Source organism: Lagopus leucura, unplaced genomic scaffold, assembly GCF_019238085.1.
Source record: "Lagopus leucura isolate 7727_CA_CO unplaced genomic scaffold, USGS_WTPT01 Super-Scaffold_100001, whole genome shotgun sequence".
Taxonomy (NCBI): domain Eukaryota; kingdom Metazoa; phylum Chordata; class Aves; order Galliformes; family Phasianidae; genus Lagopus; species Lagopus leucura.
In genome coordinates, this window is record NW_024962262.1 from 24,731,424 (window position 1) to 24,803,512 (window position 72,089).

Sequence of the window (72,089 nt, forward strand, 5' to 3'; positions counted from 1 at the left end):
AGGAATATGCCTAGTGTTCTAATAATTAGTGAATATTAATCCTGAAAGCTCACTGACTGCTCTTTTAAAGTTCTTGGTGTGAAGTTATCCAGACATACCAATATAAAGAGTATCAATAGTAGCTGTTTTAATGTGCTCTTGAATTATTGTTGAAATGGAAAATATTCTGTCATTATCATGTGATAGAAATACATTACCTACTCTTTTCTAAAGTACAGCACAGGCATATTCACCATGTTCTTTCTGCTTGCTTATCAACAGTTCTACATTTCTTTGTCTAAAAACAGGCAAATGTTAGAATTCTTAATGCATTTTATGGACCTTCTGTTAAAAAATTTCTTTTCAGGAAAGATTTCTTTTCAGAAAAAAATTTCTTTTTCAGAAGGTCATTGACTTCTTAAGTATCTTTTTCTTCCATATTATTTTTCCATCATCTCTATACTATCATGTTTATATTCACTTTACTTGTGTTTCTGTTTTCATTTACTGAGCTCTTGAGTATCTGTAATTATAATTAATTAATTATTAATCAATTAATATGTAACTGCTTTTCAAAATCCACTCTGAAGAGGCAGAAGGAAAGGAGTTGTTCTTTTAAGGAAGTGGGTTTTTTTAAACTAGAGTCCCTGCAGTCGTGGACTTTAGTGCTTGTACTCACCTCACTCAGACTCTGCCCAATTATTCACTACTGGCTAATTTAGCCTACTGTTTCTTTCACTGTTTTAAACTTGGCCCTTTTATATCACCAACTGTTTTTGTTCCGTTTTTTTCAGCTGATTACAGGCAGCATGTTTAAATAATTGTTTTATGATGTTTGCCAAAAATATCCATGTTGTTGGGAATATTGATTATAAATTTCTCTAGTACAGAATTGCTGGATGCAAGACTGTTTGAGTACAGAGGCTACTTAATTTTTAAAATTGTAAAGATGTTGTCACCAATAGCATTAGTTCTCCTGCTTCACTACTAAGGGTGTAGCTGCATGACATGCTGAAATTTAGATTCACTCTGAATATGACAGTACAGCTATCAAAAGAAACATAGCCACTAAGGGTCAATATCTTCTCTGGATAGCCAAAGTGGTCTGACAAGGTCTCTTTAATGCTCCTAGCAGCACACTGTATTGTGAAGATGCTGTGATCCAAAGCCCTAGGATCTTCTTTTTGCACATTATAGGCAGTTGATTAAGGAGCTTATCCTATCTTCCCCTACTTGAAAGAGTGCAGCATAAGAGGTGAAGGATTTTTTTTCTGACCACATCCCTTAATTATTTTTGCTCTCAACATCAGGACTTAGTTCCAAATGAGTATTCACTGCCATACCTTACTATGCTAAGAGGTTCTTAAACAAGTATTATGTCATTGTTTTAATGACCTCCTAGCCTGTCTAGCCAGACCATTGCCCCTGCTATGTCCAAGTCCATAAAGGCTCCATCTCCCATCGGATGGAGCAGTACTCCACAAAACCCAAACCATGCTACTTTTTTTCTCTAATCAGGAGACCTCAGCCAAAGCATGCAAGCATGCCAATTTTACAGTGGAAGTGTTTGCAAACAAATTTTCAGCATAAGCACTCTGGAGCCAAAAATGCTTTCTTTAGTAGTGAAGAATGTGGTTTTGTCTCATATTCAAGCGGTTAAACATCAGGGTAGGACCACCCATTGCTAACAAATGCTGCCAACAGCACTTGCTTTTGCAAGGCAGGTAGCCTCAGCATTCCTTAGGTAAGGCAGAAGAAAAGGGTGGTGGTAGTTTCTACCAAAAATTCCAAGTGGCAGACAAACCACCTTTTCAAAAATCATAAATGTTATTCTGTAAGTATGTATTTTAATTAATCTTCTGTAATTATACTTCGTACAGATTTTCATCTGCACTACTAGTGCATAAATAATTAAACAACATGCTTAAGGAGCACGCTGTTGTAGTTTCTGGCCCTGCTATGCAACAAGTCATTGCTGAGAAGCTGTATGACAACCGATGAAACTACAGGAAACACTTGTGTCTTACAGCTGAGTCAGTGACCTGTTCTCAAAAAGGCCTGCTGTAATAAACAGTCTGCACATTAGGCCTATAAAGGTCACAGAATGGGACTGGGAACACTAAGAGATTTTGCTGTACTTCCTCTTCCCAGATAAGCTGAAAATACTTGAAATGTACCTGAAACCAAAATACAGGAGACTGTTAACAAAAGTTATTAAGACTCCTTAAAACCTGAGTAAAGATTGGGTTCAGCTACTGAGTAAGATGTCTTGTTTCCTCCAGACAGGTTGATGATTCTTAATCCAAGAATTCAAGTAATGAGCAGTTGAAGTTTCCATCTTGAAGCATCTGTTCCGCCAAGTCAGCACTGGCCTTGATAAATAGCAAATCAGACTGATGCATGCAAGTGTATACACACATGCTCAAGCTAAATTTGAGAGAAAATACTTGAACAGATCCTTGCATAGACAGATTTATATAATTAATCTGTAATTAGGTCTTACATGGTGCAGACTGACTCAGTCAAAACACAGAAAATGCAGACATGGTAGGATCTTTACCTGTTGCTGGAAAAAAAAAAAAAATCAAAGGTTATTTGTGGGTAAGTTTACATGCCTTTATTTAGTTGTCACAAACCTTCACTGCTATTCTAACTTACTCATTCTACGTTGGAATAAAAATATGTTTAGCTAAAGGATAAAAACAAACCACAAATACAACTGCATCTGAGTGTTTTTAGTAATCTTAATAAACTTCAAACAATGCATCTTGCCCTGTTTTAACTGTGCAAAAGAGAAGCTTGCTAACATCACTTGTTTTGTATTTACTAAGCTTTGCAATGGTGATTCTCCCTTGGCCTGTAGAGAAATTGGTTGTTTTGCACTGTTTACAGCTTTATATTCTAAAAAGCTTCAAATTCAGTTCTCTGATGCTAGAGTCGCATCATTTAGGAGTTTTCTACCTGATAAGATGTGCCTGTGGAGCTCCAGTGACAGAGAACATCCAGCTGGTTTGAAGAAGTTGCACTAACCACTCCTAGCTGTATGGAAAAGGGTTCCTGAAGGACTGTACTGAAAACAAGAAGTATTTACACAACTGTCTGAAGGCATGCAGGGGGATTACAAACATGAAACTTATTTTCTGGACATGCTTCACAATAAAATCCCATTCAAGGGGAACCAGAGGTATTTTTCTGCTGGTAACTCTTTGGACAGCAGAGCAGAAAGGTGGAAGCAGATGACTACTGAAATGTAAGAAGAGAAGTCAAAACAAAACGTGTTTGTATTTAAAATACCTGTTGGAATTAATAAGGAAGTGCCATTCATTATTTTAGGAAGAATATCCTTTTTTTCCATAGGGCCTATCACACTATTTTGTATAAAGGGAAATGAAAAATGTCAGTGTAGTTTGCCTTTGAAGAAGACACTTCTGTACGCTAAAGCAGATAAAGTACACAGCAGCAGACTATCGTTTCATGACTCCCACATTCACTTGAGCAGAAAGTCACCCTGCTACATTCCTCTTTGTGGCGGTGCTGTGTTACAGAGCCACAAGTGGCATTTGCAAGGCCTGTCAGTAGCTGCCATGGTACCTGGTGGCTCCCACCATGGTGCTTGGTGGGGAGCAAGACGAGGAAAAAATGATTCCTTGAGGTAAAAGTATCACACTGGCTCTCTTTTGACAATCAAATGTAAAATGAGAAACCATTTTTTTCCTCTGGGGAGATGGATTCTAATGGGAGACCAAAAATAGGTGGCTACTGATTTGCCAGGAAGGAAATTCATTTCCACTTCTCTAGAAAGTTGATGTGAGAAAACAAACTGGGTATTTGCTGGCTCAAAATCAGCCTCTGAGTGTGCTAAAAAGCTCCTGAAATCATTATCAGAAATCTTTGTGAGGCTTAAAGCCTGCTGATGTCCTCAGGTCTCCCTCACCTCGTCATTATGAAACAACCCACCCATGTCCTTCCATTCCTCTCCTGCCTCGATGTGAGGTACAGGTCCCCATAAATGCTGGTCCTTCTCCTCACAAGGACAGAGAGACACAGGGGTGCCCCTACAGGCACACCTCATGTAGCTGAGAACTTATTAAAAGCGGAACCCATCTCCATCCCATCTGGCAACCCCTGCTCCTCTGCCCCTGCTGCTCTCTCACACCAGGCAGCACTGGGCTCTACCACTGCCAGGTTCCAACCGCCCCAATGAGGACTTGACATTTGTTCTTGTTTTCTCCCGTCTTCCCTAATGGGTACAGCACTACTAAGCGAAGAGGAATGCAAAGAACAAGGGAGTTCAAAGCAATCAAGCCTACATTTACCGAGAATGTCTGGATCTTTGCCCGCCCAGAACCTGGAGCATTTACATAGTTTCAGAAAGTTTAACCCTTTTCCATTAAACCTGGCAATGCGCTTTCCAGCACAGGGCAAGTGCTTCTCATCAGTCCCTGAGCACAGTGGAAGGTATCCCCCACATACCCACCTCTAGCGATCCCATTCCACTTTTTATTTCCCATTTTTTTCACTCTGCGGGACAGTGACTTGAGCTCTCGAGTCTCCTGTTGTGAGATGTTCATAGAACTGCATTGCAGGGGAAGGATCTCTTTACAATAACCCCCGAACGCTCGGCTGAAATTCTCACTTACACAACATATCCAAGCTGGGGTTGCAAGACCCTACTTGGGTTTTCAACTACAAATTTGTCTGGTGAAGTGTAAATTCACTTGTAACTGTCTGCAAAATTAGTGAAGAAACAGAGATATTCTGAAATAATTATGCCAGCAAACTCATATTTTTTTTCTACTAATTAACTCTGAGCAAGACATTGTTTCCCTTTAGGAATCGTATCAGTTGACAGTTTATTTCTGACTTTCACATTGTAAAGAAAATCTATTTTTGAAAGAGGCATAAACTCTAGTAATGGTGAGAACTCCAAAAACAGGGTATTTTGCCCCAACCCAAGGCTTTTGTGTGCACTACCTCTGAACTACATAGTGCAGCACTCCGTAGCTCAATCAGCAAACCTGAGCAGGAAGTCAGAAGCGATCTGACTGCCTTTTACATACTGTCACTAATTGTTAGTGACAGAAGAAATGCTAAAATAAAAATTGACTCTTCACAATTGCTTGCTCTTTAGTAATCTTCCACCGACTGCCGCTTGAGAAAAGGCTGCAAGAGCGGGACGCCATGAGCACAACAGGAGGTGGTGGGGCTGCATTTGTTTACCTGCAGCTCAGCCCCAACTGCAGCCTTTTAGAAGAATTACCAACACTGAGAGCTGCTTCTGGAGATGTGTATACACATTTGCATTACCACTCTGATGGAGCAGCAAAGCATTCTCCCGAGCAGGCCATGTGTAAATAGACATACACAGCACAAAGGGAAACAAAACAAAACAAACGAAAAAAAAAAAAAACACAGTTTTGAAATGGTTTGTTTATTACCCATTTAATCAGATGGAGGCAAAGCATATAATTAAAGTCTGCAAGCCTGAGACATTTCGGTTACGGCAGCCATATGATCTGCACAAGCGTCTGAACGCTGCTGCTGAATGCACGCACCAGACGCTGCCCAGTCCCATTTCGCGCTGCTGTTCTTGGAGAAACACAGCTCCGGACAGCACAGTTGGTAGCTCCGCTTCTTTAGAGCTGTCACAGAGCGAACTCCTCACTTCACAACGGCAGCCTGGAGCCCCGCTGGGCTACAGGAGGGATACACGAGGGGCATCCGCATGTGCACAGGTGTTAACGCCGCCCGAACTCGGGCTCCCTCAGCACGAGGAGCTGTGCCCGCCCCTCACGGCGGAGCGCGGCGCGCCGCCTCAGCTCGGTCCCCGTTTCCCGCCCGCCGCGTCAAGTAGAGGGAAAGAGGGGATAGCAGCGGCCGTGCCCGTCTCCTTTCCGCCCTTTCTTCCTTCCGTCCGCGCGGGGACGGGCAGCGGGTTGCGACTGCGAGTTGCCACCGGGACAAAAAAAAAAAAAAAAAAACTGTGAGTGAACGGCTTTAAAAAGCTATTGGAAGGTGGCAGCCGGGAGAGCCGCGCGGCTGCGAGCGGTCCGAAGCGCGCGCGGGGCCGGACGAGGGCCGCTCCGTCGCCAGAGTTCCAGCGCCGCCGCCCCGGCACGCCGCGGGGAGGAGCCCGCCGCGCAGCCCGCCGTGCGCCCCGTGGGCCGGGCATCCTCAGGGCCACCCCTTCGCAGGGCTGGGTGGGGTGCAGGGGGTGGGGTGGGTGAAATAGAGGCGGGCGCGTGTCCGCGATAGACACCAGCCGCCAGGTACAGGCGGAGGCACTGACGACGCCCGAGTGGATGCGCGGCCGGGCCGGGGCTCGTGGCTATAGTGAGAGCCGAGCAGCCGCCGCCCAGCCCAGCGCAGCAGCCCGCGGGCAGAGCCCAGCGCCGGGGCGGGCAGCCCGCCCGTGCCGCACCGCAGTGCCCTACCCATGGCCACTCGGGTGCTGACCATGAGCGCTCGCCTGGCTCCCATGCCCGAGGAGCCGGTGTTCGCGCAGCTCAAGCCCGTGCTGGGGGCCAGAGAAGCGCCTGTCTTCCCCGGAGAGGACCTGAAGCAGCAGCAACAGCCGCCGCAGCAGCACCAGCACCCGGGGGGCGGCGGAGGGGGCGGCGGCGCGGCCCTGCCGGGCGAGGAGATGGTGCAGGTAGGAGCGGGTGGGACGGGGTGGGGCCGCGCCGCGGGTCCGGGCCGGGGGCTCCGGGCAGCGGGGCGGGGGCAGCTTTGAGCTCCGGCTGCCGCCCGTGCACTTGCCCGGTGGCAGAATTAGAGCGGCCGCCTGTCCTCCTCGCCCACGCGGAGAGTCATGTTCGGGGAGCGGGGGGGGAGGTTGGCGGGGGGGGGTTGGTGTGGGGGCGGCGGGGACTTCCCGGGACTTTCTGTCCGTCCCAGAACGCTGCTCGGGATCGGCTCCGCTGCGGACAGCTGCCTGCCGACCGCCTTCCGACCCGCGCCGTGCCCCTCCGAGAGGAGCGGTCCCGGCTTCAAAGCGTCCCGTTGTAAGTGGGGGGAGGCGGAAAGCAGCCGGGCGTGTTTAGGGCAGACGCAGATCAAAGCGAGGGAATGCGTCTCTGTTTGTTTGTGTTGTTTACTGGTGGGCTTTGAAGAAACGTCCTGAAAGCCACTTAAAGCAGGGCAGGCTGTTTATCAGCCGCTTTCTCTTCTCGGGTGCTCGCCGGGTCTGGAATGAGCCCTGACGGGGCGAGGGGGAATGCCGCGTTTGCCCACTGGTGTTGCTCGGCACATGCCTGGCCGATGAGTGTGCGGGGTCAGGCGCTGCCGCCCACGGATTCCCCGGCACCACTGCACCGGGGCAGCGATCCCCGTAATTACAGAGTTCCCGGGACCCGGGCAGAGCTGGGACATGTTTATCTGCTATTCACTGCTGTGCAGGTTTCTGAAGTCTTAGTGAGACGCTTTGCATTAACGGGTGAGCGAGCGTCGCCGACCAGTCTTTCTTTTATTCGGCGTTACTTATACCTTTATGCTTCGGTGTTGTACTTCTAATCGAACACCTTTCTTCTAAGCATGAAAAACCCTGGAAGCGCAGGAATCAGGCACGTATAAACATCGTTTGAAGTGTTAGCTCAAACGGCTGTCTGGGGATGTGACTTCCCAGAGTTCGCATTTCAAAGTGGAGTGAGTGAAACCGATCAGCAGCGACCTTGTTCGACAGCAAATTCCGAAGGCGAGATCTGTAGATTAGGCCGGGGCCTGTCATTTCCCCGTACGGGGTTGTCTTATAGACACAAGATGAAAGCTTGCCATGGGCTGAGGCACGCGATTGGTCTCGGCATTTCTCTGTGTGAGCTGTGCTTGCCTTTGTTTTGCCTTCCCGTTCTCAGTGGCGTTGGTATCTCCTTCCATAGGTAGCTCACAGTTGGCCGGAGAGCGGCTGTTTTCTGTTTCCCAACTCAAGCTGTGCACGTGCCACCTTGTTTCGCAGCCAGTCATGTGGGCTATTGTATGTTTTGTTTTTGCAGACAAGATGTGAAATGGAGAAATATCTGGCACCTCAGCTTCCGCCCGTCCCAGTCATCTCTGAGCATAAGAAGTACAGAAGAGATAGTGCCTCAGTCGTAGACCAGTTCTTCACCGACAGCGAAGGCTTGCCTTACAGCATCAACATGAACGTCTTCCTCCCTGACATCAGCCACCTGAGAACCGGCCTGTACAAATCCCAGCGGCCCTGCGTCCCCCACATCAAGACCGAGCCCGTCACCATCTTCAGTCACCAGAGTGAAACTGCTGCCCCTGCCCCTACTCAGGCCCTCCCCGAGTTCACCAGCATTTTCAGCTCTCATCAGACCCCTGATGTGAACAACATTTTCATCAAGCAGGAGCTCCCGACCCCTGATGTCCACCTCTCTGTCACACCCCAGCAGGGCCAGCTTTACCAACTCCTGAGCTCGCCGGACCTTGACATGCCCAGTGCAGCCCCTCAGGCGGCCGTCATGGACTCCCTTAGCAGTGTCTCCATGCCATCGGCCATGTCAGGCCTCAACACCCTCTCCCCAGCTGTCCCACAGACTGCAATGAAACAGTTCCAGGGCATTCCCCCATGCTCCTATACAATGCCAAACCAATTTCTTCAGCAGCAGGCCACCTACTTCCCCCCCTCTCCCCCCAGCTCAGAGCCTGGCAGTCCGGATAGACAAGCAGAGATGCTACAGAATTTAACCCCTCCTCCATCATACGCTGCCACTATAGCTTCCAAGCTGGCAATTCACAACCCGAATTTACCTGCAACTCTGCCAATAACTCCCCAGAACATACAGCCAGTCAGATACAACAGAAGAAGTAACCCAGATTTGGAGAAAAGACGCATCCACTACTGTGACTACCCCGGTAAGCAGCATGGCGACCGCACCTCTGGGAATAAGAAAGTGTGAATAGTCATACACTAGGCATAAGTTATTTTCTTTACTATATTTAGAATCAAATCATTTCTTGTTGAAGTGGAATTTCTCCAGCGTCTTATTCTGTGTGGTGTGTACTTACATTCTTTAAATAGTGCCTGTCATTTTCTGCATGTCATTTTTACAGTCAAACTTCTGACCTTACTTTACTGTGTTTAAAAAAGTTGTGCTCTGTCTTTATTGAGGGGAAAAAAAAAAAAAAATTAGCTAGATGTCCATCTCTAATTAGAGTCTGTGTGGGTGTCCAGCTCATGCCCTAACTTCTCTAATACCTGTGATGGAGCAGAAGCTCAGTTTGATCTTGTAAGACTTGCTTCATCTGCTGGCAGTTGAGCTGTACCTCCCTTGATACAAATAAGGAATTCATCTGCTTGGATAAAGCAATTAAAATTACCTTTAAAAATTTCACATAAGAGGATAGGCTCAGAGGGAATATATGTTGCACTGAAAGAAGAACCTCACTCTTTAAGCTATTCCTTCCAGTAATATGTGATCCCAGGTACAGGATGCTCACACCACTCTGTGCACACTGAGAAAGTCACAGCTCTTGGTTCTCTCTCTCTCTTTATAATTATAACTCACAGTGGTATATCACCTGATCAACGTGATAAATGCATAAAATGGAGAAGTGAGATAGAATCCTAGGTGAACTGGCTTTAGGAATTTAAAAACAAGTTTGTAAGTAGACTTAAAGATTTATGGAGCCATGTAGATTTTAGCAGCTATTGTTTTATACTACATTAGAAGGAAGTAAGTCTCCCAGAAACATATATTTTTTTCTATGTAAAGCAATGTCTCCCTAGGAACTTTCTGTATTAAATTATACTTCTAAATGGTTATCGTGCCAGAAGGTAGTAAACTTAAATGCTTCCAGATAGTACCTCAGCACTGAATGAGGAAGTTTAAGCATAATGTAGAGTGTTCCTGTTCTCCCTACTGAAGCATTTCTCTCCCTTATTTTGTTTTAGGCTGCACAAAAGTGTATACAAAGTCTTCTCACTTAAAAGCGCACCTGAGAACTCACACGGGTAGGTACTTGCTCTCATTGTCTCTTGCTCATTAATGGCTTATATCTCTGAAAAGGCAAAAGTTTTGGATCCGCCATCTTCTCCCCATTTCTGTACAGTGGTATGGGATCAGACTGGCACTTAAGAAAAATTTCAGGTTTAGTCTGTGAGAAGAAAAGCTTTTTTTTTTTTTTTTTTTAATTCTAAATGCAGTGTTCAGCCTTTTACAATGCAAAATTCAAAACTGTTAAGAATAAAACAGATGGAAATACTACTTTTCCCCCCAGAAAATCTTCTTATGAATAATGAATTCAGCAGAATAAACATTACGAATTTGAAGATTTATCTACATAAATAGAATTTTTCTATTTTGAGCCTTCTCTTTGACCTGTTCAGAGTTATTTAATCTTCAACTTCTTTTTTCCAAAATGCTTTGAAAATTCTCATCATCTCCATTTGCATATCGTGCATGTTTTTGTTTGTTTGTTTTCTGAGACAAACAGTTCTACAGTTCTTTTTTTTCTACCAGTGGAAGACATTAGAATGGAGGAAATGGAAGTGCAGAGTGTTAGTGTATAACATCTGTTTTTACACACTGATCGAATTCTGTGTGCAGATACTGACACAATTACAGCTCGTGGGCCTACACCAAGACAGGCTCAGGACAAAGCTTTGCTTATTCATGTACACAGGAGCCAAGCCTTCAAAACCCAGAACTTCATAGGGATTGCTCCTAAGGATGGACTTGTGTAGACAAAGGAGGCAGGGGGAGGAATGCTGAGCTCCCCAACAGCACACTTAGAGCTATTAGGACAGTTCTGGGATCTTAATACAAAACTAGTTGTGCTACAGTAAGAAGACAATTTTTACGTTACAGTAAAATACAATTACTTATTTATTTGCCAAAATAAAAAAATTAAACAAAAAAAAAAAAGGAAGGGGGCTACTACCTGTGTTTTTAAAATGGAGTGTGAGCTTGAACTCTTACCTGAAAACATCAATGCACTTCAAGCAGTTTGCTCATTGAAGCAGGCTGCCAGCACTAAGGTTGTGCTGCTCAAGTAATGAGTTTTCACCTAAGTTTAAATCAAAAGTCAAAACAAAATTTAGCGTGAGCTGTGATCCAGCAAAATGCTTTGCTGTCTCTGTGGAAACAAGGCTGTGTTTTCAGCTGTTCTGAATGGATTGTTAGATTATCGTAAGAAATTGAGTATCTCCAGGCTAAATGTTACTATGGAAATTTTGTTTTGATAAATGAAAGAGTTATCTGTGTTGCACTCACAGTTTAAAAAAAAATAAAAAATCAAAAAAAGTTCTAAGCAACTCTACTGCTTTAATTTCATAATAGACTAAACAAGAACACTTTGGTATTTTTATACGTATGGTCACTCATTACTGACTAGATTAATAAGAATATTTTTCTGAGACTGTAAGCCTGAAAAATGTCAGACAGAATAATACTATTGGTCTTTAATAAATAACCTGTAAGTGGTGTCCGTGCAATTTAGCCAGCAGTTGAGTCTCAGTTTTAAATGTCACTTGCTATTATACAGTAACTAGGAAGAAGATAAAAGTAATGTTCTACTCCAAAAAAATGAGTTACTTGGGCATCACTAAATACTACTTTCCCTTCTTAAAATCAGTGTGGTGTTTTGTTTTCTTTTTTTTTTTTTTTTTTTTATCCTGAGTGGTAATAGCTTTAGGGTTTATGAAGTTAATGTTTGTGTGCACAGAAATATATACACCCCCTAATACATACTGCATGGGATCACTAATGTTTATTGTTAACCTTTACTTTTCTAGCTATAGATGTTTGACCTTAGAAATGTGGATTAATGTGCAGAGGTCAGAGAAGCTGATGTATTCATGGAAACAAGAATGTTGGAGATAAAAATCTGGTGAATTTAAGCAAGCCTAGAATACAAAGGGTCTTCTGGGGAGGTGAATGAAGGGATAAACTGTCTGAAGCGCTAACATGCAAGAATGCGAGTCCATATCCTGTTACCTGCATTATTTCAGAGTTTGGATTAGTTAGCTCTCTTGAATATTCATTTAATACTTGAAGATTTCCAGTACAGATTGTAATCTCTTCGCTTAAGATACGGCTGAAACGTGTCGATTTACGAGCAGGATCTCTGACGTACTGATACCACATAAATCAATCAACTGAAGGTTAACATGAATGGAAGCGATCTCAGGGAAATGGCGGAGTTACGCTGGGGGCCCTCGGGGCTCCCTCAGGAGTGCAGGGAGATCTCTCTACTTTGCCTCAAAGGAGGGAGGCTTGGTGCTAAACTTCAGGGAGGCGTTTCTTTGTGTATCAGTCCACTTTGCATGCACCTAGTCCCCTAGAACTATGCATTCATGCAGTGTTACTGAGCCTTGGCTTTAATTTATTATTATTTTTAAGACTCTTGTGAAGCTTTTACCTTCAAAGTCCAAAGTAATTGTCACGTAATCCATTTTAATAAAGTTGTGTGTGATATTCTTTCAAATCCCTTCAGGGATAGCAGACCTGTTTATCTGGCTAAACCCGTTCTTTAGTAATCATGGACCACTGAAGTTGTTTTCTCCTTATTCTTAGTTTCTTAACAATACCTTTCAAAATTGGCTGCAGTCTCTCTCTCATCCCAACCAGCCCCCGCCCTTCTTAGCAATCTGTCATCTTAAAATAAAAGAGCCTGCAGCAAAGTTTGTCTGCCAGTAAAAGTCAAGACAGACCTTATGGTTTTCCTTTTATATTGGAAAATCTCAGCCTTTTCAAAGTATTTATTTAGCAGTCTTTTTCTTCTGAATGGCTTTCACCAGGTCTAAAAGATGTTCTTTGAGAACAAACTTCAGGGAAATGTTATTTTTAATAGGTGGAATGTAGGCTGTAGTTTTTTGGTTTTTTTTTTTTTTTTTTTAAATTAAATATGAACACACTCTCAGACTTTTACATTTAACTAACACTAGGAAATGGGCAAGAGCAAAATGCCATTCTCTTTTCTTACGTGTTTCTTGCATGTTTACCTTGCAGCAAGTCAGATAGCTTAAGCTGGTACGTAATGGAATTATGCTGGACGCCATATTCACTCTCTCCAACAATCACACAGAGAAACAAGGTTAATATCTGTGTTTGAGCTGCTGGAGCAGGCATCCACTTTCCTTCCTCTAGATACTGCTTTAGTGTTTGTAAATTAGGAAGTAAGTTTTTGTTGTTGATAAACTGGTAACACAAAATGTGGAATATACACAAACATTCAGCTGCTGTGGAGAAACACAGCATTGTGTATCCATCTCTGTGCAGTTGTGGAGCAGATGTCCAGTACATTTGAAAAGCTTAAACACTTCAGAGTGGTATCTTAACTTGCTCTTAGTTATTTCCAAGATACGTAGGACAGTACTCATCACATGGAAATACCTGTTGGAGCATTTGTCAAAATAGATTAGGTGGTTTTTTTTTTCTTTTTACTTCTGGAAGCGGGGATTTTCTTTTAAAATGATTATACCCGTTAGTCATGGAACAAGTTTCATAACTTGTATTGTGCAACTGGTGTATATATTAGAGGGTGTTATGCATTTATTGCAAGCTGTCCAACATGAAAACTACTTTAAGACACTGACATAACAGTTCTGTGTCCAACTAGAAAAACGTGCCAGATGTCAGAGCGAAGCAATTCATTGCGTATTGTAGATAACCTCATTAGATTTCTCCTGTAACACGAGTAGATACATACTTCATATATATATCTATATATATGCATGTGATCCTTTAGAACCATGTTTTGTAAAACTGAAACCTGTTACGTTTCTTTATATGTAAAAATTTGGGACTCTTGAAGTTGAGTCTTTAATATGCAGGCACCTGGAATACACTACCTGTAATGCTGCAGCAGAGCTGCTAGCTCTAGGGTGTTTCTTCTATTATTTCTGCAAACAGCCGCACACTTGAGAATTTTGTATGGTTTTTTAGAGGAAAATCTGTCACTGTTTTGAACTCATCAAGGCACTGAGGGCATTTTCCAGCTGCGTACTGGTTTTCCGTATACAGAATCTTCGTACAGGCATGTTCTCTGATCACATGGTTGATTTGCCATTAATAGTTTCTAACATTAACTGCATAACTATTTCGTCTCTATCTATAGATCTAGTTTGTATTTGGTGATGGGAAGTGGAAGCCGAGATAACTCAAGAGAAATGGCATTTCTCTAAATGAGATGCACTCAAAATACTTCCACCAGCCCTAGTTATTTCAAATGCTGCATTGGCATGGGACAGCTGCTAGCTTGTGCGGTTCCTCAAGGTGTTAAACATTTTACTTCCATTTAGATCTCTGCCTCAGTAGATCCAGAACTAGTTTGTATACACCTGAATTAGAACCAGTTGTGTGCAGTAGACATTAGCATTCCTTATGACTTTGTGTTCCGAATTTACTGTAGCTGTAGATCTATGCATGTTAACAGTGGTACCTTAAAGAATCACCCAGAAGCTCAGGACACCCATTCTTTAGAAGGGAGTACAAGTGACAGTGGACCCTACCAAAAAAAGCACCTCACAAAAAACACATACTGATCTCAGTCCTGAGAATTAGGTGAAGGATTTTGCTTGTGTTATACGAGTGGGGAACTGAAGCTCAAGACTGCCTTGCTCATGGTAGCAGCTTTCTGTGTCTGTAGCGACACTTTATCCAGGAAAAAAAACTTTAGATCGTGAAAATAGCTATTAAGTAAGCACACACCTGTTGAGTGAGTCAGTTGTGCTGATTATTCTTTAAGGAGATGTCAGTAAATGCCATCATTGGAAGAGAGAATAAGGAAAAATGGAGGAGAGTTAAATAAAATTGTTGACAAAGTGCATTAAAGTGCAATATTGCTAGACACTGCTGGAGAATATGTTGGTATCTTTTATTTATGAATTCTGCTAAATCCATTAGTTGCCTGTGTGAGAAATGGAAGAACATTATTTTCCTGTGCAAACCACAGTTTAGGGGAAAATAATGCATTTTTCAAACACTCTGTGGATGATTGCAGACCTTTGGATTAATTGATTCAGCTCTTTATCTGTAGTCATAACCTAAACGAGACATGCTTGAATGCGTTGTGTTTTTCTGGGCGAAGTCTTAGCAATATATTCCTAAATTTTAATTAAGTATTACTGGCCATTCACGTCAGTGTCTGGCACTCAGTTTTTCGGATGCGGGAATTAAATTCCAAGGTGTCAGGTGAGGGATACTTCTGTTAGATTTGAGATACTTAAAAGAAAAGCCTAACATTTTCTTTTTGATTAAAAGCCTAGAAAGTCCCTTTAAGCATGAAAGCTTTAAAAAAAAAAAACAACACAACGCTGTTGTTTCTGTCAATTGCTCCCTGAGAGGATTAAACTTCAGTTCCAGGATATTTGATTCCTGATAAGGAAACTGTTGACCTAAGAGACCGGATTTAAATATAGTTCATTTTGAGACCGCCCTACATACACTACTACAGTCCAAGATTCACAGCAATTGCCAGTGATTAAAATTTTCCATTATTTGAGTAGACATTCCTTATTGTAATTAATTTCTGAGCTTGACTTGGACAATTGACTCCTGGTTCCACTGAACATGTTCTGAGTAGCGTTGTTTGTTGTTTGTTAGATGACCTGAACCTCCCACTGGTGAAAGATTAGAAACATGTAAGTAATGTCCTAGTTTAGTCTGAGTATCTTGGTAGCAGCATTCTCGTTCTGTCAGGCTGCATTATTTATATTCAGTGATCTCTAACAAGTCTGATTAAGGACATATTAAAACCTTTGATTTTGGCAAGTGTACAGCACTTTGCTTTGAATTAAAATAGCTTTAATGTATTGCTTTCAATTCTTGTGTGTGTGTACAGTAGATGGAAATCTGGAAGTCTACAACAGGTTTAATGAATTCCACGTTAAGAGCACCTCTTATCTGGCTGCACAAGAGCCAGTGTTATTGGTGTGAGAGCTAAAGAGCTGTTCTTGCACCACAGCCGTAGATGAGGAAATGCGTTCTTCAGCAGAGCACAGAACCCATAGACATGGCCATACGCCCCAGATGGCATGGATTTCTTATAAACCTACTTTAAAAAATTCCTTTCCTCTGTTTGCATATCTCCTTGTGGAGAGACCACCTCTGTTAAGACAGAATGTTATGCCAGAAAGAAAATAAACCATTTCACAGGCCAGTCAAGATTCCCCAGTAATCCTTGAACTGCGTAAGACAACACTTAGTAAAATAAGAGTGCTTCAGACATTGCTGGGAGCTCTCAGAAGATAATGCCTTTGTGTGGCTGCAGTAAGAAACCGAGTGATACGTAACTTCTTTTTTTTACTGTCCTCTTTGCTTTACCAAACTCTTGTCTGTTTTTTTCCTCCTCATGCTTTTGTTAGAAAGAGATGTAATACTTCTTGGTTTATCAGTGATGGGATGTACCAGGAAAAACAACTGTGTTACAGAACTCCTAAAAATCCTGTTTTGTTGTTAACTAGTCGTCACCCAATAGCCATTACTATACTAGACACAGACTTCTATCACATTTTTAAATGCGCAGCATGTGTTATGTATTCGTATCACTGGGGGACTGCTTATTTCAAGGACTATATTTATTTCATCACTCAAAAAATAAGCTGGATTTCCTTCTGCCTCTGTGTATGCTCTCAGCCTTCTAATCCCTCTCTGACTTGGACAACACAGAGAATTTCAATGCTCTAAAGAGCTTTTAAGCAGCTGAGGGATATTTTTTTTAATTTTGAAATTTCAGCTTTCTGTTCTTTATCTGAACAACAACAACAAAAACTGCTTAAAAAAAAAAAGACAAAAACCCCAAATAAAAGACTGTTTCTAACAGTGACAGCTTAATTAATGATAGAATGGGGATCTAAGTTTAGGTAAACTTTCAAAGCTAGAAACTCCTTTCGATCAAGGGTAGGATACTCAACCAACTGCTTTCAATTCCATTTAGCCAGGAAGAGGCAGGCATTTAAAACAGTCATGGTTTAACCTAGAGTAAAGTCAGGCAAACTAAAAGGGCAGACTTAGCTTTTTGAAGACTGTAGTACATCAGGAATCTAAGACAACTGATTCTAAGATGTAAAATTTTAAAAGCAAAGATGTCAGAAACCTTTGTAGTAATCTGTTTTAAAGCAGGACACAGTGTGAAAATTTCTGCACCACAGTGTTTATACCAGTGGTAAACTGTTCTTCCTCCCTCCTTGGTATCACACCTAGTTGAATGTTTTTTAAGGCTGGGCACTTGCCTCTGGGGAAGCAGTTCTACAGGAAGAAAGTGTTGTGTGTTCCAGCTGATTCTGAGTCCCAGAAGCTAGGCCAGCTATGCTTGGGCTAGGATTACCTGTTGTCTGGGCTTTCTGGGGCTGGCATTCTGCTGTTGCCAGACATGTCCATCTTTTAGCTCCTGAAGAGGCAGATGCCAGACAGAGATATGGCACAAAGGGAGCAAAAACGTGTTGTCTCTGTCAGTGACTCATGAACGCCATGCATGCCTCTCCACAGAACTTCAAAGGGGTCCTTTCCCCACCCCCTACTCCAACATCAGGTGAAAATGCTTCCCAGCAGAGCGAGAACAGAGTGTTTCATCTTCTAGCCAACTCTAGTGCTTACTCACGTCGACCTGGTCTACTCTTCCCTCCTGTGTCCTGCAGTAGCTTTGAAATGTGGGACCTTGGGTGGAATTGTCCTTTTTTAATTCACTTGAGTCATTATGTGTGATTTGTCAGACGTGGAGGCTTCTGGCATTCCTATGTATTTCCATTTGATGAAGGCTTCTTTATGCATATTTGCATGTGCTTAGATCAGTCTCCTGTACTCTTCAAGTAGTTGACTAGGTTTGAAAACCTGACCCTTACTCTGTATAACTTTATATTTTAAGAAGGCCATTCTAGTAGTGAAGTACAGAAATAAAATTATACAGCTACTTCTTCAGTGGAGTAAGGAAGTTTACTTTCTTGTTAATGGAAAAATTCATTGCTAACAGAGGTTTCGAGTGATTCTTTTTCCCAAACAGCATTTTATAAGGAAGTCTTCTCAGGATGCAGGGAGACCTGATCACAGCCTTTCAGTATCTAAAGGGGTGTTATAATAGAGCAAGGGACAAACTCCTTAGCAGGGTCTGTTGTGATAGGACAAGGGGAAATTGTTTCAAATTAAAGAAGATTGATAGATTGATACAGACTGTGTATAAGAAAGAAGTAATTTACAACAAGGTGAAGTGGAACACTGGAACAGGTTGTCAGAGAGGTGGTAGATGCCCTGTCCCTGGAGACATTCAAGATTAGGCTGGATGGGGCTCTGAGCAACCTGACCAGCGTGGAAGTTCTTGCTTGTTGAAGGGAAATTGGACTAGATGGCCTTTAAATGTCCTTTTCAACTCAAATTATTCTGTGAGTCTTGAACAAGGACTGTCGGATAAAGGATGTCCTCCGAGTTACCATCACCCACCTCATGGGTGGCACCTTACCTTTCCTATGTGAGTATGGCAATGACAGTCACTGCCAGCAGATAGAATTAATGCTAGGAAAACACTTGGTCTGTTTTTAAACTACTACAGCCTGTGGATAAATTAAAAGAAGACTCAGCATTGACTCAGAGGTCCAGATAATTTTCACGAGATATTGATAAGGATCCCAAACCTTAGGATCTACATTGGTGTAGTTTAGCTATTGAAGTGGCTAGTAAGGTTGCCATGTTATATGCAGGTGTGTGTACATGTTTCTGACATTTTTGCAATCTTAGAGCATTATAATTTATTTTAATTTTTAGGGGATTGACAAACACATTGGAAGAAAAATAGTCTCCTTTCAGGTTTTAAACTCCCTTATCTCTTGTTAGGTACATTCCGTAAAGGAGCTTCCAAACTAAACATGGGTGATTAAAATTTCAGTGCTCAAGTACAAGCCTGTTTCTCATGCTCTACAAATTTATTTTTAAAACTGGAGAATGGATACATATTAGCAGTTCAAGAACTTAAAATATATTTTGTGATGCATAAGCCTAGCAAAATATTTTAAATGAGTGATACTGGAAGGAGGTTATGCAAAAGTCCAATTAAACTTATGAAATCCCTATCCTGTTGAAGTATAATTTAAAGGAAAGCAGTTCTGTTTCCCAGAAGTGCTGTGTATAATATTTCTGGCTTGGGAAGAAAGGGTTGGAGTGTGCTATTTGGCTGGAAATCGGTACCAGCTTCCTCCATGGCGTTTTAGCTGAACAGTGTTGACATTCTAACAAATCCTGTGGAAGCTCCCCTGAAGTGGAGGAGTTAGCTGTTTTCTTGCTTTTACAGTGAAATATCTGTTTGATGCAGTGATCGTGTTCCAGTAACTGAGCTATACTGCGTTCGTATTTAATGACCAATGGCGTTGGTCTAACACCCTATAGAAATACTAAATTGCTGGAGGAAAACCAAGCATTTCTAAAACTTTACAGCTACTGTATTTCACACAATCATTAAAGTAAACAAATCTTACACTACTATGTAGCCAATGGAAATAGTTTATAAAGGGTTCAGTGTCCCTTTTTGTGTATACCTGTGGTGGTGGTGTTGTTATTTTTTTAAATAAGTTCTCAAACTCAGATTTCTCAGAGCTTTTAAGTCAGCACAGAAAACGTAGAATCACTTCAGAAAATATGTAACATGAGGCTTTTTTTTTTTTCCTTGCCACAGGAGCTTAAACCAAATTCTTATTTCTGCTCAGTGACAAAAAGCATGTGTACAGATCGACAGAGAGAATACTAGCAGCTAGTTGTTCTGCTGTCTTTAAAGGAGTGAAAATAACCTCCACCTTCTTTTTCTTGCCCCCCTTCCTTCTTGCCCAAAAGGAAAACATTTGAAATTGGTTCAGTTCTTAAATAGAACTTTCCAGCGGAAACTAGCATTACAAACATAGATATTCAGTATTTTACCCCTAGGATTTATTCAGAATAATCTGGGCCTCTATATTGGCGCTAAAAATAAATTTTCCAGTTCTCACTGTTAGCCAAAGCAGGGGTTAAAAGCAACCTTCTGGCTTTAATTTCCAAGTACATAAAAGTAACGCTGTTAAAACAATCTGAGTAAGGCACCCCCTTGTTCCCCTGAGTGCGTCCTCAAGCTCTGTTCAGTTCAGCTCAGGTCTGCAGCACTTGTCCAGGAAGGAGAAGCAAGCACAGCTTCTCTGCTTGTGCTGGTGCTGCACTACATGACAGTGAGATGCCCATGGCTCTTTCTTGACTGTAGTAGCATTGATATATGAGGTGACCACTGCAATGGGGTAAGCTACAGAGTTTTCTAGGTAGGAATTCGTCATTGCCTTTGAACCTGTTGGGTCCAAGAAGCGGCATGGTTTGCTGCTGTCCTGATTTCTGGTTGTTTATATGCCAGGAGTCTTCACACAACATGTTGTCACAGATGAAAAACAAGATAGAATGGGAGGACAGCAGTTTTTTTTGTTTGGTCTTAGGGCTAGGTGCTACTTACTAGGACGATTTTGGGACTGCTTTTTCAGTAATGCAACGTAGCGTGTCAGTGAATTTCAACATACCTTATATCACCTCTACACCAAGTCTATGAAGTGTGCTTTTAGTCTCTTGTTTCCCATTTAGTGTTTTATTCTAGGTGGTCCAGGTCTTCTGTTTGATAAGTGCTATTTAACTTATATAAATAAGTTAACTTATTTATATAACTATAAGAAGGTTTATATAACAACTTATATAAACCTTCATCGTTTCTCATATACCCGATGTTAATCTGTAAATTGGTAAACAAGACAGGAGTAAACAGAGAGCTGACTAAATCTGTGTGCTCTCTGCAGGCAGTTAGGGTGGGGGGATTACAGGATGGAATTTATGACAGTTTTAAGTGACAGTTTTTGAAGATTGGTCAGAAGCTTTTAATAGTGTCATCTTACTGAGACTATTCTGGATTTAGGTTAAATTAATTGTAAACCAGGTGGAAATATTTGATTAGATGAGCTTAAAGCCAATGTGGAAGAAAAGAGGAAAAAAGAGAAAAGGGAATTGTTTTTGAGTTAGGGTGCTTTACATATAAGAGTAATGCTTTTGTGCAACAAAACTTAAAACATTCACTGAAGGTCTCTCTGATGTTACGTTTATGGAACAGCAGTGCAGTCTTTTACAGACCTCCATGTGAATTAAAGCAAGACTGAGTTTAAATACATGAAGGATGACATACATACTACAAAGGATCCTGCACTGAGACCTTTGCTGTCATTCTGCTATGAAGACTAACTGTGTTATCTCAGCTGACTTCTCTGATGTTAGAAAAGCTTTATGTACTAAATTTGAATGAGCTCTGTATTTTGATCTACAGTGTATGTTGCGTGGAACAAAAAAAAAAAATCCCGTTTTGTAGGTCATTCCAGTCTTTAGTCAGTGTCAGGAAGAGTAAATTCAACTGTGATGGAAATTTTCAAGAAATTGTGATCTATTTTACCATGTATCAGTTAATTTTGAACTTGAATTGTGAGGTGATTGCTGGCCCCAAATTTGTTGTTTTCTTAAGGTTTGTTATTATCCACTGCAATTTCAGTAAATCCTTCGCTGTTTATGCAAAGAGGTGGTGGTTTGTTTGGCTGGTTAGTTTATCTTGTAGAAGTCTCATTGTAGTTCTGAGCATCCTGCTGATATGAAATCACTTTGCCATGGCAAGCAGAGAGCTGACTTCACTTTTAGCTGTAGATGGAAAGTTACTGCTTAGTTGAGAAGAAGCAGTAGAAACTCACAGACAAAACATGTTTCATAATTTCATTTAAATTACAGTTTAGAGTCTTTGAAGAGATGTTTTGATGTTTCTCAAATGGTGTTCTTTGCAGAACAAGCAAATGGCAGGATACTATCTTCTGACTGTTTTGTACTTGCTAATGTGACAGTAACCCAGGAGAGATTGAGTCGCTCCATAGAGCTGTAGGATTGAAGCTGTTAGAGTAAAGGTCTGGGGCCAGATGGAAAAGGAGAAGGTCTTTAAGTCATGGTGGAAAGAGTTTTTTTTGAAAGCTCAAGTCTTCATCTGATTCTGCTCCACTTTGCTGCTGAGAGCTCAGATAAACTTGGCTTTCTTTCTCTCTTTGCCAGAATCAAATTGATATAAAGGATATAGATAGCAATGACTGTGCCATCTGAAAGGTGTTTTTGTCAACCAGCGTCAACCAATATCCTATAAATAGGTAATCTTAGCTTCTTTATTTATATGAAGCTTGCTTGTGTGGTGACATCATGTCCATGCCAGCTCCTGAGCAGGTGTATGTCCAACATGTAAAGTTCTCTTCACACAGAAGTCATCTTGACTTTGTGGCTTCATGCTTCTCCCATTTCAACAAACAAATCCATATATTATAGACATGCTTCAAAGACCCCATTTATAGTTGTAAAATGAATGAATGCATGTATTTCGGGTGCTTGAGCTAGCATATTCAAGGCTAGCAGGGTACTTCAAAGTAGCATTCAGAGTTTCTGTAATACAGCAAGTTTTCAAAGATGCCATGCTCCCTCTGCATTGGTACAGCCTGATGGAAACAACAAGCATTTGCCACGTCTGCAGTGTGATTACCTGATGGTAGACATTCAATTCTGAAAACAAGGACTTTGGTCTTTTAGATGCTTTCTTCTATATATAGCTAGCTGAAAGCAGAGCACCACAAGATTTTATTGCCTCTGACATTTTAGAAAATATTATCCCAGTTGTATTTGTAATACACTGCACCTTTGTTCATGCTTCAGAAGACCTTGAACCGATCTATACGCTACAAAGATTCTTTATAGGAATCTTTCTTCCCACTTCAGGCTTCTCTTAAAAAAGCTCACTCAAACTTAATTTATCCTTTTTTAAAAGGTGCGAGCATAAGTTACAGACTGGGCCAGGTTGTCATGTGAGACTGCTTTCCTCTCTCTGCTCCCTTTCACACTGAGACGAATGTGAGGGAGCATATTTCAGTCTCACGCAGGTTTTTTCTAAACCTCTGATCATTTCTCTATCGTAACTGTCCCTGATTTGTATAAGTGCCCAGCTTATGTTTGAAAGTTTCTTCTTTCTTTCTGATGCCATTTTACCCAAGTATTAATTTGCAGAATTTCTGAGCAGAAAGCTCAGAATAAACAAAGGGGCCGTTCATTTGGGGCCCGCAGAACATGCCTGTGAATTAGGAAACACGAGATTTTTTTCTGTTGTCGTTTCCTTTAAATTGAACAGCAGTGTTACTCGTGTCAGCCTCACGCCAGCTCTCTTCAGAAGATGCACAGCTGATGTTTCTCTTCCTTCTGTCTGATTTCAGGTGAAAAACCGTACAAGTGCACGTGGGAGGGCTGCGATTGGCGATTTGCGCGCTCAGACGAATTGACGCGCCACTACAGGAAGCACACCGGGGCTAAACCCTTCCAGTGCGCCGTGTGCAACCGCAGCTTCTCTCGCTCCGATCACCTGGCTCTGCACATGAAGAGGCATCAGAACTGAAAGCCAGGCTTGTTGCCGAGGCTGTTCTGTATCTATGCAATTTCCTAATGACTCTCAACCTACAACCGAAATTAGTTTAATTTTTGAGGATGGATCATCCATTTAAAAGAAATCTCAGAACTGGAAAATGTATATTTTGTATATTTATGCAGAAAAAGGGAAGACACTGTATCACAATACCAGAGTGTTCAAGTCGTTGGTTTGCTCACGTGGGTGTATATGGCTTTAGTCAGCAGGTTTCATCTCTTTACAAGTATTATGTCTTGACACATGGCAGCGTTACACATATATTTTTTTTTCTCTCTAGGTGTTTTGACCAAAGCACTATCATTATTGTGACAATGTTTAGTAAACAAATTAATGAGAGACTGCAGATGAATGGACACAGTGGAAAAGCCATGCATTGTAATCTGTCAGGGTTTTACTGGATTTGTTTAGTACTTGTGCTTTTTTTTTAAATGTTAAGTCGTTCTGTGGAGATAAAATACATAGAAAAATTCATAAACAGCCATAGAACAAAGTATTTTGTTCTGTATGTTGCATGTTTGCTATGACAAAGATTTTGTAAATATGCAAATCAGCTTTTTAGGGTAAAAAGAAAAGTTTTCTAAGAATTATCTGGAAAAAAAAACAGTTGTTTTACATTTGTTAACGGCACATTTACACAAAAAGTTACTTAAATACCTCTCAGAACAGTACCAACTTAGCTTCATTTCTCTTAAGAGAAATGAGCAAGACATTCATATGTTTTGTACCTGTTAACTCAGTTGGTGTGCACTGAATATTCAAAGCAGGATTTTGTTTTCAAATTGCTTAAAAGGGTGAAACATTTAAAGTGAACTGGAAAGTAAATGTTGGAAGCTTAAACGGGGAGGGGGGGATAGTTACAGTATACAGAATGTTAAACCTCTTACTATAAGCTAAACTTAGTATCACTTTAAAAAGAAGGATTTAGGATGCAATTTTCATATACGGACACGTTAAGCTGGTTCAGCACCAGTATGATCTGTTTTCATGTGGATATTGCATGTAATTTACTAGAAGGTAAAGGATACAGTAATGTTATTTAAAATTACAGTGCAGTTTAGTTTATCCACTGTTCAAATGGATACACACAGGGAAAATTAACTGCTGACAAAGGTAGCTGAAACTCCTCTGAAGTCAGTGAAGTGGTGCCCTTTTATGCTAACAATGACTTTGATCCACAGTGTTCAGCCTTGAAACATTAAGTGAAGGGCCAAAGATGAGGTTAGACCGTGCAGGATTTGGCCAGGCAACAGGAGAAAACGTAACAAACCAAGTAAAAGTGTCTGTAGTTCACAAGCTGTAATATTAAGCTGTCAACCAAAGGGTAGAATAAACAATCAAAATACCAAAAAAGGGTCTCACAGGAAAACCTAGCATTGTTAAAACTGTTGTTTGTCTTTATTTATTTGTGGTATATGATAGACTTTTTTTTAAGACAATTTTACATATACTTGATAAATTATAGTTTTGTTTGTTATAGTTAGAAATGTTGCTCTTAATGTAAATAGTTGACAAATGATGTAAATAATTTTGTAAGGCTTCAAATGTTTATACGTGGAAACACATGCATAAATTGGTTGCTGTTTTGCTTCTTTTGCCTCCCCCCTACCTTATTTTTGTATTGTTGTATTTCCTATGCAAATGTTGGAGCAAACAGCTGTATAGTTGTAGAATGTTTTGAGAGAGAATGAAATGGTTTATATATAAAAGACTTTTTTTTTTTGCAAAATAAAACAAAGTGCCTAATGTGCGTGTGTGTGCTCTCTGTAGCTCTTAACAATTAAAGTTTTGTGTTTTTGCATGATGAGCTGGAAATCACAGCTATATTAAGCTAAGAATGTCTATTCTTCATAGTAGGGATTGTCTCTTTGGAAAGTTCCTTGCCTTTCTGTGTCCAGCCCTCTTTAAAACAATAAATGCGAAAAGATTATTAGTTTAGGGTGCTTCTGTGCCACTAGGACTTTAACAGAAGTGTGCAGTAGCCTGAACATAATTTTGGTAGTCCATCCACAGCCAAGTAGCTGGAAAGGAAAAATGCTCATGGCACAAATACAAGAAGTATAGGAGTTCTCTCCTACCTTCAAAATGGGTGTAAGCTGTTTACACCCGTTTAGTGTTGCCCAAAATTACTTTCTTCCTCCAGACTTCTTCTCGTGTCATAGAGAAACAGGAGGGCCCCAAAGAAGTCTTACACAATGTCCTTTCCTCCCCCCACTCCCAAAACCACATCTCCTTTTCAGTGTTTTTTATTGGAAGATAGAAGTATCATTTGATTTAGAAACTCACGTTGATGTGCGTACAGATCTCAGGTTGCAATTGTCACCTAATCCTTAATGTCAGGCTTAAAGAAAATGGGTATACTGGAACTTTCCAAAGGAAATCAGTTTTACAACCAATGAAAAATTCAGTTTAAATTTTGTTTACTGTTTCAAATTGATATATTAACCATCAACTTACTAAAAATCCAGTTTTCAAATTCCTGCAAACTCTGGCTCCTAAATCCTTTCTTGTACGGCCCAGTTCTTTCCTTATAATCTAACTTGGATTTTTCTTTGATTGCTTTTTCTCTCTTAGTTTGCCTTTCCGATTTCACATAAAAGTGTTTCCATACACCATCTAATTCCTCCTTTTTGAAAATACGTAGGATAGTCATCAGTAAAGTCAATGAAATCCCAGCTAATTACCAAGATAATCTGGCTGTGTCTAACCTAACTCTGAACAACCACAAATGCTAAAGCAATGTTTTGGAGAACATGGAATGTAATTCCCAGCAGCATTACTGCTGCATTATCCTTTTTTGATCCAGCAATTAGAAGAAGTGCTGCATTTCTTCAGAGTTTTTCTGCTAGGAGGGGAAGTTGGCGCAGTGTTCAGTAATCACTCATGTGCTGTCATGGTAAATGAGAGTTACCAGAGCTTATTTTCCTGAGCACAGGGTGAAGTAAATAACAGCAGTGTTCCAGGCCGTTCAGTGCGCCAAGCCTGGCCACTTCACTCAGCCCAAATAACTCACGTCGTACTTGGGATTGGATGGGCAGCAGGTTTAGGAGCTGTTTTGGTCTTCTGTGAACGAAGACAGTTCTAGTTTCTATGTTTCCCATGCCTATTCTCAACGAGGGCCCACTGATTGCATGGTTTCGGCCTCTGAAATTGCTTCATACTACTTTTAAATATTTCTCTTGCTCAGCTACCTGGTTGCATAAACCAGCTTAATGACTCTGTGTTAATCTTGAATGAAAGGCCATAATTATGTCCATCTACTTCAGCAGTGTTTAGCCTAACACAAACAGAAACGCGCACAGCAGATTCATGCACTAGAATACATTAAAAAAACAGAAGGCAGAGAAGCTAGCTTTATTGGTGAGTGCTATATCCTTGTATTAACAGTTGAATAGCACAACTGATCTCAACACCAGCCAGAAAAGGCTGCGTTGCCACAGCCCCTGCCTGGTCATTGGAAGCAATTGGGCAGAGTCCCCTGAGGTACTGAGGCAGCTCTCGGATCCAGCTCTCAAATTATCATTCAACACTCAAATTATCATTCCACGTGAAGAGGGAAAATCCAGTTGGCAAACTGGATTTTCCGGTGATCATGTGAAAGCCACGCTGTCTCTTCACTGGGTGCTGAGTTCCTTCCTGTGGTTTTTATATTAATTGAGGCACAACTGGTGTGAACAAGGTGCCTCTGTGCCCACATGGGGATCCTGTGGCCTTCATTACGTGGGGATCTTCTCAAGGATCCTTGTAATCAGCTCTGTAAGGTGCCACCCATGTGGCAGTCCTATGGCCTTCACTGCATGGGAACTTCTCAAGGATCCTTGTTCTGTAAGGTGCCACAAGGCTCTGCCATGCTGTATAACCACAATAATGGTTTTGCCATTGAACTTCGTGAAAGAGAGTCCAGCTCAAAGGTGACTAGTATCCAGAAGAATGTGGTGAATTACTCATGTGCTGAATAATGTATCCTGGCGCTTTAAGCGTACGAAGGCAGAGGGAACTTTTTGGCTGCTGTAAGCAGGAGAAGCAGTCCAATGGGTATGCTTTTAATAGAGTGACTTGCATACTTTGCTTGTGTTTACTTATTCCTCTTCTCCTTTACCACAAACCATTATGTTGTTGTCATCTGCTGTGTTTCTAGCACCCCCACAAATGCTTGTTGTTGGGGATTTAGGATGTGAGCTGATACAGGCCATTGTAGAAACTCATGGCAGACCAGGCAGAGAGGTCTACAAAGTCCCATCTACAGTGGTTTCAAAGATTTATTTGATGTTGGTACTGTGCTTTTTAAAAATAGTTACTGTTTATATATAAATATATATGCAAATATATATTGGCATGTGTGTATGTGTGCTTGCTCACTTGAATATTCAGTATAATTCTGACTCCTGGCAAATGCTTTTGATTCATGGCAGTGAGTTCCACAGGGTTAGCTGAGGAGCAGAAGGGGGAGGAGAAAACACATACTTCTACATTTCTTCACAAAACTTCTAAACAAACAGAGAAATGTAAATGTCTGTTCTCCTTGCTACAGATACATACTGAGGGAAAATGCCACAATTAAATTCAGTTTCCAAAGAGTAGGTTTTAACTTTACAACTTCAAAAAAATTTTGGAGACAGTGAGAGTTGTGCAGAGAAGGAAGAGCATTTACGTTACAGCAAAGAAGCTAATTCGGAAAAGAAACTTTTAAATTGGTCAAGCTAAAATAATGATTTATTTCTGCAGAGGAACCTCCACACGTGATAGCAGTGTCCTGGAATGTAATTCCAGGTGTAGCTTGTCAAAGCAGAATTTCTTCTGTCTCCGCTTTACTTTCTTTCCGGGTCTCGGCATATCCCCATCTCTGTTGCCCATCTATCTCATGCTTAATTCATATTTTTCACTGCTCCCAAAGCTCTGGCTGCCCAAGTTGGTCCAACCCAGCCACCAGCTGAGCACCAACCCTGGCTTTTCCTGCCTGTGCTCCTGCTCCCAGCCAGAACATGCACCTCACTCAGCTCAGGTTCAGCAGCAATTGCCCCATTTGAAGACAGGGCAAACTGCAGGGAATGTGGAGGAAGAAGCTGTGTGCAGAGGAGCTCAGACCAAGAACATGGGAAATAAAACATGGAAGTGTGACAGCTTTTGTCTCTTTTCCACAGTTTTCTGTCTCTTTTATTGTCATTTGTGTGACTTTTCATTTTTTGACTCAGGAGAAGCAACAGTGTAGGAGGAAGAAGCCATGAACCTGGACAGAAATACCTTCCTTGCTGTTCGCTTCTCTTCTTGGCACGAAGAATAACAGCACAAATTGTTTATTTTCTGCCAGTCTCCCTACACTGTATTGTATAACCGGGGCAAACTTCCTTTTTTCTTTATGTACAGTGCTTGTGTCAATACACAGGACATGACATAATTATGTGCATAACGATTTTTGCACCCAGAGTGATATTTCTTTCTTCGTGGGGCTCAGGAAACTTGTGAGAGCATTCTCCTTCCCATGGGACAGGGCAAAGGCATGTGATGCCAAGGGGAATTCTCACAGTGAGGCAGCAGCTCAAAAATATTCAACTGTTCAGTGCGGAGTCATGAGGTTTTCAGCCTTGCTTTTTGGACTGACCTTGTTTTCCTTCCTTACTCTTTTTACTGTAGTACAGTAAGCTCAATACTTCAACTACAGGAAGCTTTAGGAAAATATGGTTTGCCTCTTTCTCAAGAGACGAGGAATCATATTGGCTGATTTGCCATCTTTTTCTGCCTGGGAAATCAAAGTCTGAAGTCTCTTCTAAATAATATCCCCATAGGCCATTTTTCTTCCCAGCCTCAGTTGTTGTTTCTGTTTATACTTGTTTTGTTTAGTTGGCTATTGTTATTGTGGTTTGTCATTATTTCCAGCCCACTGGGGTGGATCACTAGACCAAAAAAAGGACAAAGGCACCCTCAGAGGGACCAAAAACCTAATGTCTGCTCTCCCAGGTCAATACCCGAGCTGCAAGGTTGAGAACTCACATTCTCTGCTGCTCTCTTTTTCCAGTCCCACAAACCTTGTGTTCTCTGATGCACACTGGTCTGGCCTCAAGGAGGGTGAAAACAAGCTCTGTTGTATCCTCTCTGACTACATATAGCTCATGGACTGCTGAATCTCCTGAGAAGTCAGGGATGTGTGCTTCCAGCTTTTTCAGGACGACTAGGAGTGGGCACCACATTCCTGGCCACCAGAGGATTGGCCTCATTCATTTATTATTACTTTGTAAAAAAAGAGCACCATCTCCAAACCCCCTCAAGGTAGGAGCATTGCAAAGGAAAGCTGAAGCAACCTGTGAGAAGCCTCATCTTGCACACATGCAGAAAGTGAGTCAGAAAAGTGTCTTTGACATGAAGACCTCAGGAGGATTCAGGCAGGACAATACCTAGCTTCTGGATCCTGATAAGGGATAAGAGTGACCTGAATCCTTAACAGCATGAAGCCTGAGGCTCTACTGCATATCTACATAAGCACAGCTCAAGGACCATGAGGAATTTTAAACACATAAATTCATGGGCATATAGAGCTTAACCTGTAGGGTTGAACATTGGAAGTATGAATATTTTCTGGATTTTATGCATACATTACATCCTACTTTAGGTGCTAAATCCTTTGGGGAAGTGGAATTTTTTACTTCAGTGAGAAGAAGCAACGTGCAGCTTCAGTAACATGCATGACTGGGGAAGGCTTGAGAAATCTGTTTCTGCAGGTTGCATTGGCACCAGAGCTGGACCTAAAGTTTGAGTCTGTAGGAGCTGCCAACTGTCTCGGTGTCAACAGTGCAAAGCTGGAACCAGGTGAGCGACACCAGCATTTTGCAGGCACCTGGGCACCATGTACACTTATGGCTGGACCAGGAAGTTCCATGGCTGATTGAAATGACATAATGAAATAAGATTTAATTTAAAAAACTATCGCATTACAGTTTGACACAGAAGACCTAAAGTCTTGAGAGGATTGCTCTCAGGGAGCTTTCACAGCAAATTTCTGAATTTCGGTCTTTTAATCCACAGTGTCTCCTGAGGCTGAGTCTGCATTTTGTACTTACGAAGAGGTTTATTTTCCAGTTTTGTTCAAATACAGCAGTCTCCCAAGAGCAACATTTTACAGATTTTGATGGTGGAAGATGGCAGAATTCTTGCAAGAGTATAGAGCAAGCATTTGCTCTATAGCCAACTATCAATTAAAAACCTTACATGGTCCAAAACATTCCCCTCAGCCCAGCTCTGATGGATCCCTTAAATGAACACTTACATTCACAAACTGCTGGTAAGAAAAAGCATGAGTAATGTGTTCAGATAATCTTGAAGTCAGCTTGATTTGTTATTTTTGTTCTCACTGTTCTCAGCCAAATAATAAAATAGTAGCTTTCTGATACAAATATTTGTATTTTAATACTGAATTTACCTATGGCCCCCTCTCTCTCCACCCCAAAAATTAATAAATTGTTTTTTTCCAAGCACTGTATTTGGTGCTGTTATCAGACTAGAACTAAAAATCATTCCTCCTTTGAAGAAGCTCAGACAAACGGGTAAGCCAGGCAAAATGTCCCCAGGGGAAAACTTACTTCATTTCTGAAACATTAACAACAGCAATCAAATGAAATGTGAGTATTTTCAGAGTACATACTGTGCCTTAGGACATTTAAGCTAATTTCTCAAATAAAGGAACTTTTCAGTAACCTTAAAGAAGCATACTCTGAAAAGACAGTTCTGAATATCAGCTATTTCTGACATGTACAATATGCAGAAAAATTAGGCTTGAGGGATGCACATATTCCACTTTCATCTTCTTAGTATGTTTATTCTGTGTATTTATGCTATTCAGCTTGCATACTGTAGCTGGTAGATGCTCTTCAGTTTGCTGTGACTGATACTGCTGTTTTGTGATAGTCCCTTAGAGGTACCTCGTGCTTCTCAGTGTTACTCAGTTTGTTGCTGCAGTGGGAAACAGGGTGTTAGCTGAAGTTGGTGAGCTGAAGGGAGGATGGCAGTCTGACCAGTCTCCTACTTGTTTCCAAGCAAGTATTGTTTTCATGAAAATACTCCCTGCCACCACTGCCATAGCGTGCATGGGTTGGTGCCTTTTAATGCATCTGGTGAAATACCTGGGACTGGAGGATTTGCTGATAAAACTGAATGAAATCAAACTTCATGCCATTTAAATAGCCATGGTTTGGGGTGGTTTTGCCAATGCCTCGCCAGAAATCTGATTTGAATTGTTTTTCTGAGGTCAGTGTAACTGCAGAAAGTTCCCATCTGCTCCCTCTCAGACTTGTTACTTCTTAGTGCCATTGAGGCATTAGCAAGATGGACAAATGTTGTTTATTCTTCCCCAACTGCCTCATCCTTAGCATTTAAGCACAAGCATCTGAAAAAATACCAGTAGCAATTAAAGGGAACAAGTTAATCTTACCACCAAGACAATGCACAAAATCAGTCTGCAAGGAAATACATATATGTTTATTTACCCTGGGAAGTTAGGTTGTCAGCCTTCTCCTCACAGGGACACAGTTGTAGAAGTATTAATGAGCAACAATGCCTGAATAAGCTAAGCATAGCTCAGACTACTCCTAGGTACTGAGGCCAATGGAGATGGAAATGGGTCCATCTGTGGTATTGATCTCTCTTCCCCTCTGTGCCCTGCAAACAAATCATTTACTGAGAGCAATCCTGGCTCATGCCAGCTCTTGGCCCGTATTTGGGAATTGTTTGGGAAAGTTGGCCCCAGTCCTGCTGTGCCAGGCACTGTGCTAACAATTAAACAACATAGACAATTAATTGTCTTCCAGTGCCTGGGAATGTTCCTGGCACTCTTTAATTTACCAGTACAGACGTTAGCTTTGGAGTTCAAGCATTGCCAGATTCAGCCTGGCTTCCCCCTGTCTTTAAAAGAAGAGAAACAAGCAAACAAAAACTGACATTCAGGGGAGCAGTTCTGCTGCATGTGGTCCTTCTTGGAGCCTGAGAAATATGTAAATTCACAGGCTCTATTGATTTGCTTCAAATTACTTCAAACTGACAATAGAATAAAGACAAAATGCAGAAATGGCTCAGAAAATTGCCTTACTATTAAGAAAAAGAAAAAAAGATTTTAGCTTTAATTATTTTACTTTAGTGAGTGACAGAGCTTGAGGAAGAAGTCTAGATGGGGGGCTCAACTGGGAGGCTCATCATGGAGCTATGTAGAGGAAATGTGAGGAAATGTTGCTTTTAAAAAAATAATACGTGTGCCAGAGAGAGCAAAGAAGAGGTCTAATCCCTTTGAAGCTTGAAGTTTTATGAGAGCTCTGTCCTTGGGAACTGTTCACCAGAGATGAGTAGAGCCGCTTCGAGCTTTGCAAAATTAGTACAAACATAAGGTGAGTGGTTTTATCATAAAATTGGAGTGGCCATTAAAACTTCAAAGGAGACGTATGACCTGAATTTTACCTGTCACAGTCTGGAGTATTTATTATAGGAAGATTTGATTCCTTTCTTTAGTTAACAACCTGGTGCTCACGTGAGGTCAGGGGCCAGATTATAGTTTTCATTGGTGGTATGACAGATTAGATGTTAATATTTTATTGCTTCTGACCTTGGGAATTCATAAACCATTGGAAAGGTAAGAGCTGAAAAAATGCCATGGCTCCCTTTGGAGTGAGAACATATTTCTAATTCCTGAGTGTGACCACAGTAGTATGTTTACATTGATTAGCATGTAACCAGGCTGACTTTGACATCCTCAAAGGATGCTGGGGATTGTAATCCTTTAGGAGCTCTGGTCAAGCAACACCACTGCCCATTTACTGCAAGCTTTGAAATCAGAATACCTCAGAGAAGCAGCAAATTCAATATTCAAAATGCTAAGGAAAGGCACAGTGATGAACCCATCTTTTCCCAGGAATATCCATATATTTCTATAACCTTTGTTCTGCCTCCTAAATCTCTTGGTTGACTGTGCAAAAACTGTGGTTTAGCACCTCTTTCTCATGGGCATAGAGGTAGCCCCTTCCCCTCCTTCTTGCTGGGGCTGCCAAATTGGCTGCACCATCATTTGGTCCCTTTTTCTACTGCCTTAGTACACTCATTTCAGCCTCCTCCTTTCACACATTTGACGCTCTTCCCCAAAGTGTAGGCCTCCCTATGGCTGCCTGTCTCTCATTTCAGTGTCTTCTGCTGTTTCTCTGTCTGTCTGCCTGCCCCCAAGAAGTGCTTGTAATGGCCAGCTTAAAGAATCAATTGCCAGGTCTTTGGCTTTGTAGATTCTTTGCATTGAATCTTAGCAGGGAAATAATAGCTGCATCTGAGTGAACAAGTTTGCCTGCAGCTGTATTTGTAAATAATCGGAATCGTTTTACTAATATTTGCATGAGTGTGAGATGCTTATTGTTCTAAGAGAATATGACAATATTATTTTAGCAGTACTCAAGTGGAATCCTCTATAAAACTGTTCATCTGTACATTTCAAAGAGATAACTTGATTCAAAGACACAGTATGGCTACAGCCCAATTGAAAGCATAAAATATGGGTCTGGGTTCTGAGGCAAATACTAGCCACCATACTTCCTGTATATAATTTCCTACATCTAAATTAAGATTTCTATCGATTTTGAAGCACAGACTTCAGCAGATCTTAGGTGCCTAATTCCACAGAATAGTGCAGACAGCCAACTGGCTAGTACTGCCCTGCTTCTATTGATACCTCTAAGACCAGCCTAAAAACAGTAATACTTTTACTCATTAGGAATAATAATGGTGGTAGCCAGCTTTTGCATACTAGGCCTGTGGGAGGACTACTTTTCCAGGAACTGTAAGGCCCACAAGACATCCACTATGATACCACCCAGTAGTCTTCCCCAAGCAGACATATCAGGGTACAATGATTCCTGGGAAAGGAAGACTTTATGAAGGGAACACTGAATTTGTGTCACCTGATGCCTCCAGAAGACAGTGACTGCTATGGTATATAGACATGCAAAATCTAGCCATTACAATTTTAAGTGGAAAAGGAAGCTATCTACAGACATCTGTGTGAAGAGACTGGCTCAGACCTCTTCCAATAGTGTGACTGGACTTGGAGATAGGATTACAGTCTTTGAAATTAAAAAGAACAACAAACAAAATAAGACAAACAACCCAACAAACTAGCAATCTAGAGGTGCAAGCCTGCTTCCCTCACTTCCATAGCTTCCCTAGACAAAAGCTGTTCACCCATCAGCACTGAAGTGACTGAGAGCTGCAGGTCTCTTGGGCCGTTGATCAGGGCATGTTTGTACAGTCCTGATGGATCTCTTCTCATCTCTGCAGCAACCTTAAAACTCATCACTTTGTTCAAACTAACTCTCCTTCCCCAGTCCTTCCCCAATATTTCCCAGTTGTAGTCTCAGTTTATCCTGTTGCCTCCTTCCTTTCTCCTTCCAGTCAGTGCTCTTGTCACAGCAACCCTCACCACAGAGTGATTGACAGTGTAGTGGATGTTCACCCTAAACAAAGCCATCTCACCACCTTGTTACCAGAAAGACCCTTTACTCTCCCAATACAGAAAGGAGACTTGTCCTCTCCTTCCTTGCTACATCAGGCCCACTGCATTCCCTCTGTTCTCTCCCACCTCACTGGTACCCCAATCCTCTCAACATAAGGAAAACTCAGGATTAAATTTTCCACCAGCAGCTAACAAGCCACAGCAAAACTGCCTTGGCTGGTTGGAGACCAGCCAAATAGCAATACAGTGGATCATGTGTCATGGGCACTTATAGAAATGAAATGTCACTGCACTCAAATAGAGAAGGAAGACTTGATCTCGGGCCATGAGGTGTAAAAAAGCTTTATTGGAATTTTTGCTAGTTGAAACTGATCATAAACTACTTATTTCTACTACTAAAAGAGGCCTGGCAAGCACATTGCTGGGAAACAATTCATTTTTTTCAATTACAAGTACAAGAATTGCAAACTGGATACAGCCTGAGCAGGACTTGTGGAAGTAGATAGATTCTCTAGAGTACCTAGGAAAAAAATGCAATGGAATAAAGTCCAGAGGTAGGGTATTTACATTTCAGTTTTATTGAAAATCCTGTCTGAGACAAAATAGAGACTGTAACTGACATGTATAAGGGTGTGATGCCACAAAAAGGAGTTGAAGCTTTCAGCATAATGCTTCTCGGGAAGTCTATTTCCAGTTACTATTGTCAGTGTTAAAAGAAGCTCCTAGGACTAGCAGGATTTTAAGTGGTTGGAAGAATTGAATCTTAAAGCATTACAATAAAGTTTTAAAGAATAACGCAAGCAGCACAATATATATATATACATATACATATAGATATATATATATAAGAAAGCTGTAAGAGATTGGGTACAGACAAACAGAGAAATCTCTAAAAGCTTGACCCATGTTTTAAATATAGCAAAGAAGTGAGAGAATATATATTTGGTATTTCAGGTTAGGCCTAGAAATAAAACAGACTCCTTGACCCAAGTAATCATAATTAAGCTGTATGTAAAAATGTACATTAATTTAGCAAGAAAGTTCTACGTACAGTACCACAACCAGAAAGGTAATCACAATCATCAATTATCTTTTTACTGGACAGGTTGCATTACAGTGGTTATTTTTCACAAATCAGATCAGGCTTAAATGATGGAATGAAATGAGCAGTGGACATCAGAAACATCAGTTGCATCCAGCCTCTCACCTTGATGCCCAGCTCCCTCTGTAACCAGTCCCAACCCTCTCCCAGGACTTGCTATGTCCCAGCCTGGTCACACAGCTCCACTCTGGACCTTGTCAGGCAGTGTTTGCCGCAGTGCCCAGCCCACAGTCCTTCTGTGCAGCTACACCATGTCTGCTCTGCCCCCTGGTCCACTCAGCTCTGTGTCACTCCTCAGCTTGCTTCCCTCTCCCACAGTTTTGCCACAAGAGTCCCCCAGCTCTGACACTTCATCCTGTTGTCTCTTCTTAACCCATCCAGCTCTCCCTCATGCCCAAACTGCTTGTCTGCATTAGCAAGCTGTGGTCATGTAGTCATTGTCTTGCTTTCTCAAGCTCCTTATCTAGACATACTGTCTGTTTTTACATCATTAGACCTCAGAGTTCTTCCTAGTTCCCATGTCTGGATGTACACTTAGTCATGCCTCAGCTCCATGCTAGGATAGAAACCTGGATGCGTATACTGTATGGGAGCCACAGCATGCCCCAACAGGCCCAACAATTCAGATGACCAGGAAATGAGGGCCCTGAGATATGCTGCAGAGCAAGTAAGTACAGATGCGGCAGCTGTTCTCAGCTAGCTGGCTGTCTAGTCCCAGTATCAAGTCCAACTTTCCATACACAGTCATTGCTCCCCATCTCCACACCCAGCCAGTCGAGGTTTCTGTTCCCTGCTTCAGATCCATCTCACAAAACATCTCTTTCCAGCAGATCCTATTCTGACTTCCTGATCCGACTCAGTTTTCAGCTCACAGCTTGGAATCTTCTTAACTAAGATAGAGGAGGTTTAGGTTAGATATTTGTAGGAAATTTTTCACACAGAGGGTGGTAACACACTGGAACAGGTTGCCCAAGGAGGTTGTGGATGCCCCATCCCTGGAAGCATTCAAGGCCAGGCTGGATGTAGCAGTGCGCAGCCTGGTCTGGAGGTTGGCAACCCTGCACATAGCAGAAGGGTTGAAACTAGATGATCATTGTGGTCCTTTTCAACCCAGGCCATTCTATGATTCTGTGATTCCCACTGCCTTAGTTCCAACTGCAATCCTGGAGTATGCAGGAGACATGCATTTCTTGCTTTTGGGCCGAGCATGTGACCCTTTTCATCTCCTGACCAGTGCTACCAGCTACTAAGTCATGAAGAAAATCTGCTTTCCTTTACCTCAGTTGTTCTGAGAGCAGTCAGTACTTGGGTCCATAGGCCACTTCTAGACCAAAGAGAATCCTACAACATGGTCATAAAATGCCTGAAGCATCCCAAGGTTCTGAAGGAGCTGGCTGAGGTGATTGCTGAGCTGCTCTCCATCATATTTGAAAAGTCGTGGCTGTCAGGTGAGGTCCCGGATGACTGGAGGAAGGGTCACATCACTCCCATTTACAAGAAAGGGAACAAGGAGGACCCGAGGAACTATAGGCCAGTGAGTCTCACCTCTGTCCCTGGGAAGATCATGGAACAGATCCTCCTGGATGACATGCTTGATCACATGAGGAATGAGCATGTGATCCAAGACAGCCAGAACAGCTTCACCAGGGGAACGTCATGCTTAACCAATATGGTGGCCTTCTATGGTGGAGAGACAGCATTGGTGGACAAGGGAAAGACGACCAATGTAATTTACCTGCACTTGAGCAAGGACCTTTGACATGGTCCCCAACCCTTCCTTATTTCCAAATTGGAGGGATGTGGATTTGATGGATGGACCACTTGATAGATAAGAAACTGGTTGAAAGGCCACAGACAGAGGGTGGTCATCAATGGCTCTATGTCCAGGTGGAGGCTGGTAACGAGCGGCGTCCCCCAGGGGTCTGTCTTGGGACCAGTATTCTTTAAGATCTTTATCAACGACATTGATGATGGAATTGAGTGCACCCTCAGCAAGTTTGCTGAATACACCGAGCTGAGTGGTACGGTTGACACGGTGAAATGAAGGGATGCCATTCAGAGGGACCTTGACAGGCTGGAAAGATCAGCCTGGGTAAACCTGATGAGGTTCAACACAGCAAAGTGCAAGGTTTTGCACTTGGGCTGGACGAATCCCAGGCATCCATACAGACTGGAAGGAGCAGTCCTTGAGAGCAGCCCTGCAGAGAAGGACCTGGGGGTCCTGATGGACGAAAAGCTTAAAATGAGCCAGCAGTGTGTTCTTGCAGCTCAGAAAGCAAATAGTATCCTGGGCTCCATCAGAAGAGGGGTGGCCAGCAGGGACAGGGAGGTGATTATCCCCCTCTACTCTGCTCTTGTGAGGCCCCATCTGGAGTACTGTGTCCAGGTCTGGAGCCCCCAGTACAAGAACGACAGAGAGCTGTCCAGAGGAGTGCCACAAAGATGATCAGGGGACTGGAGCACCTCCCCTACAAAGACAGGCTGAGGAAGCTGGGCTTGTTCAGCCTGGAGAAAAGAAGGCTGTGGGGTGACCTCATTGCAGCCTTTCAGTACCTAAAGGGAGCCTATAAACAGGAGGGGAGACCAACTCTTTGAAAGGGAAGATAACTGCAGGACAAGGGGAAATGGTTTTAAGTTGAGGGAGGGAGGATTTAGGTTGGATGTCAGGGTGAAGTTCTTTACTGTGAGAATGGTGAGGTGCAGGAACAGGCTGCCCATAGAGGTTGTGGATGCCCCGTCCCTGGAGGCGTTCAAGGCCAGATTGGATGGGGCCCTGGGCAGGCTGGTCTAGTATTAAATGGGGAAGTTGGTGGCCCTGCCTGTGGCAGGGGGGTTGGAGATTCACGATCCTTGAGGTCCCTTCCAACCCTGGCTATTGTCTGTTTCTGTGTTTCTGTGTGTCTGTTTTTTACATATGCATTGAGACCAGATTTTTTGCACCAGCGATCTAGAACTGGACATCTGCTCAGGCCTGCGTTCTGTACTTAGGATAATTGTGCAGCACAGTCACGTTTAGGGGATTATGAGAAGTGTGGGTATTTTCAGTGACTGTGCAGGACTTCAGGCACTGCAACCAAAAAAATACCTCAGCAGGTGTGCATCTCATTTTTTTTTCTTTTTTAATTGCCTGAATTTGGATAGGTTTTCATGGTGGCAGTGGAAGGCACAGAACTGGGCTTGCCGTTAGTGCTGTACTTCAGAGGACTGTTTAGAAAACATGGGAACCCAAGACTATTATAATAAAATCTCAAGAACTGCTTTATGTGCCATAATGGTCAAAATCCTTTCAGAAGTAGCAGGGGAATAAAAAGAAAACCCTGTAGAGATAGATAAGACACTTGTGAAGTTTGAGGCCACACTGTTACATTTTTTTAGATGATAAGCAACTGAAAGCAATCTTTCCTTAGCTGGAAAATGCCTTCAATTGTGCTCTCAATGACTCTGAATCACTGGGAGAAAAAGAAAGAAAGAAAAAAAAAAGAGAGAGGGAGAGAGAAAATGGGGAGGAAAAAGCTGTGCCTGGAGCTTTTGAAAGGCCTCAGAGCTTTGTGGGACGTGGACAGCTGTGGCTGTGATCTGCTGTTGCAGGGAAGCCCCGAGCACCAGCTGTCTTCAGTCACCAGCCTTACAGTGTGTCCTCCTGGAAGGAACACGTGTGCACTCACCTCTAGGCTCTGTTGTAAGCAGGCTTATCTCTGAGCTGCCCACAGCATGGATGGCTGCACTACAGATGTGGTCTTACACCGAGATTCACTCTGTATTGTTACTGGCCACGTTCAAGCTACGCTCAAGGACAAGACCGTCTGACATCGCCTATTTTCAGTAAGGTAGGACACAGAGGCTTTGCCTTTCAGCGTAGGATCACTCTGTGGGACAGGGTGCTTACGAGAAGCGCTCAGATTTCCATAGGATACATATGAAAGAGTTCTTTAAATGCTGATTTCACCTGCTCATGGTCTTCACGGGACAGCCTGAGGGAAGAGCCCTCACTTAGCTGTTCATTCGGTTAAGGTCATGGGGGCTGATCCTCAACGCTTCAGCTCTACCTGCTGGGGGCAGTTCCCATCTCTAGCTGCGGTTACGAACGCTGAGCTCTGCTGTGAGGCAGCAGGGGCTGCAAAGCAGCTAGAAGCCAGTGCAGTGCGTATCCCTGTTTCGCCTTTCTGGAGTCAGAATGTGACTGGAGCTTTGCACCTAAGCCAAGGAGCTCACAGGGGATCTATACATGCTTTTCAGGCGCGCCAAATGGGTGATGAAGCTTCCTGAGGGCTACCAGCTATCTAATTCACTTCGTGAATTGTTATTCTTATCAGTTCTTTGTTTTCCCGTATTCCCATCGCATTTGACCCCTAACTGCTGCATTCAGTCTTCTAAGACTTCACATTCTCTTGGTTGTTTCTTGGCTCCTGTGGTGTATGTACGTCACTCCGAAAGTAATGTCTCCTATTTATTTCCATGGAAACTACAACGGATACAAAGAGGACAAAAACACTAGTTGTTAAAGCAAATTCTCAGCTACAAAATACTGTTTTGCAACATAGTCACCGCCGTTAGCTATGCAATTTCACCAGTGATGAACAAGAGCCTGCACACTGTGCTTGTCAAAATCCAGCAGACCTGATCCACAGTTTCACAGCTGCTATGACAGCGTCACTGCTGAAACACACCACCCATCGCCTCGCTGTGCTCGCACCCACTGTTTGGCCTCCGTCAACGTTCAGCAAGCATTGCTGAATGTCAATGGGTGCAGTTGTTTTCCAAGGAGGAATTCAATGGCACGCCTTTATTTCTTCCACGCTTCAATGTCAGTCGCCATTTTGTCAGACTGCCCTCTGCTGCCGTCTGTCTCATGGAAATAAACTGTAACGGAGTTCTGGTGCGAAGGTTCAACCTTTATTGCCATCTGCTTCTGACCCTGTGGACCAACATTAGAAAATAGGAGACACTACTTTCAGGTCAGCCCTCATATAAAAGACCATGTAGCTGTTGCAGCCTACCAGATGACTGACACAGAACTCCATGAAGCAGCTCAGGTCACGTACAACATCAAAGCCAACCTAAGCATCCTAAATCCTTCACGGTCCTTTGACTGGTACAGCCAAGAGGAGCTGGGACTTTCAACTAGATTTTTCATATCAAAACCGTGCAGTTCACAGTCTCTTTGTTCCTTGGCCATATTAGGTTGTAGTCTGACTTGAATGGCAGAGGTATTCTTAAGATTGCTTTTGTTTATTAATTTTCAGATGTGCATACCACAAAAATTAGATTGAGGTTTGGATTTTGTCACAGTTGTCTCCTGCAAAGACTGGTTCTGTCTGTAGCAAGTAATTTCTGGAGGGTTTCTTCTATTAATTACAAGCTGCCACCCACTTATTTCCTTAAGGCAGATTTTGCATCCATGTTTTCCCGTGAAGCTTCCTTCCTTTAAGGTAGCATGTCTGTAAGGTAGGCAGAATAACAGCATGGAAAATACGTTTACAATCCAGGGGTCCAAATGTTATTTTACGCCACGTGGAAGGATGACAAGTGCACAGGCTGCAGGACTGAGAAGACTAACTCACTCTGTGCTAACACTGGAAGTGATTGCAAACTGAGGTCACAATGGGGGGATTCAATACTGCCTTGATCCTGCAATCCCACCATTGCTTAACTTTACATTTGCAAACAAGAGGAAGCATAAGATAAACATAAAACGCTAATGAGATGATAATTTGAAAGTTTGTTAACAAAACTTAATTTTTACAGGCTAGAAAGAAGGCAGAGTGGTTGAGGTTGCTGAGAGGCCATAGATGCAAGTGCAAACCTTGATTCAAACTCAATTCAAGCACTTGAGAGTGACTTAGAGTCAGCTCCTCCTGTAGATAGACACTCAGACATTTGGGCTGTCAATCAGCAACAGGGGCTGCCTACAAAAATCTTAGCATCACATGAGCCTCACAGACCAGCCACAAACACAGTGATCCCTGACTCTAGTCTACATGTTAGTTTTGCTGCACAGAATCTCTCGGTGACTTAGTGAACAGTGCTTGCCTCACAGCAAGGATTCCTAGGCATGGTTGCTATCAGTCCCTTTGGGACTTGTGGTTCTATGAAAACTGAAGGTGATCATAGCCTTTAATGAATTTGTCCCTGTTTTTTTTTAATGACATGTTTGGTGATGTAGAATCTTTGTGGGCACACAGCTCTTCCTCTCCTGCCCAGTGGCCCTTGTTCACATTAGCACCTTGTGCTCTTCCACTCCTGTTTCCCTTTCTCTTCAATGAATATTTAGCTATTCTTTTCAATTTGGGACTGTTTCTGAGGGAAGGCTGAGATAGCCCATCCACATACCTGGGGGATCTTGGCTGATGGTAGGGGGATCTGGGAAGAAGTATGAGACATGCGCACCCCCCTCTGCCTCCTCCAGCACCAGGAAGGATTGAAACAATCTCTCAAAACGTGAGAGTGGCTTTTTTGTTTGTTTGTTTGTTTGTTTTTCATTTAATGATCGTTAGAACTTATTTTCATCCATGCCCAGAGCACAGGAGCTGAGGGGAGGCCTGATGATGGCTGCAGCTCCTCACAGGGAGTGGAGGGGCTGCACTGAGCTCTGCTGTGCGTGACAACGACAGGGCCCCAGGGAATGGCATGGAGCTGCGTCAGGGGAGGGCAGCTGGGGGGCTGGGGACAGGGTCTGCTCTAGAAGCTGCCGGAGATCCAGGAGCGTTTGGACCACACTCTCAGTCATTGAGTTGGAATTTTGGGTGGTCCTGTGTGGAGCCAGGAGTTGGACTCTTGTGGGTCTCTTCCAGCTCAGGATATTCCGCAATTCTATGCTTTGTCATTCAAATCGAAATTATCTGCAGTATAAAAGCTGCAGGAAATTAATTCATTTAATCTCCACCCCTCTTTCCCAAGTGAAACCCATGAATCTGTTAAGTCTCTGCCTTTTGGAGCTGTATTTGGAGGTACACCGGAGGCCTTGTTTTCAACCCTCTGTGCTACTGCAGTGCAACGCAATGGGAGAACTTGCTGCCAAGGCAGATGGATCTTTCCTCCATGAAAGGAATCCTCCTTGGGTAGCATAAGGCTGGTATTGTGAAGGTGACTCTGCCTGCTCCATTTCTACATCAAACACTGGCAGGGGTACCATGCCAGGCAGAACAGCTAGAGCTCTTTTTGTGCTTGTGACAGCAAAATGTTAGCTATAGGACTGCTGCTACTTGTGCAACAGAAAGTGTTTGAAGGTTTCATGGAGCATCTCGTGGCTTCAGAACCACCTGAAAACTGACTTTACTTTCTCCCTTTCACATACTCATGAGTGTAAACTGGAATGGAAGTTCAGCCCCTTCACCTTTTGTACAATGTGGATAGAAAGGAGCAGAAGCATTTTAATCTTTTCAATTGATATATTTGCTTAAATTCTGTATATAATTGTATATTTGTATATGATTGTATATTGTATATTATATATATATAATTGATATATTTGCTTAAATTCTGACATATTTGCTTAAATTCCCTGATTTCATCTGCCATGTAATTGTGTCAAAGATTTGTTTGGAGTAGTTATGGTTTAAAACTGGAAAAAGAAATATTCTGCTTAAGTCTCCTGCAATTTGGTTGTCAGTTCATGCTGTGTGACTTTATTTACAAATACAGTTCTGGGAGTAGAAACTGCATAGAGTGCTTTTTGACAAATATATTAGAGCAGCCCTCCTTTGAGATAGCCGATTTACAATTTTCCAGCTCCGTTTTCTGGAAACAGGAACCTAGCAACTGAGTTCATTTTATTTTCTGATTGTTCAAGTCATGCTTCTTCCCATATACCAATCTCACAAATTTCATCAAAGTACAGTGGAGTAACCTTTATTGTAGGGTAAAGGTAGAAATGTACCCAAAATGTCTGAATTATTTGGAGACTCTGAATGTAGGCAGATTTCACTATGTTGCTAATATAAACGTTATTCTGGGTAGGACAAATAAAGCTATGAATCCCCACGTAAGAATTTTAATGACTCTAATATCTCCACAGTTAAAAAAAATAATAATGAATCACCCAGGAAAGTTATTTATGTCAAATGTTTAATAGAAGAAATTGTGAAGACATCTTTCTATAACTCGTAGTTCTCCACTTACTAAAGCTACACAAGAGGCCCAGATGGAAGTTATCATTGAACAAGATTTTCAGCTCTCCTGAGTGTACTAACATGACAACTTCGTTTGCTAAGAAAGCCCAAATGCTCCTTAAATAAAACTAAGGGGAAACTGTAGCACCAGTGCTTAGCAATTGCAAACAGAAAATAGTGAGAGCACTTGACTTGAAAATTTAATTTTTGCCACCATGTATTTATCTGAGCTTAGTGCCCACTCTTGGCTGATAAGGAATAACTAATCACGATTTAAGCATTTCTTCAAACCTAGCAACCTGTTGAACAGCTTCTTAATGCACCTATCAATCACTTGGAGATAAGGATAGTTTGCACTCATAATAGCTAGTTGTAAAAATAAATAGAAGTTACTATAACTAGTTCAGTCAACAATGGGATCTTTAAGGTCAGAGTGGAAATAATCAAACAGTACGTATGAATAGGCTGTAATTTTTCTGATTAACAAATGTTTTGCTTGTCATGTGATCTTGAGGGCTGCTCTTAGCTTCTTGGAGGAGTAAAATACATTTCAGAATGTATGTATTTACATTAGGGGGTTAAAACAAACACATGTACATTCCATTTGCCTTCTAAAGCTATACGTGCGTGTAGAGTTTCTTTGTCTTTTTAAAAGTATCTTCATCATAAATTTAAATTCTCAACAGGCCACATTGTAAAGCATCCAGCATAAAAAGGGGAAATGTAATAGTGTGTAGAAAGTGGTATGGAATGCAATCTACAAATTACTGACCTACAAAATAAACGTGTTACTCACATCTCTCCAATACAGCTGAAAATATAACAGCCAAAGGGAACACATTACATCTCATCTCCAGTTGCTGATCAAAATAACAATGCCCATCTATAGCCAGTAGTTGTGTGAGAGGAATCAGAGAACTATAGCTATATCTGTATATACATCCCAATCAATGTCACCCACAGTCTGAAAATTGAGGAGACACTGACCCATTCATAACTTTATGAATCCAAAATACATACTCTGTTCACTTTCTGGAAGCATCTGTCTTTGATGATGATTATATGAATATCATAAACCCCTAACTTTTGATATTTTCACTTGCACCTGTGTTATATATCTAAAATAGTAAATGTAGACAATGTAAATATAACTTTCTTCTCTCCTTACATGTTGCTGGTACAAAAATACAAGGTCTTTTTCTACGTCCTGTGGTGACCAGTGCAGTGATTTCAAAGGCAAATATTTATGTCATTCATGTTCTGTACACAAAACCACATCTGTGCTTGTGATACTATACAACCTGAAAACATCTGTGCTCTTAAAAGACAGAATCACTAAGGCAGGAGGAGACCATGGGAAGTCTCTCATCCCGTCCTGCTCAAAGCAGGGTGAACCCTAAACTTAGACCAAGTTGTTCATTACTTAATTCAACTGGGCCTTGAAAATTTCCAAAGCTGGAGCCTGGAACATTTCTGGGGAGCCTGCTCTAATGGGTGGTTATCTTCACAGTAGTGATTTTTTTGGTTTGTTTGTTTGTTTGTTTGTTTGTTTTTGCGAGTTCTTTATTTTCTTTGTTTATTTATAGCCTCTCCCTTTTTTCATCTTACCTGTAGTTTTCGTGCCATGTACCACTGTGAAGGATCTGGCTTCAGCTCCTTTCTGGACTCCCTGTATGTATGAGGAGCTGATTCAGGTGGATAATGGCCGTCTCTTCTCCAGGCTGAAAAAGCCTCACTCCCTCAGCCTCTCCTGACAGGACAAGTGCTTCCAAGTTGCTGTTGGAAATCCCTGTGTTGGCAAGAAACCACATCATATTTACTCTGTCGGTTACTCTAACCTCGTTCATTCAGTCATGAAAGGAGTGAAAGAACTTGACAGCTCTCTTGGATCTTACATGTTTAATTCATTTTCATCTTTTCCTTCCTTACTAGGAGAATGCCCTGTTGATCACAAAGTGGGATACTAATGTTTGGCCTGATTCTACAAGGCAATGAGACTCACAAGTTTTGTATGTCTGGCAATTCCCAGAAGCCAATAAATACAACAAGGATGTTGGCTAGTTGATGTATTTCAGTATTCAACAGTATTCAAGAGGAAAAACCAGTCAGGAGGGAGTAAACTACAAAGGAGTTTTCTAGAGGAAATTTGCTTAAAGTCCACAGAAGAAAGAGACTTACTGATGTCTAGCAGGAGCAAACAGGACTTCAAATACCATCGAGTCATCCTGGAAAAAACCTTCCTGGAACAGCAGATTTGTGGAACTCACTTTATTTACTACACAAGATCTGAATCAGTTTTGTTTAAGGAAAATAACTGTTCTAAATGAGATGTTGTGAGCACTTATCTATCAGTCGCTTTGATCTATTTTGACTCATGCTTTTAAATTTGAACATAACATAGGAATACAGTAACAGTAACTTCCTCAGAAACTCATTAAAGAAAACAGAATATAACAAAGAGATGAGCAAATCTACCCTGCTGCAGGCTGGGTAGCTGGAGCATGCCTTTTCGAAGATCAATCCAGTTTTCATTTTAGGATCAGAAGTAGAGAATCCTCTTGATCCCTTGATAGGTTTTTCCACTTTTTTGTTACTCTTATAGCTGAAAAAAAAAAATAAAAAAAAATAAAGGTTTCTAAACACAATGGTTGGTGCAAATGCACTCATTTACAGGGATCTGTAACAGAATTTCATATGAATTTTTCAAGATACTGCTTTGATCTTATTTGTGAGAATGTGTCTATGTGAGTTTGATTTAAATCTATCTATACCTGCACACTCATTTTGTGTTTCAAAAACTTAATAAGATATGTAGGTAGGTGAGGTGGGAAATTATGAGTATGTTATTGAGGACATGCAAAAATGTAAACCATTGGCTCTGAAAAAACGAGTCCTTTAGAAGGCATGTTGAGTAAACTAATTTGTATTTATGTAAAACCACTCAGGTCCCCAGCAATATCATTCCACTAAAGGTTTTCCCTTCAGGTAAATAAACTCAAGGCCCTTACCTACTTGCAAGGTTTTAAATCTCATAATGCAAAACGTCACATTATTTTGACCAAACACAAACATTTTTGTTTGTTTTTTGAGACTGCAGTAAGGGGTTGTTTGTGGTGCCAGCCAGTTCTTATTTCAGTGCAGCAGCCGAGCATCTGTGACTCTTGAATCTGTATGAGTTACAAGTTTAAAAGTTTAAAGCTTTCCCGTAAATGTTGATCATAAGGAAATGGATTAAAGAAGCAAAATATAGAACTTGTTGAACTCGTCTCTATTTTAAACTGAAGGGATTATGTCTGACGAACCCTTTTGTTTTAAAGTAGCCATCTCGACAGCAGTGAGAACAGATTGAGTTACTTAAAAGGCCACTGACAACTCAGGGGAAACAGAAACCCCTGCAAGTTAGGACAGGGTTCTTCAGTGTCAGAAAACAGGAACTGTGTGGTGTGATATCATCTGCTGCTTTTGTTCATTCCTCCCTGTCACCCAGTTGTGTTTGCCAGGCCGTGATTCAATCTAAGAAAACATGGAGTAATAAAGAGAGAAAAGTCCCCTATCCACTGCTTCCACTCATGTTGGTGAGTTAGTTCCCTGTCAGAGAACCAAGCGTGGGAGCCTGGAGAGGGAAGCTGCAGACCCCCAGTCATGTGTGTGCGTGCACATGGCTGGTACATACATACCTTCTGCACTGCTGGCACTCTAGGGAAACTATTGTGCTCTCCTGGGAGTGGGAAAAGCCCAGGAATTAATTATGCATCCAGTTTTGATAAGTGATTTTACCTTTTTATTTATTTATGAAAATTCCAGTTCTCTTTTCCTCTCTAATTGTACATACATACTTTTAAGCAGAGGACAAGCACAGAGATATTCCATTTGATGAGGGAAAAAATTCTTGAAATCATTTTCTGAGCAAGGACCACAAAGCTGAGACAATCTCAGTTAACAAATAAGACTATGCAATCTGGCTGAATATCCTTTCTTTTTAAACATTCCCTCCAGCTAACATGAGGACCTCGTTGAAGTAGATTATGTATATGACTAAAATAAGGTGCCTGAGCTTAGATGTCTAGTGCCTTCTGATGACCCCTAGATGTCTGGTGCCATTGGACACCTCAGGGTATCCAGGGTAAAAGGGTTCACCAATAGGACATGGAAGTACTGGCATGTTTTGGATGGAGGCCACCTCACAACGCATAAGAAATCCTTGGAGAATGATTTTCAGGATCTCTGCACCAAACTTTAAATGGACGTTGAAAGAGATTCACCTTCATGTTGCAGATGACAAAACTTAGGTGTCACTGCAGGCATGACATGGGAGCCAACTATTTGAGCACCTAGAGTCCTCAGCGGAGTTCTAGCCACCATAGTGTGGGTCTGGACTGCAGTGTCGCATAGAAGTCTTCCTTGCTACAAACTGAGAAGCTCTTTGGACCCCCTGAAGCAACTGCCACTTTTTAAATGAGGGCTGCTCCAAAAGTAATGCTTCCTATTTTATTATAGTGGACCAAGACTTCAGAGGCAGTTGTTGATGATATGGCAGTAGAGATTGAACCATCCCGACAATAGGCCATTACATTTTGTTGCTCTAATGCAACGGGGAGCAGAAGGGCAGTCTGACATGGAAGTGTGTGTGAAACAAAGGTGTGTCATTGAATTCCTCCATGAGGTGGATGTGAGCACAGCGAGGAGGTGGGTTTTATGTTTCAGCAGTGGAGACAGCAACATGAAAGACAGGTCAAATTCCAGATGGCCATGCAGATTGTTACAAGTGTGGCATACAGGCTCTTTTTCATCATTGGTGGAAATGCATAGCTAATGGTTGTGACTATGTTGCAAAGTATTGTTTTATAGCTGAGAATTCGCTCTAACAACTAGTATCTTGTGCTCTTTGTATCCATTGTAGTTTCCATGGAAATAAACAGAAGGCATTACTTTCAGAGCAACTCCCAGAGGTGAGTGGATGCTCAGAGTTTTGAATGAGCTGCCTGGGATTATACTGAATGTTACAGTGAACAAAACCTTTGCCTTACCCCCTTTGCCCCGGTGGGCCCCCCCCCCCCCCCCCCAAAAAAAAAACCCCAAACACACAAAAAACACCAAAAATAGACCAACAACAGAAAACAACAACAAACCAGGAATTATCTACAGTTGTCTACACAGAGGGTTGGATTAAACCTGAGGGTAATTTCATGTCTTTAGAGTCTGAAGAATGTCTTTCTGTTTATTGATTTCACTAAAACCTAATTATTCATAGTAGGGACCCAGTCTGTTTGCAGTGATGTGCCCTCCCCAAAGACATGCATAGCATACTGAGTCTCATTCCCATTTCCCCCCACATAGCTCACCAGCCACACAGCTCAGGTTCTCACTCCTAAATAGTAATGCTGATCTACAGGGGAGAGAAAAAAGTCCTCATCATCTGCTTCCCTAATAAAATGTCCAAATCTTTTGTGAGACACAAAGCCTCATTTTGCCAGTTCCTTTTTTTGTGTGAAGGGGGCTACCCTGAAAAAGTGTGAAAATATGAAAATCTGGGGGTGATCAGGTTCTGAATAGTTCTGCCTTGGAACAGTGAACAAAAACCCCCACTGAAATGAAATAAAAACAAAATAATGTATTTAATTTTTGGCTGCAGATCTTTGGCCTTATTGAGACAGTTCCTCTCTCAAAGTCAGTCATCCTATGCTGGTGGCTATGCAGTTAATAGAATTATAGAATTTTTGGTTTGCTAGTAAAACATATAAACATGAAAAAAAAAAACAACAACAAAAAAAAAAAAAACAAAAAACCCCAACCAACCAACATAAGAAGATAGCTTCAAAACCATATTATTACTTTGTTTATATTTGTTTTTCTTTTTACTTAGCCAACTAGACTAAGGAATCAAAATGGAGCCTTTCATCTCATACATTTCTTGAGGGGGTTGTCCATGAATGCTTGGGTTGTATCTTTGTCATCTGAATTTCTAAGTTATTTCCTGTTCAAATTTTGCATAGGGTCAAGTTTGCTCGAGTCCTTCAGGTACCTTTAGGTAGTCATGGCAGAGCTGTCATCAAGATTAACCATCAAACTTTGATTCCCAGTTAATAAAGAAAGAAAAAACTAACTGCTGAATTTATCAAAAGATAAAATGCAGTTTATTTAAATGAATCTGTTAAGCAGTACATCTTCAAGGCACAAATTTCAGGGTTGTTGAACACTGTTCTCCTATGATTTCACTGTGAAACTGACTTGCATAGTCTGTTAAAATCATGTGCTTCAGGCTGATGTGTCTAAATCCTTTTCCAAAATAAGTACAGGAAATGTGAAACCTTTTGTCCAATTCTCTTCTATCACAGCATGATGGTATGGTGATGAACTCATGAAAATATCTACAAAATAATAATTCGTTTGTCCTGCTACAGGAATAAGATGTGTCAGTTTGTCTTTTACAAACCATGAATCATCATAATAATTTTCCTACTATCTTATCAGTTATTTTAGGTTTTGTGGTTGCACATAGAAGTAGGAAAGGGGCTTGTATTGTTATTTAGGCACTAAACAAATTAGACATGAAAAAGATGAGACATACATAGAGCTGTCAAGAATAATAGCAGGTTGCACTGTTAATAAATACTGTGTTTTGACAATAAGTCTCATCAAAAATAGATGATTTGGGAGCCATATATACATCCATGTATTTTCAATTTGATAAATTTCATTTCTGCAACAAATTGCTGTTGCTGCCTTGCTAAAGAGCTCTTGAGCTCTAACTACAGAGATACTGAAAGTTCTTAAATAGCTTACACAGTTCAGTCAAATGAATTCTTGTGATGTATTGTGTGGATCAGGATGAATTGTGAAGCATTTTGGGGGCAGGGAAAAGGGATCTAAAAAGGATAGTTAAGGTGTACTTCGATGGGAAATGCCATTCCTGTCTAACTAAAACATAAACCAGTACATTAGTTCAATCTGACTGTCATCCCAGCTTTACCTACTCATATTGACATAAGAAGCTAGCTCAAAAATGAGCAAAATACATGAAACAAACCTAAAACTCAAAGCAGATATTTGCCTTAATGCTCAATCTTTCCTCTTCTAAACTTAAACTAATATTTCCAAAATATGTTTGTGAAAACATTTCTTATTTAAAAGCAAAGAAAAATCCCCTGTATGGATAGGCTTAAAAACTCCCTAATTATTTTTGAATCTTGTTGCAGTCTGTCAGATAACTGTTTGATCTTTCATTCTTTTAAGTCGATGTCAAAATTCTTACTGAGTTTAATGGATTCAGAACTCAAGCTGAAAAAGGGAATTTTAAAAATACAGATTCTTGGCACCATGTACCATAACATTTCTGAAGGCGTATGATGTTAAAAAGGCTTTTTAGAAGAAACAGAGTAAGCTTCTTTGAAGTTATTCAGCCTATTGGGCATATGAATGTACAACAAGCATACAGTATGTTTGCCCATTGAAGACACATGTTAAGTTTTAAATGATACAAATTCCAAGGGCTGTAAATACTGTCTAGAACCTCATTTGCTTTCACAGTTCTAAATATCCAGATTTCTCATAAAACTTAATATGTATGTCCTTTTCAAGAAGAGTGTTGTATCTATGTTACACGAACATCTCCATTCCTTACACCTTCTCTAGCTCTAAATACCTCTTTGCTGTTTTTAGAGATTGTTCTTCTAAATGCAACTGGCTGAGTCAATTTTGAAATGCAACTTTCAGCAGAAGTCAAGAACTGACTTCAGATTAGGATCTTACCATAGCAACAGATGACTCTTTTGTTAACAAAACATGAAATTAAATTTACAGCCAGAGTTTGAAAGGGGTTTAGTGCCTCCTTGCAGTTCCCTCCTTGGTAGCTTCTTCTGGTCTACGTAAGGAGGTGCTTGCTGCACTCTGCATGTGCATCTACATTAGCTATTTACTACTCTAGAGAGTGCAAATTTGTCTTGTCTGTAATTGAAGTCATGCAGCACACACATGAGAGCACCTCACTGGCACTGTGGTGCAAGATACCTCCAAAAGTGGGGAGAACATGTTCCCAACATCCTCCAGCATTTGCATTCCACACAAGTGCATAAATCTGTTGGCAACCTCAAAGCAGGCTGGGGTAATCTAGTAATTACTAGCTACAGATGCACAGTGTCACATGCCTAGGACATGAAGTTGCTATGAAATTTATTGCTATGGTGGTACCCTTAGATCCAAAGTGGAGCACATCAACAGAACAGGCTCCTGCCTGTTCTTGTACCTCACAAGTTGGTAACGTGAATACCCACAAAGTGGCAACTCACCTGAGAAACAAAGGTATCTGATCTGTTCATGTATTTATCCTACCTCTTTAGCTCATGGACCTCATAGACCTCAGGATCTTATCAGAGTCCTCAGCTGAGCAATTTCTCATCTAGGCTTCTCATTGATAACGCAGATCTTCTGGACCAGAGATCATGACACCTGCCATAAGGAGACCTGCGCAAGGGCATGGACAGATCCAGCACAATATTCATTATGCATATTCATTTATACTTCACTTTGAAGTATAAGTAGTAGTATATAGTAGTAGTAGTATATAAGTAGTTCATAAACCGGACTGTGGGATCATTCTCTGTATCTGAATTTGTTCCTGGAATAAAGTTCTAGGATTTATTGAAGTCAGGATGCTGAAGTGACTTTCATGTGCAAATTAATAAGCAAAGCTTTAAACATGCATTGGGAAAATTAAAATGGCAGAGCTGCCAGGAAAAGAGTTCTAATGGAAGGCAAGCCTTAATAAAAAGATATCTGAACTGGAATCTTTGGGTCTAAGAAGGCTATCCATCAAATTGTAAAAAAATGATTGTTGCAGGCAGGAATGAGACACATGGTCAAGACTTAGTGATGAGACTGTTCTGGTTTGTGCTGTAAATTGTCTCCATGAATCTAAGCCTTGCACTGCTGAAATCACTAGGAAAGCTTATTGTAATTATTTATTTATTTATTTATTTATTTTTTAAAGAAAGCAGTGAAAAAGCTTTTCTTGCCAAGCTTTAACATGGGACTGATTTGTCTCGTGAGAGTGAAGCCTCAGTGTGTATCATCTGGTAAATGAAATATGTGTGACAGACTCTTCCTTTCAAAAGAAAGATGAGTCCACGATTACTGCACAATTTCTATATCTGCCGCAGATTTGGAAGTTGTGTAATCTTTGGAATAAGAGGATATTTAGCATGTCTGCATGGCACAAAGTGTTGCTTTGCAAAGCTACCTGTAAATGAGTTGGAAGTTGTTCATCTTCCTATAGCTTACTCCCCAGGCTGATGAACTTTGCCTCTTGGCAGGACTGTTAACTCATATGAAGTACTATGCTAATATAGCTATATTGTGTTTGCAACCCACAGTACACAGTTTCTAGTCAGTTTGACTGCTTCTATATTAAACTGTAGTCATGGCTCAGCCAAGATCTTCAAAATACCCTGCAAATGTGAATCTCAGAGCTTGCCCATGCCTGTGCTCCTCAGAGAGATTTCTCATTGCAGGCAGTGGGAACTTAGCCTAAGGAGACCATGACTGGGCCTTTAAACATTCAAGACCAAAATTTTGAATAATTGACTCTCTCTAGTTTGCCTCAGGATATTATGATAGTTTTCAAAGGCTGGTTCCAATATAGCAATAAGCCACAACAACGTGTGTGTTAGTATGCAATCGGTGCATGCCTTCAGTGCATTGGCATCGAGCCTTTACCACCCAAGAAGTATTCCCAAAGTAATTCAAAGCCTACTGAAATCTGTGGAAAACTTTCTATTTGCTTCACTTGGCTTTGATTTCCATTCACTTCAACAGGCTTTGGATCTGCCCCAGAGATTTCCAGACCCTCAAACAAGAGCTGTTTACATGAAATTGTTAGATAAAGTGTACAAACAGCTCTTGGAACAAGAACCAGCTCCTAGGACTCTTCTTGCTGATGGCCCTAATCACTGTGCTGCAGTCACACCCCTTTTTTCCTTTTTCTCTCTTTAGGCCTATAACTTTGTTTTCCATGCAGCTTGGCAACTTGAGTACAGACTTGACCTAAGCATTCCCTGGGGACTTGGAAGATAGGTAGCCAAACCTCTCCAAGTGGGTAAAAAAGCATAGACTCCATATCACACATCCTTCGTAAATACCCTAGCCACGAAGTGTTTGTATACAAAGCAATTGTTGGCAGCTCTTTCTTTAGCTATGTTCAACAAAAAGTGGTATGAACCACTCTGTTGTATGGAGGCAGCTGTTTCCTGGCTGTGTGGAATGCGTTAGGAAAACCAATAAACAAAAGTTCCTCAGGTTGTGTATCAGTATGGCCAAGAAATGATCAGGGGCCAAGATCCCCAGACCTGTCATGAAGAAAATATGTCTGCATATGCCCAGAGGCACATTTCAAGGTCTATGGAGAACTTCCCAGAGCAAAAAGGCAATAATTTGTGGAAGCAAGATGCCTGTGGTGGTACTGGGTGGTTGGAGAGAAGTGAGTTTGGGTATGAGTGAACACATGCCATTTAAGGTCTGCTTTACAGGTTTCTCCCAGTCCAGGTCTGAGTTACTCATCATCACAGAATTCAGCAGGTTCAGCACTGTATGAGCAAGCACAAGGCCTCCATCCATGAGCTAGCTCAAGGTCAACTTTCAAATTAGTGCTTATGGCTGTAGTATTTGAGTACATGCCAGTTTTGCTTAACCTCCTGTTGAATAAAAATAGAGATGGAAACCTAAGATTCTGATTCCAAAGAAGACTTTTGGATTTGGGATTATCAGATTATTAGTCATCTATTTTTCTAGCACTAATTCTTATTTACTGTATTTTGAGAAGTTTTTGTTGGGTAAACTTTGGTAATATGTGCTACAAAGATTATAAAGAGGATGATAACATGAGGGTTATAGGAATGTGGCATCCATGTGGGAATTGTGTAAGTAGTGATATTTTCACAGCCAGGTGATCAGAGTTCTTTAATCAGAATCCTTGTAGAGTAATAATTAATAAACATTTTTTTTCTGATCAGTAGATGAGTTTTTCCAAATAAGTTACACATGTATTTAACCTACAAGCATATTGATTAATGTATTAATGTAGAAGTAATTATCTAATAGGGTGTCTTTTTAGGTAATGCATAGTTAACAATTAATGTGCCGTTAATAATAGTTAATACATACTGTTCAGTTAAACACACTCATTAAACAAAACAGAGCAAGCTACAACAATGTTAAGTGCTACTGTATCAGTGTATTGCCAGCTTGGACAGCATAATTAATTATAGGCCAGAGGTTGATAAGCTTGCTGAGATCAAGGACTTCCTCATCCCTTTAGTAGCCTCAGGGGATATTTCTACATTTCACTTAGAGATGCTCCCTAAAGCTGCTCCCAAGACCACATGCACTGAGTCTGCCTTTCTGCTAGTAAATTAAGTAGTACCAGGGCACTGGAACTGAAGTTGTCAGAGCAGCTGTTGACATGCTTTTGGCCTGGGCCAGCAAGCACTCTCCTAAACAATTCACTGGCATGACTGGGGAGTCAGTAGAGGCAAGGGACTATTCCCAGATGGCTGTGTAAGCATGGCCACCCTGTTCTGGGGGAGTAAGAGAGTTTAATAGTAATGGAATGGTACGCTGTGGGTTGGCCAGTTTTGATGCTGAAGAATGGTCCCAGACAAGTAATTTATTAATGTAAGATCAGTTGGACAGCACAAATGCTAAGATCTGCAAATGCAGATTTTTCAGCTACGGCTGAAATCCACTTTGCAGAGTTCAGGGGACTCCCTAGCAGTTCACAGTCCTGCTATGTGCCACCTAGCCCATTGGGCAGCTTTACTATGGACACCACAGCAGTCTGTGTGCATAATTGGGAACCTGAGCGGGTCTTTCCCACAGTGTGAGCAGGGAATACTACAGGCATCCCTAGAAGTATGCAAGTGCTTTGCCCTTTCATTTCTTGCAAACAATGAGTTGTAGTGGTTCAAGAACTTGAAGCAAAGGCAGTGGAAGGGCTTTAAAGTAGGACCCAAATGCATCCGATGCATGCTCTTGTAGCATACATGGGTATCTAGTTCTAGTTCTGTGCAGTGTGGGACAGAAGCTTTTCATCTGTGAAAAGCTAATTGTGACCATAGCACTATACAGAGCTCTTTAGTGCTGAGCATGAAGTAACTAAACCAAATATTGTCTCTAACTTCAAGCAGTGTATAAATCTATATACATATACACACACATTTTGCTGATGTAGCAATTGTTGATGGAGTAAGCTCTGATGCTGCTGTTAAATTGCGCTGAGTAGTTAATCAGTGGCCATATTTTATTGTTTTTGACATAGCTTTCTACAGGTTGAAGAAGTTTACCTTTATAAGAAGCAGAAAGTTGACAGATATAGTAGATAATTCTGTTATGCCTGCTTGGAAATGATTAATGCTAAACTTCTGAACAGGTCTGCCTTGAAAAGGAAATGTCACCTGTTCAAACGCAGCTTTGTATGTTTTCCTGCGGTAATGTATTCAGGCTTATCAACATGCTGATCTGCTGGTAGTTTCAGGGAGTAAATGTTAGTTTCAGCAAATGAAGCCCAATCCTGCAGGTGCATGTTCAGGCAAAGCTGCCATTAGTTTTAATGAGAGTTTGTCTTCTTCAAAAGTACAGGATGAAGCCAGCAAGTGGGTAAATGAAATGTGTGAGCACAAGGGTGGGTTTTTATTATTTGGAATATATTGATGTGCCTTTGAGACCTTCATCCAGAAATGTTTGGAGTTGGTTTGAATTTTTCATGTAAAAACCAATTGTTAGAACATTTCTATGATTTATTAAATTCTCATTTTATTTCCCTCCCTTCCGGCTGCTTAAGAAAGAGTTTCCAGCTGTTTGTACTTCCATTTAACAGATAAAGTAGACCCTGAATCTGCAAAGCACTTAGAAAAATGTGTAACTGCAAGCATGTGAAAACTATCCTTTGACTGCAATGAGCTATCAGTGGGCTTGAAATAATGCACACAAAAAGACGGATTGTTATAAGTACTTATGTGCCTAAAAATATGGATGTGGTTCAATGGGATTTGAAAATGTATTTAATCACGTTCCTAATTCCCTCTATAACAATTTCTTTAGTACTCCATGTAGTAATTAGAGAAGAGCCAATACAAAGTATACTTCTACAGTAATGTAATTCAACAAACAGCAGATTCTGTAGTATAGGGAATTAGAAAAAGCAGGTTGAATTTAACAGGAATGCCAAGAATAGAAAGAAACTTAACAATTGTGGTACTTGACTGTTATTTCCTCTCCAGAATTATCTCAACCATGCATAAGTTTACTACTATACTGCCTCTTAGATATACAAGGACCTAAGCAAAATGTCTTAAGATCTATCAACTTCTTTGAGGAACTCCAACTACTTCTGTTCATGAATCATCTGTGAGTTGTTCATGTTTTCCATGAATCTGTCCATTGTTCGGATTTGTATGAAATTTATTTTCTGGGAAAAGCCTATTAATTAACTAACTGAGGAACCAAAGACTGGGACCAAAGTGCCAGATTTTCAAGACATTTTTCACTGTCTAGGGAGAATTCTTTTTATACATATTTCATGGGAGGAGCTACAATTTCAAAAATAATTGTGGTTTGGAATTTGTAAATGCTTTGGTGGATATTGTTACATATTAAGTTTTTGAAGTACCTAACATTCAAATGATATTCGTAGTCATTTAACTGTTCACTATTTGAACTTCTCCTTAGAAAGTTGTTTGACAAATACCGACACCATGGAGACTGTAATATTTATATACTAATTGAATACAAATAGAATATTTCCCCAACCACTTCTCTCTGTACATTGTAGATAGTTCCCCATTCCAGATCTGTCCCTTTGTCTGTCATGCATTTATTTATACCTTGCCTTATTCAATTCTTTATGCGTACTGTCAGCATTCTCTCATTAATATTTTTTATTCTACACATTTCCCTTCTAATCACTTTGCATATCCATACCTCACAGATAATCACTTTGATCCTTCAAGTTTGACACAACTGAAATTACAAATCAGTATGAGTTCCTAATAAATATGTAAGTTATCCAGTTTCTGAAGTCCTTCATAGTTTTATCTGTTTCAGATGAGAACAATTTAGCACCTATATGGAGATTTGAAGACATTTACTGGAAAATTTGTTGGTTTTAATTTAATATTACAGAGTGAATTGAACTAGAAAAATAAATAAGGATCAAACAGACTATGTTGAAAATTATTAGAAAGCTAGCTTAGTAAATCTCTTCCTTTTTAGGGTGTATCTCTACTACAACCAAGGTTATCACTGTAGCCATTGCTAATGTTCCCACAATAGCTGTAAATCAACTGGCATCTACAGCAGCTCAGTGCTCTGCTAGGACAGACCACACAAATATTTACCTGGCCTAAATGTACATGCAGCTTGTACTGAACTACATACTAATGTTGCTCTCAGTCAGCCTTGTTAGTTTACAGTTAGCTCTGTCCTGCCTCCAAAAGCTGCCGTCATATCATCAGCTGCCCATAAGAGCTGCCGGTAAGCTGGAGGTTAATTGATGAACAAGGAGTGCTAGTTTGGTGAGGAACTGATAGCCCAGAGCTGAGAGGCTGACTCTGGTGGCTTGCGTAATTAAAACACTATTTTTAGAATTAGGAATGCCATCTTCTAGAAACCTTGATATTAATAGTGTGGATTGCAATAAATATACCAAAAGATGATCATATTTCTGCTGCAAACACACTGGTTCAAAGGGTCAATGACACAAGATGGCTCACTTGTTTTTGGATGGGCCTGCCTGTGAAGTATTCAATATAAATAATAGCAAAAATGCCGAAAACACATTTTAGGCCTGAATTTCGGAGATTCCATGTGTCCTTACTACCAGCTTAAGGAAAAGAAAACAGAAGTTATTTTAATGGATTAGATGAAGTGAAAGAGAAGAGAGATCCTTCTCTTGCATGCAGTGGCAGCTGAGCTGCATGCAGACCTTGTAGGACCAGCAGCTGAAATAGCCAGCAGACTTTAATACGTCACACATCTCTGAGCAGAGGAAATTCAACAAGAAATGGATAATTTATGGAAAGTTATTGTCAGGCTATTTTCTTCTACTCCTACCATGTACCCCTGTATAGTAATGTAAAAGGATGCAGCTCATTGCAACAACATGACCTCCTTGTGGGGCTTTTCTAATTATCCTTGTTCTGTGTATGATATTGCAGCATCATTCCCACTGTTGAAGGTTCTCCATTGCTCTGATGGAAGAGTCTTACAGACTCCAAGGATGTGCAGGTAGCAGCCTAGTTCACCTCCCACAGGTGTGATCCAGTGTATGGTGTCAAAAAAGAAATTGCACAATCCCAAAGCAGTCACTGATCATGCTTCTTATGCATGCATAAGTTATCACTTAATTTAAATTTAAATCATTTTCCATGTTGAAATGTGCTGCTTTTCACTGATGCACAGAAATAAAATAGCATCTTTAAAAGAATGCCTGAGAATGTTCCCTTAATGCACTAACTGCCAGGTCCTGAAATATAATTCCAGACACTGATTAAAGTACAAACTAGAAAATACTGGCTGTTTGATGACAATCTCTATAATGATGCCCAGACTTTTTGTTTCCTCTCTAGTTATGTGTACCAATACAGACCTAGAGTAAACAGAAACATGAGCTTTCATTGCCTTGTATTCAAGCAGCTGCAATAAAAACTGCTAACGGAAGAGGAGGAAAGAAGAGGGAAAAGATCAAATGTCCTAAAATATATTTACACAACATAAGAGTTTTGTGACCATAAGATAGTATTTTGAGGTTATGTACAGGCAGTGAAGAAAGAATCTGCACTTTCAGGAAACTTTGTGAAAAAAAATAGGTAGGAAAATAATTATATTGCACATAGGCTTCTCTTTTTATAGACAAATTCTGTGGCAAGTGTTGAAGCAAACACTTTATAAGTGAAGCCAAAGTTTTATTAATTTGCAATCCAGTCAGGGGAATTCATACACATTTGTAGTATGACTTTATTTTAAATTTTCTTTTTTGGAAGGTGGGAAGTCTATTAAATCACTGTGAGGGAAGTTTAGGCATTTATTTTAGAAATCGCTTTACTTTAGGATTTAATTGAGAATTTAGGAATTATTGCATAATTAAATGTGAAAGTTTTACCTTAACGTATCTTTCCCTGCTAAAGAGCAGAGGAACAGCAGACATTTTGGTAAAACTTCTGTGCTTTCCCTCCCAGAATGCCACAGGCAAGCTAAGGAAGCATAGACTCTACAAAATAACTGGAAAGTAGATCAGCCTACAAAATCTTTCTTAAAAATTAAATGTGAGATTCACTGCAAAATTCTGAAGTCCTTCTAAGTCAGGTGCTTGCAAGCTTTTGTCCTGGTCCCAGTTTCTAGACCCTCATTAAGGATCTAAATGATAGGTTAGAGAGCATTACACACACAGTCAATTTGCAGACAGCACTGCTGGGGTAATACTCCAAGCAATCTGGAACACATCTTCAGAAACCAAATGGTAAAATGGAGGGATAGCCGGAAATCCACTGGATGGAATAAAATAAGGCGAAGGGCAGAGAGCTGCACTTCAGCAGGAAAAATAAAACACACAAATTATATGGACAGTGTCAGATACAGCAGCCCAACAGGGAAGGATATTGAGCCCAAACCAGTTATGAGTCAGCTCTATCATGCTGTTTTGATCAAGACAAAGATGATTGGGAAGCATCTGCTTAGCACCCTGCCTGGTGTTGGTGAGGCCTCAATTGGAAGGCTGCCCACTTTCAGACACTTCATTTGAAAAAGAATATATGCAAATCCAGAGTAAAGGTAACAAGCAGGGTAAGAGGTTTAGAAGATGTGACATACGATAGAAATGATCTGAAAGAGAAAGGATGAGGTTGGAATGTGGTGAAAGTCTACTATTGTAAGATTACTGTAGAAGGACAGATTCACTTGAAGGGACTGAAAATATACTTTTTTGAGGTTTTTAAGGATGAATTAGAAAAATATCCATAAGGATGAGCTGGGAATACTTCTCAGCAACTTCTAAAGTTTATTTACAACGTTATACAGCTGTGATCCATCAACCCGTTCCATAAAACTGTATCTAAAATCAAGCATATATTCTTAAACAGATTCTTAGAAAACCTTTTTTTTTTGGAGGGAGCTATATTTAGCATACCTTCTACGATTTTGCATAGATAGAGAATTTTCTAAATCTCATGTCTGTGTTTTCTTAGCATTTAATTATTTTTATGAATATTCATACTGAAAGTTTAGAAGGTCTTTTCTAAATAATAATCATGTTTCAAAGGGTTCGGTTCTAAGTGTCTGTTAAATGGCAAATGCATCTTTAATCTGTTTCCTCTTAGACAGTTAAGCATGGAGGATTAGGTTTTAATCTCTCTCAAAATTATAGTAACCTTTTTATTTAGTGTAATACTGATATTTAGCTGCAAACTACATGATTCTTATTATTTTTATCCAGAAATTGTATATACAAGTTTTGCTCCAAAAGGAACACCTCCTATTTTATAATGTTTATGACATCAGAGGAGGATGTTGATGGTATTGACAGTAGAGGCTGAACGTTCTCACCAATACTGCATTACATTTTGTTGCTGTGTGACAGATGGCAGCAGTGGGGGCAGTCTAAAAAAATGGCGTCTGACATGGAAGTGCATATGAAGCAGAGGTGTGAAACTGAACTCCTCCATGCAGAAAAAATGGAACCCAGTGGCATTCATCAACAATCGCTGGACATTTATGGAGACCAAACAGTGGATGTGAGCACAGTGAGGTGGTGGATGGTGCAGATTGTTACAAGTGCAGCACGCAGGCTCTTTTTCATCACTGGTGGTGACTGTGTTGCAAAATTTTGTTTCATAGCTGAGGCTTTGCTCTGTCAACTAGTGTTCTTGTGCTCTTTGTATCCATTGTAGTTTCCATGAAATGAACAGGAGGCATTACTTTTGGAGCAACCTAAATAGTTTTCGAGTATCTCAAAATGTTTTTATACTGGTACTGGGGAGGTTTATTTGCATTGCTTTTTCTTCACTTGCATTGCTTTGCAACAGTTTTTGTTGTTGTTGTTGTTTTCTTTTTTTTTTTTTTTCATAGCATTTGCCCTTTAAAAACATCAAGAATTGCAGACCTCTGGATGCTACTCTCAGTGTAGTCACTAAGACAAGATTGTGAGAATAACTGACATTCTTGTTATCTTGATAACACTTTGTTATCTTTCAAGAAATCATTTTGGATTGATTGGAAATAGAATGTACTGTGCAGATTTTAAATTGAATTTAACATTCTCCTTAAAGGAATATTTAAAAGCAAGTGTGAATGTGACACAGTTTTAAAGATGTTTTGACTTGACTCAAATCAATGTTTTTTTCAGTGAATATAGTTGTGTCTCATCATCAGCATTCACAGTAAAATCCATTTGTTAGCGGGACATACACACATAAATTAATTACTGACAGAGTACAAGGTTATGCTTGTTGCAGTAATAACACACCTCTGCTGTGTGGAGAATTAGGTGATAAATCATCTACTTAATGGTGTGTAAAGGATCAGGTGCTGCACTTGATGCAATTCTATCGTATCATTTGCTGCAGATTATGAGAAGAACACATTCTGCAGTCACGAAATGGAATTTGTTTTTTAACCTAGGCTGTAGCTGGGATTTTAGTGAATGTTCCTTGGGCTGCACATTGACACGTATATACACAATGAACTTCTCCCGTGATGACCAGAAACATAATTAGCATTCACCTTTTTTTGCACTAGTGAGATGCATGTCTGCCTTCTTCCCACTCATGTGGCTGCAGGCCCTCTGGAACAGAGCTCCACACCAGAGGCAGCCCATGGGCCACAGATTCCCACCATGACCAAAAAGGGAAGCTTTCTCCTGCAGGGATGATGGCAGAGGAGAAAATGCAGCAGCCCTGAGCAATGAGCAAGGTCTGCAGTCTGGCAGTGTAGCTCAGCAGATCTCTGAGATGTGAAGTCATCTAAGTGGAGCCACCCTACACAATGTCAAAAGAACTGACAGATTGCAAGTATACTTCCCCACATTTTGGTTTCACTGAATCAGCAAGCCTTACATGGGGTGGTTCCTCCTTCCTCTGTTCCATGAAATTTTACCAGTATCCCACTTAAATTCCCTTTCCACCAATATGAACTTGACATTCTTTGGAAGAGGTCACACACTGGTTCACACACCTGCAGGGATTTCAGTACAGCTGCTCATTATTCCAGCCCTCTTGTCTGGGTAGGCATATTTACACCAAGGATGTACCTCCTGTGGTTATCTTCTCTCTGGGGTGAGGGCAGTAAAATTGTTTGCCAATTGTATATACCAATCATTTTCCTCGTGGTAATGGGCAAATACCTGCTTGCTGTTGGCTTTCCTTCATAGAACTTGCAATGCTGCTCAAATTTTCCATTCACTTACTCGGCCTGTAGGGCACTGTATTCCGGTTTCATTCTTTAGGTTTCTTTGAAGCCAATGAAGCAGCACTGGCTCTTGAAAGTGCAGAAATTGGGATTCAATCCATATTTATATGCCAGGGGCTGTAAATGTGAAGACTGTACGAGAGGACTGATCAGGCCCAATAAAGACTTTAACTAATTTAAGTCAGCAGGAAACCTTTTGTTTTTTACTTTATGGATTTTTCCGCATCTGTTCATCCTGAAAATTTGGCAATAGGTTTCTGGTAATGATTTGAAGTCAAACTTGTTATGAGCAAAAGGAAATAAATAATTTGAACATTATCAGTTACGCTTGAAAATTAAGTGGTTCTTCCACTACTTCCAAACCGAAAGAATACTTTCCCTTAATCAAGTCAAAAGTCTGTGTTTCATGCTGCATTCTAGTTTATGCACTCGGTTGGACTTGATTATTGTTGTAGGTTCCTTCCCATTGAACTGTTATTTCGTTACCTCTGTTTAAATCATTTGGATTACAAATACCTCTGGCCTTGTTTATCATAACATTTTTAATATACAGAAAATTATTATGACGATTAATCTAAGGGCATTCTTCATACTTCACTGGTGTTTCATTTATGGTTGTGTAGACATATTGTGCTGATTCCAATTTGTTACCAATTGTTAAGCTGTAGTAAATCTCAGAAAAAGAAGAGCATAAATGTCTTCTGGTGCAAGCATTTCTTACTGGAATTTTGAAGAGGAACAAGTATGATTAATGCCAGTATTCACTCATGGGGATAGGTTTGTGCTCAACTGATGTATCTGTGTTAGCTATTTAGTGCTGCAGAAATTATTATTTAGGTAAAAAATTGCCTTGTGTCTATTCTTGGAATTCTGTAGCACACATTCGCAGGTACCGAGACTGAAGTAAAGCCCCAGGGCTCCAACCAGAACTCTTCTCCGACAGTGCAAGGTACTTCCAGAGCACTTTATATCCTCCAGCAGTTCACATTTTGTGCAAGTATACAGTTCTGTTAGCAATGGCAAAAAAAATTTGGGATGGTGGGAAATTTGCTTGTGTTGAAATGCATATGTTGAACAGACAACAGGTGTTGACTTCATTGCCAGAAAAGATGTGATGTTTTGTTTTGGAATAGCTCCACAGCAATATAGATTTACTGTAACAAATTTTACCACATTATACACAAATTGCACAAAATCAAGCCCGCTTTTTTCCTTTCTTTGTCTTCAGGAGTAGCTACTGTAGGTGCATCCACTGGGAAGTGCTTTGTGATCCAATATTCTCTCCATATTGTGTCACAATTAAGCACGTACAAGTAACTTCAGTGGTAGAGTAATTCAGTGTCACTGGGAAAAAATGATAAGGAATATAAAATGAATGCTGGACAAAACATGACTTCTTTGATAAAAGCCAACTTCAATTATGAAGTAAATATCAATTTTGTCAGTGATATTAGATGACAGTTAAGTCTAACTCCTCTATTTTTATTTTTATCAATTTCATGTACATACACAATAGTGGCAGCTGTTGTCTGTTGAAACAGCTTTTTACCAGACACGCCATGTCTCAGATACCTTTGCAAGACCTTTTCTACTGCAGGCTTCTCTTCTTTCCTTCTTTTTCTTCTTTATTTTTTAACCCTATTTCAAAAGTAGAACCCGCTCTTTTTCCAGGTCTATTGTGAATAGAAACTATCCCTGACTAACAGCTCCATGGCGGAACCTTAGACTGAGGAAAGCTACCTCTATCCACCAATCATAACATCACTGGGTTTGACACATCCAAAAGCTTGTGTTGACTGTCCTATTGTAGTAACCCACATGTTATTTGTTGTAAGATGCATTTCTGAGAACAGAGGGCCAAGATAGGGAAAGGTTTGCTGCTTTCCATCTAAGCCTTAAGCTTTCCTTGCATGTTTTGCATATGTTCCTTTCAGTCCTATCCCACTTCCTTTTTACTGAATATCGAAGTGGTATCAATTAACTACTTCTTGTTCTCACTCTTTCTAGTCCAAACAAAGGGTTTTAACACGTTAAATTTCTTTGATCCATACCTTGGAAAAATCCATCCATAACCTGCAGTGGTGGTAGAGATTTCACTGTTAGCAGTCTCTAACAATGAAGTCTTCCAGCAATTCCCTCTGGAATATATTAATCTTTGTTATAATTTCATTTATTATTTGCTTTTCTTAACAGTCTCCTTTAATTTTGCAAGAAAAGAAACACAAAACAGATAAAATGAGGTACCTATGTTAACTGTGAAAATGATAGAGATATCTCATTCTTTCCAAAAAAACAAATGAATATGAAGTGCTTCACACACTCAGCCTTACAATCTGGATGTTACACAAGTAAAAATAAATGCACACACCCATAAAACTAGCAAAACTGGCTGTTGCAGCTACACATAGTTCCTTGTGTTCATTAAAATTCTATCTTTATTGAGCTTATCTTGATTGGCATGAAGATCAAAGTGGAAATGTAATAAATAAAATTATATATATAATGGAATCCATGGAAAGAAGCTATTCAGAAGATAATTCCAGTAAGTAAATTGCAATGCAGTATTAAAACAACAGCGAAGAAACATTTGAAACATAACACGTCATACACTGTTGAAGGGCCGGATCCTGAGGCCATTACTCACTTGCGCAGACACACTGACTTCAAAAGAATTACTCACTATGAGTAAAGATAATTGGAGTAAGACTAAACAAGAGAGTATTAGCTCCTTTGGCACAGCTGGGTAGCTGAATAACAGCACCATATAAGTGTGATCCAGTCAGCAATACCCAGATCTGTCCGTAATGGCAGCTCTAAGCCCTCTCTGTAACTGAGCCCTAGCATAGGGCAGAGGATCCATGATCAAATATAAGGTGGAAATCATAAATAAGTACAAATATGAAATTAAACAAAAATCCTGTTGTTTTTCTAAAGTTTAGCCCAACTCCATTGCTTATGAAAATTGTCTTCTTACTTCCTTGATTCTCGTTGGCTTTGCACTGCCTTGTACACGGAAAAGTGAGCTGGATCAGCTTTGTCTCATCCATTATTAAGCAAATAGTTGTGCTTGCTGAGGATCTCATTTCCATAGCTGAATTTTTATAGTTGTTTAAATATATGGAGGGGGAGCAATTTGACTTTCAGATGTCAAGGATGAATTTTCAGGGCAAGGAGCTAAGATTTTTTTTTTTTTTCACCTTAAGCTGCTAGCTGGAATATTTTGACACTACCACAGAACTTGAACATAAGGCTTCTTAACGTCATTTATTGCTTTTTTTTTCTTGGCACAATTACACTTAAGTGAGATAAGAGGTGACCTACAAGGTTAGTCACAAAAGGTGAACAAAATAGAAACTAGATGATAGAGTCTAGACCTCAGAATTTAGAAGAGTGGGTCTATACATCATGGGCTATCGAGCTGAATGAACTCAATCTAGAGTATGAGAGAGAGCAGTTAAAAAAAAATTGTCAAAAGAGAAGTTTAAGAGTAATGGTTCTTAAATAAATTTAGAAATCTATCTGACATCAGTGGCTGCTATTTGCTTACCCTGTTTGATCATTGGGAACAAAAAAAAAAACAACACCTAAGTATGCCAGATTTTGCTTTTCTGGAAAATTATGATGAGGGAAAATTTCTTCCACTTTGGTCTTTCATCCCTTTTATGTTTGAGCATTTTCATTATATACCCAGTATAACCAAGAATAAGCCAGTCTGTTGTACCATAAGGATGAGTTTCAGCAGAGAAAAACATTTGTCTGTGGTTACAGACTGTCTCTCTGGGAAAAACAAAACAAAACAAAAACTGGTTGTGGCAGTATGTACTGGAACTTCTAAAAGCAAAGGATGAGGTTGAGTTTACCTGTCTGCCTACCACTGCCTAGAGTGTTTTCCCAGTTCTCAGCTAGTTTATAACATATGGTTGGTCATGTGAAACTGTTTTCAACCCACTTGCTGAACTACTGGCAGCAACTTCTATTTTATAGAAAAAATACTGCTATTTTGAAGTAGTAGGAGGCAGTATACCATTCCTCAACATATATATAAATATATATATATATATATATATATATATATAGTTACAAGGTAGAATTGTCTGCCAGAAATTTCAAATTATTTTTAAATATTTTGAGCCCAATCCACTACCTTTTCAACCAAAGTTTTTGTTCACGTGACTCAGTTAATCCCAACAGCATTACATCCATGACATTTTGGTGTAAAACACTATAGTGAACAGCCTCCTTTGCTCCTTTCTTTTGCTTTTTCTCATGGCCACCATGATCATGATCATTGAGGGAGATTTTCCACATCTGAGAGCTTTCTGAGTAAGCAGTTTAAGATACGGCATCTCTACAATTCTGACAAGCATCTCAGGGAAAATGATGTCTATAATACTGAAAAATGCCACCCAGGTTATTTCAATATTGTTTTTCTATTGCTTATGCTTTATCAACAAAACTAAATCTGATTCCAATATCTGTGTGGAGCCTTCTCTTTAAATGCAAGTTTCACCTCTAATTCATTGAAGCTCTTAACTGACACGGAAGTTAGCTGCATTATGTGGGCTTCAGGCTATCCTCAGTGCAATCAGTCTTCGTCAAGCTGAAACTTGCTGTGTTTAGTCAGGCTGGGATTTCTAAACAGGTTGTTCAGCCCTATTTTCTATGCTCAGTTGCCCAAGGTTTTGTTTTCTTCCAAGAGCAACAACAAAGCCTTTGACTTACAAAAGTTTTGAAAAAGTCTATCATTTTGAAAAGTTTTCTAGCCTTAAAATGTGCAGTTTCAATAGAACAGACAGCAGGTTTTCAAAATGGAATGGGCTTTACAAGACTCGAGGGAGTGATAGGCTGTTATCTCTGATTTTTCTCTCTAATTTGTGACCTGACAGATATGTAGTGACAAAACCACAGTTTGACCACATCTGGAGGTTCAACTTAGGGCACTTCAGGACTCTGAGGATGCATTCCTCTTAAGTATTGACACTAGTTTACTTGATAACATTTATTAATGATGGACTTACAGCCAACAAAGGGCATGACTATGTACTTACACCTAAACAAATATTAATATCCTTTCATGCTTGCATGGTGTAAGATGTTGTGGAGCTTTGGTACAAAACTGAAATAAAATGTTTTTCCAGTACCTCATTTCAAATGAATTTATATTTATAGGTGGATAAAGAAAAAAAAAAAAAAAAAAAGAAAAAAAAAAAAAAAAAAGAAGCAGAAGAAAAAGAAAAGAAAACAAGCCCCTTTCTCCCTCTAGAGGATGTAAACTAACAAATCTGCTGGTGTCCCTTCCAAAATAATGCAAAATTACATTGTATGCAAGGTATAGTTTCTTCTCATAAGGGAAAAGATAAACAAGCGTATGTTCACATAAGCTGCTTAAAGATGAAATGAAAGAGCCATCTCAATTATGTTCTTAATGTAATGTCACTAATATGGTGATCTGTATACCTAACCAGCACAGTATGAATAAAAAGTACATAAGTATTTTCACTGTGGGGTTAACCTTCTTCCTGTAGCTTCCTACAAAATTCTTACACTCTCACCAACTATGTTGCTTTCGAAAGCTTTAAACTGCTGCAGTAGTTCAAAGAAGGAATAAGCCCCCCTGACCCCAAGTTTTAGACAGATTTCAAAAACTACCTGTAGCACACACTTACAGAATTTCTAGTGGTAACCATAGACTTAAATCTTCAGATTTGCACAAGTTTGTGGCATACTCTGTATACTCTGTGGTATTCTGTACTAAATGAATGTTGTATCTGCTGGAAAGGTCATGCCACCCTAGTGTTTTCTCTAGCTTCAAATTCCAACCAAGACAGGAATCCAGAGGTGCTAAATGCCACATGGAGTGCCTAGAAAGAGACAATCATTTCCCCAAGCCGTTGTTGAGACCTCAAACATAAGAGAAAGAAAATACCGTTATCCTCGTTTTATAAATACACACATTGAGAGATGAAAGGACCTGCCTCTATTATTCATGGAAAGATTATCTTTGACTTCAGTGGGTGTAGTATCAGCCCTATAGCGGTATGAAACTTGGCTCCTAATTACATTAGGCCCACGTAGAATTAGTTTCAGCCACAGTTCATTTTTATCGCCAGGTTGTTAACCTGTAAACCAGAGGCATTTCAACTGCTGACAGAGTCTGACTTGTGGTTCTAGGCTCCCAGGATGCTTGACTAAGAGAAACCCATGTCCAGTCACGTTTCATTTGTGCTCCAAGTGCTTGGCTTCCATCAATGGCTTAGGATGGCCTGTTCTCTGCAGATTAAGAGGAAACAATATATGACGCATGGGCTTGTCTCACTCACTTCAAAGTGTGAGCAACAGTGACTCACCAAGCTCCACAGAAATCTTTAAACCCAATGCTGAGCTTCTTATTTTCTTTCTTGTGTCATAGATAGCATTGCTGTCTTTTGTTTTCTGCAGCCCACACTCACTTGCTTTGCAGAATTTTGAATCCAATCTGGCAATGACTTTTTTTTTGGTGCCTTTGAGTTGCTGTATTCTTTCTTAGTTTACTTAACCGAACAGCATGTGTTTAAGTTTCTCAATAACTCCGGGTGTTACCAAATAAGAATAATCTACATAATGTCTTCATGAAAGGGAGTCTTGTTATTCACACTTTGTTATCATCTTATCCCAACAGACAGCTGCTGTCACTGTTTGCCCTTTTCAGTGAAAATGGGCTACATTCATCCTAGTCACAGATCAGGGTAGGTGGCTGTGGTGTAGTCCCCATCCATTTTGAATGTGACATGATATATTGAGTTATTCTTTCGTAGAACAGGGGAACTTATTGAATAGAAAGGATTAATTAACCTAACAGTGGACTGAACTGGTCCACACAGGACATCAACTGGGACAGAAAGATCTTCCACAAGATCTTTCAAATATACTTTGTTAGGAATAGCACAAAGAAGAACAAAATTTACCTTTTTACAAAAATCTTGCCAAATAACACCATGGCTTCAATGGGAGGGATTTGTCTGCTCTTGTGCTTGTAGTCCGATGCTAGAATTCAGAGAACATCACACATGGCTGAGTAGGCTGTCCTGTAGACTAGTACACAAACGGTAGATAAAGGTCTCCTTCACCACTGTTTTTGAATTACAGTGACTGTGGCTGCTTTGCCTTGTGCTGAACTCAGTGTTGTTGATATGTGTTAGACAGAATCTAAACGCACCGAGAAGACTTGGATCATTGGAGGCCTTAGGCAATAGGATACCTACCTTATAAATCCCAAATGCTCTTGGGGAAATGGCAATCTACATATTTCTTTTTCAGTCAAGGTGTCAGTGGTGTAATTTTTGGCATCAAAGTAGATTTTGTAATGGGAATTTCAAGTACCTTAGTGGGGCAAATGTTATTGGGCAAATAACTTCTTTCTTTGATTAAATTCTCCTCAGTTTCACTGTAAGTCCTTAGGTGTTTTATTTGAATCTTGCTGAAGGCACCTATCTGTCTGAGTTTCAGCTCTTTTGGGTGTCCAGAACTCTGCTTTGGCACATGCCCAGAACAGTTTAAGCAGTCTAATAGCTATCTCCCACTTAAGAAGCTATGCATTCTTCTGCTGAAGTTTGCAGGGGGGCTCAAACCTGCAGACGTTCTCAAAAAACCAATCATCCAGAAGGCTCCTTGGAAAATGCTTTGTGGGTGCTTTTTCAGAACAGACAGTTGAGGGGGACTGCCACTTACCTTTTACACAATACTCTGTGGTTAAGCTGTTCACTTAGGAAATTACACTTGGATTCAACATTTTGCTCTGACTAGAGGGATTGAAATTTAGCTTTTTCCAAGGAAGATTTTCTTCTCCAAGAGTGACACTGTTGACTTTTCTTGTTGATATCATTTTGCTGTATAGAAGAGAATGCAAAAGTCACTGGACAGGTACTTTATGAGAGGTACATTATTCTGTAGCCTTGTTGTTAGAGCCATCAGAGAATAGGTTTAGGCACAGCTTCCTCCTTCCAGGCCTGTTTATATTCTTTATAGTCAACACCCTTTCAATTCAGCTGTGATGAGCGGGAGACTTGAAACTAAATGCTGCTCTCCCACTCATTCTTCTACAGCTCTGGCCAGATAACTTTACAGTATCACCAGCAGATTTCAGAAGTATACCTCAGAAGGAGGAATTGTAGACACCTATTAACAGGCTTGAATGGTGAATATGGTGATAATGTCAATTTGGATCTTTTCTCTGGCACCTGACCTCTCCTTTGTTGTCTACCTCATACATAAGCTCTGGTTTTCACTCCAAATTCAATTACACTATATTTAATTTCTTCTATCCTTGATAGGACTTAATAATGCCAATCTGTATTCCATTCCATATTAGCCAACAGACCAGCAGCTGTCTTTAATTAATGATATAATTTCACTGTTTCTAATTTGACTTTTCTTTCTGTAAGAAAGATTTTTTCTTGCTTAACCTCAGTTATTTACCTGCTGTAGGGAATCTGCTTTGGCAGGGGGGTTGGACTCGATGATCTCTGGAGGTCCCTTCCAACCCCTACAATTCTGTGATTCTGTGATTCTGTGATTCTGTTATACTCTACCTGTTTTCTATGAC

The 72,089-nt window shown here is 40.6% G+C and overlaps 1 protein-coding gene across 2 annotated transcripts; it reads left to right on the forward strand.

The window, feature by feature from the left end:
* The first annotated feature begins 6,565 nt into the window (after positions 1-6,565).
* On the forward strand, positions 6,566-25,131 carry KLF5 (Kruppel like factor 5). 2 transcript variants are annotated; one of them, XM_042867300.1, is made up of 4 exons: positions 6,566-6,631; positions 7,968-8,832; positions 9,872-9,931; positions 23,180-25,131. In XM_042867300.1, exons 1-4 carry the CDS (start codon positions 6,623-6,625, stop codon positions 23,356-23,358), a joined length of 1,113 nt encoding a protein of 370 aa, XP_042723234.1. In that variant the 5' UTR covers positions 6,566-6,622; the 3' UTR covers positions 23,359-25,131. The 2 variants fall into 2 exon arrangements, with proteins under 2 accessions (XP_042723234.1, XP_042723235.1); XM_042867301.1 differs by lacking the exon at positions 6,566-6,631 and adding an exon at positions 6,911-6,983.
* Positions 25,132-72,089: the final 46,958 nt, after the last annotated feature.

What these genes read in the sequence shown, in the direction of transcription:
- KLF5 (XM_042867300.1), top strand. An exon ending in CCACTACTGTGACTACCCCG is followed by an intron (nt 8,833 to 9,871) that starts GTAAGCAGCATG and finishes ATTTTGTTTTAG; the next exon opens with GCTGCACAAAAGTGTATACA. An exon ending in GCACCTGAGAACTCACACGG is followed by an intron (nt 9,932 to 23,179) that starts GTAGGTACTTGC and finishes GTCTGATTTCAG; the next exon opens with GTGAAAAACCGTACAAGTGC.